At 40.3% G+C, this 72,089-nt stretch overlaps 1 long non-coding RNA gene across 14 annotated transcripts; it reads right to left on the minus strand.

Annotated features, from left to right (window-relative positions):
* Nucleotides 1-13,782: 13,782 nt before the first annotated feature.
* LOC149145918 (uncharacterized) lies at nucleotides 13,783-49,446 on the minus strand. Of its 14 annotated transcripts, none has more exons than XR_016264441.1 (4): nucleotides 49,088-49,446; nucleotides 16,244-16,339; nucleotides 14,804-14,959; nucleotides 13,783-14,308 (listed from the first exon to the last, which is right to left on the minus strand). It is a non-coding gene; the product is annotated as an uncharacterized LOC149145918 (long non-coding RNA). The 14 variants fall into 14 exon arrangements; XR_016264440.1 differs by having other exon boundaries at nucleotides 14,804-14,962; XR_016264444.1 differs by lacking the exon at nucleotides 49,088-49,446 and adding an exon at nucleotides 48,258-48,309.
* Between the last annotated feature and the right edge of the window lie 22,643 nt (nucleotides 49,447-72,089).

Below are 72,089 nucleotides of genomic sequence, written 5' to 3' on the forward strand. Positions count from 1 at the left end.
AAGGTTGAGAAGGAGGAGGAGAATGTATCCCTTGCCAGTAAAAGAAAGGTGAAGAAGGCTCCCAGTAGGGACAAAGCTCAAAGGGAGGAGAGAAAAAGAAGAAGGATTTGTCAAAGATCAAATGCTTCAGGTGTGGTGAGTTTGGTCACTACAACACCCAATGTACCAAGAAAAAGAAGGACAAGGGGGAACAACAAACAATAGATTTGGTAGACATAGTTGAGTTAACCTCCAGGTTGGAGGAGTTTGCATTAATAGCCACTATACCTCCAGATGGAGGAGCATGATGCTTCAAAGTTACAGGATCAGGAGAGGTCCATGGAAGAGTAGCAACAATTGCAAGATACTCTTCATATGGGTCATTACCCTTGCTACAGGGGCCCACAGTTTTTAGTAGCGGAAGGATCAGTGTTAGTAGGCGCAGTCATACCTTGAGATATAATTGCAAATACTAGTTGCAAACAATTACTAGAGGGGCGCAGAGATAGTTGGGCACAGACAATTACTCAGTAGACAGTGAAAATACTAGTTGTAGTTGTAGTCAAATACTCAGGAGAGTTGCATAACCAGTAAAGGGATGCAGTGATGTATAGATCAGTTCTTAGTTGCAGTAGTTGTAGCAATAGCAGCAACATGAGACATGTGCAATTCAGGCAGTGTCGGCAGTGGTGCAAGGAGGCATAGTGCGGTGTCAACAGTAGTGCAAATGCAGGGTCATTCAGCTTCAAGGATAATGGATGAATTAGAGTATGTGCAGTGGCTTGATGGGCAGTGTCAGGATGTTACAGATGTTATACATTAGCAGTGTGAGGGAAGATGCTATAGTAGAGAACACCTTCCTTGCTAAGAGGGAGTGTTAGTTTTGTAGCATAAGAGAGGTTTTCTAGTCTCGATTTGTGTCAAAGAGGCTACGGAACACAAGATCTCCAAAACCTAAAAAATGTTTTGGGAGAAAACACCTAGAGACCACTCAATTAAGTTAATTAATTAATAATTAAAATGCCTACGTCCAACTTAGGAAAATTGATTAATTAACAACAATTAATTGAGAGAGATTGAGAAAGCTCTAGAGACTCACATGATCGATTCTAAGATGATATTAGTCATTGATAATGATTTAATCATGGTTGTTGGTGCACCAACGAGAGATTATAAGGGAAAATCAAAAGGATGGAGATAGACACACAGTTGTGAGACACGGGGAGAGTGATTTCCTTGGCAGATCAAGTTATCCAGTTGTAGAGTTCGAGCCAGAAGGAAGCAAAAGCAGTAATTTCTGGTGGAGTTCAAATCTTGGAGATTCAACAGCAATATGGCGGCATTATTTCCTCAATGAGGTTATGTAGAAGCAGTGCAAGAGCTTCAAAGGGCAGATCAATTCAGGTGTTAGTGGCCAAGAAAAATTCCAAGAGGCCAAGCGAGTCATATCCAAAAGCAGAGAGAGGAAAAATGACAGATTCTGGGCAACTCCTCAGGGATTGTGAGTAGGGCCTGCGCTAGGCTTGCATACAAGTTGACGCAAGGGATTTCGAGTGGCCCAGACAGAGCCAGTTGTTGGAGTGGGATCAATTTTCAGGTGAGACAAATTGTCTCACAAATATTTTGGCTAGATTATTCTATTGAAGGATTGCCAATTTGGGCATCCAGACATTGTACTCAGATTTTGTTGTTCCATAATGAAAATAAACCCTCATCTGCCACACCAATTTTCCCTTCAAGGTTTTTCCGGGGACTATTGTCCAAAAATAATCATTTTTATTGTGTGTGTGAGTGCATCTATTTCTTAGTTTCCAATTTATTTTCCGTAGCGTAATTTTATTGTGAAAATTTGCAATATGATTTATTCATTATTTGTCATAATAAATAAACTGCATAATTAATCAGTTAGAAGAATACATTTCCAGTTGTTGCAATTTCAAGGAACTTTCACAATTTGATCCAAATCGATGACGTTAATTTGATTCCAACTCTCCTCTATCTATAGATTCCTTCATGGGCTCCCGAATGTGAGGGTTGTGAATGCAACCCCCAATTTTGGGGTTTTTTTTGCTCCAACTGACCCAACATTTACACAATGTTGCTCCAACATTGGAAAATTTGGGTTTTACCCCTTTATCAAGGCTATAGCCTACGAGGTTGGATAGGATATTTTGTTCTCCCTAGGGAAATTAATTAGGAGTGAACATTATATTATGGGACATTGTATAAAGGATTTGTGAATAACTAGCTGATGGATGAGATGATTGCAAATTGGCACACTTGCAAATGGAGGTTTGATCAAACCGACACAATGCATACGCTATCTCATATGCACGATCCTTTGTCTTTTGCGGCAAACACATACCCAAGGGCAGGTAGATGTTTTTGAAAGCAAGTCATATACTCAAAACGATTGTTTTAAAAAATAAATCATATACTCTGCCAATGGTTTTTGTGTAGGAATTTACAGGGTAAGTTCCTCGGATAGAACACCAAAGGACACCGCTCACAAACAAATCAGGAATCAATACACCAGTATTCTTGACGTGGTTAAAACCTTCAAAGAGGGAAACAGTCCACGACCTGCCAACGCGGCCACTTCAGACAATTTATTAATAAAAGCAATAAAATTTACATAAGTTTCTCTCATGAACGATCACCTTACAAATGACCCTCCATGCTCTTTAAATTGAGATCATGGACCAATCGAGTGTTAAGCCACGGATAAAGTGCCAGTAATACCAAGGAGAGAATGAATCGTCAGATCACTTCATGTCTAGAACATATCGTGACCATCGAATTGTAAGTTACAAAAGTACATAGTAAAGAAACACACTTTACCTTACTCTACACTAAACCAAGTTATACTTAACTATTTCCTATGTGTCAGAATATCCTAACATCCCCCCTTAAGAACAACTTGGTATAGGCTTGAAGGATGTACAAATATCGCACAATAGGAGAAGGAAGGAGGTATTAGTGCCTATCTCCCCTTAGTGACAACTTCCTGAACTCCAACCATAAATCGAAGTTTAGTAAACTTCGCCTATGTGAGAGCCTTTGTAAAGATGTCTGCAACTTGATCATCGGTTGAACAATATTTCACTTCAAGAACATGGTCATAAATGAGCTTTCTGATGAAGTGCATGTGTAGTTCAATGTGTTTGTTGCACTGATGTTGGATTGGATCTTTGCATAGTTGAATGGCACTTTGATTATCACACCAAAGTGTAATCGGATGTTGTTGCTGAAAGACAAACTCTAATAGGATCTAAAGAAGCCACAGGGCTTCCTTACTAGCTTCTACGACGCCACGATACTCTGCTTCTCCTAAAGAAAGAGAAATGGCACTTTGTTTCTTGCAAGCCCATGTAATAGGTCCAGAACCAAGAGTGAAAACATAACCTGCAGTAGACTTCTGATCATCAGGTCACCAGCCCAATCGAAATCAATGAAACCAACCAATAGAGGAGATGCTTCTGCACTGTAATGAATCCCAAACTGAACTGTACCTTGAACATAACGAAGTATTCGTTTAGCTGCTTTCCAATGACTTTTATGTGGGTTTTGCATCAACCGAGCAATAAGGCCAACAACAAAGCAAAGGTTAGGACGGATATGGGTTAGATACAAAATTTTCCTACAAGCTGATGGTATAAGGTAGCATCAACTTCAGGGGAAGTACAAGTGACTGAAAGTTTGGCTCCACACTGAAAGGGAGAAGGGGCTGGTTTACAGTATTCCATATGAAAGTGGCGTAGAAGATCACAGGCATACTTGGACTGGGAAAGGGAAATACCTTCTTTGGATTGCAAGACTTGAAGACCAAGAAAATAATGCAAGTGTCATAAGTCTGTCATTTCAAACTGTTTTCCAAGGCTGGACTTCACATGGTTTATAAGATTGCGATCACTACTAGTAAGGATAAGATCATCAACATAAAGAACAAGAACGATAAGAGACTTACCCACTTTCTTGGTGTAGACAGTATTGTCAGAATGACACCTAAAAAACCTAGTATCTAAAATAAAGTTATCCATTTTGGCATACCAAGTCCGAGGGGCTTGCTTGAGACCATAAAAGGATTTCTTAAGCCGACATATAAGGCTGGAGTCTATTTGTATAAAGTCAAGAGGTTGTTCCATATATATTTACTCATGCAAGTCCCCATGCAAGAAAGCATATTTAACATCCATCTGATGGACTTCCCATTTGAAAGAGACAGTAAGGGAAATAACAAGGCGGGTAGAGTTCATTTTCGCATCAAGGGAGAAGGTTTTAGTATAATCAATGCCTTCAACTTGCAAAAATCCCTTAGCAACAAGACGAGCTTTATGTTTATCAACTTTTCCACCTGGTCCAAACTTGGTTCTGTAAACCCATTTACATCTAATAAGTTTTCTTCCATTTGGAAGAGGAACAAGATCCCATGTATCATTTGTCAATAATGAACGATATGCTTCATTCATAGTTGCGTCCCAATCTGGATGGCCTAAAGCTTCTGCAAAGGTATCAGGGTCATAATTCGTTGAAGCTTGAGCCAGTAAAGAAGAGGCTCTATCGAACTGAGAACGTGTACGTCGATGATCTGTAGGATTACCTACAAGAAAACCTGTTGCATCCTGAGTAGTACAGACCCATTTTGGAAGTTGAGGCGCTGAAGGAGGACCCTGAGAAGGTGGGAAAGGGTTGTCATCCTCACTGTCATCATCTAAAGAAGAAATATTTTTAGAATTAGAAGGAATAGAGAGAGGTGGCACATCCGCCAAACTAGGCTCGTAGGCCGATATATTTTCAGCAAACTTTACATCTCTTCTAATGATAACATTTTTGGATTTAAGTGAAAGAAGTCTATATCCTTTGACATCTTCAAAATATCCAACAAAAATACATTTTTCACTCTTAGGTTCTAAGGCTTTATGTTTCTCATTAGGAATATGGGCCCATCCTTCACTTCCAAACACACGAAAGTGACTTACATCTGGTTTAATTGAGCTCCATGCTTCTTCTCGAGTGGTATTCTTTAAAACCTTAGTAGGAGTGTGATTTACTATGTAATTTGCACAGTCAATTTCTTTTGCCCAAAAATTAAGACTGGGTCCTTTAGATTGAAGCATGCAATTAGTGATTTCCTTTAAGATGCGATTCTTCCTTTCAGCTATACCATTTTGTTGTGGAGTATATGGAACAGTATGTTGCATTTGAATTCCATGCTCAATGCAAAAGTTGATGAATTTGTTGTTAACATATTCTCTGTCATTGTCAGATCTTAGCTTAAGAATTTGATGTCCAGATTGTTTCTCAACAAAGGCTTTAAAGGCTAAGAACATGTTAAATACTTCATTTTTGAGTTTTAAGAAGTATACCCAAGTGCGTCTGGAGAAATCATCAATGAAAGTTAAGAAATACTTGTAGCCAGAGAATGAAACAATTGGAAGTGGACCACATAAATCACTATGCACAAGCTGTAAAGGGGCTGAGGCGTGCCAAGAGGCACGTTTTTCAAAACTATCCCAATGATGTTTTCTGAGTACACATCTGGAACAAACACCATCTCTGCAAGATACCATAGGAAGACCTGTCACCATATTTTCTTTACATAGATTTTGAAGGGAGCGATAGTTTAAGTGACCAAATCGCTCATGCCAAAGTTTGCTCACTTCATCATTATGAGCAACAAATACCGAGGGAAGAGTTGATGACCCAAAGTTGTTAAACTTATACAACCTTGTAGAATCATCAGCAATGCCAGTAGCTAAAATCTGTCTAAAATATCTTAGGTCCTTAATTAAAACATCATGAGGTGAAAATTCAATGATTTTACCTTCACTTGAATGAGTTATCTGATATACAAATAGAAGGTTGCAGGATAAAGTTGGAACACATAATACATCATTAAATTGACCTTTGTCTAAATGAATAGTTCCAATCCCTACAACACTAAGAGATCTATCATCACCAACATATATATTTTTGGTGTTACAATCATTTAAAGAAGAAAACATGGCTTTGTTTTTGGCCATGTGATAAGAAGCTCCAGAATCAATGAGCCACTCATGAGAATGAGAAGAAGAAGATACATTTAGTGCATAACCAGACCGAGTTGTTTGACAACCACATATAGAAAGTGTTATTCCTGAAGATGAAGTTGAAGTTGAAGAGTGCTCCAAATGGATGTTATGATTCTTCATTGTTGCTTCCAAGGCTTCCATCTTCTTAAAGCATTTGGATTTTAAGTGGTCATCTCAATTACAAGAGTTGCAATGTCTATCAGTCTTCTTCCCTTTATTTTTATTTTCCTTATCATTTTGTTGAATTTATTTTTTCATTTTGAGACTGAAAGTGCTTAAGACCCTTGGTTGGTTTAGGACCATTCCTTTTAGGATGTTGCTTCTTAGGATTATTTGAACTTGGTTGTTGCTATGTGGCTAAAGCTTTCTTAAAAAAGTTTCCAAGATTAACAAGACCAAGTGTATGAGTTTTTCTTGTTCTCTTATTAAAGAATCACAAAAGACATCAAAATAGGGGGACTTGTAGACTTGTCTTTGAGAAATAAAGGCTTCTCTAGTAGAGTGGAAGGTGAAAACAAACACAGAGTAGGTTGGTCATAACTTAATAAGAATGGAATAGATAAGGCTACCATCTTCTTTCTTAACCTTAACACCTTCCAAAAGAAGTCTAAGGGTCTTGAAATTGGACAAAAAATCTTCAATGGAAGAAAAATTATTGGGGTCCAACGTAAGCAACTCATTTTTGAGTTGATAGCCTCTAATTTCATTTTTAATTCCAAAAACTTTATTAAGTTGTTTCATTGTTTCATCAAGGTTATCAAGTTCTGCAATATGGAATCTAAGGTCTGGAGAAATAGACATCCCTATCAACCCACGTGTTTGATCTTGCTTATTTTCCCATTTGACTGTCTTATCTTCATCTTTAAGTTTAGACTCTTGGCATGAAACTATTTTATAAAGACCTTTACCTCTAAGTAAATCCTCCATATAGGACACCCATTGGATGTAGTTAGTGCTGTCAAGAATAATTTGGCATGGAATTTCTATTTTAGCATAAAGTGAAGTTGTAGATGTAAATGTTAAAACTAAGTGTCCCTATGGAAAGATCTCGAAAAATTAGGTCGATTAAAAAAAACGGCGTCCGGATGAAGAAGTTATGGCTTTTTGAAGAAACATTGTTGAAGACGCTGACGAAGTAAGTGAATGTGCAGAAGTGAATGATAATGTTATATTTAAAATAAAAATCCCCCCTCTTTACAAACTTAATCTAATTAGTTCACTTTAAAATATATATATGTGACCCACTTTTATAAATAAGTAAAAATCACTTTTACAATGGTACCTTATGAGCTGCTCATTAAATTGTAACTTAAATAAAAGATAAAGAGACTTTAGAATTATAAGTGACTCACTTTTTATAATGGATGAGAATACTTTTACATAAAGTAAGTTTAAAACATAAGATACATGTGTTTTTTGAAAAAGTAACTCAACAAAAAGAAAAACTTGAACCCAAGACCTCTATTTTCATAAAGTAACTTTGGACCAAGTGAGCTAAATGAAAAGGTTAGTAATTTTTGGAAAAGAGAAAGAAGGTTTTTTTTTTTTAGTCACGAAAGCTTTGGCATGCATGTTTACTTGAAAAAACCATTTTTTGCCTACAAAAGAAAAAAACACACAATCCAACAAGGACATGCGAAAAAAACCAAACCTTATGGCTTCAAGTTAACTTTCGCCAAAAACTAAATATTTTACTCAATGTTTCTGATTTTCCGAGATCACACTAAAAGGTGCAGTGGAAAAGAGCATACGCATGAGAAAAATCCTTCCTTTTTATTTTTTATTTGCCCAGATTGCACAAAGTCGCAAGGCAACGAGCATACATAGAAATGAAAAGTATAGATCCGGTAATAAAAAACAGAGAGCGAAATAAATGAAATAAACAAAGAGATAAATAACTAAAACTACAAATAAACATTGTATACCTCCAGATCTTAAAAATGACGTAGCTAGGGCTATCGAAAACATTTTTGTGTAGAACAAAAGGGGTTCCCCACTGAAACAGATGCTCCTAACACAATAAAGAAGTGTTCTCAGCCCGAAAGTATTCAGAAACAGTAGATCTAGGAAATGACAGTCGGATGCAGTTGTACCAGCTTCGAATTTGGATCACCAATGGATGCAGCACTCAAATAACTCTGGTACCATGTAGGAATTTACAGGGTAAGTTCTTCAGATAGAACACCAAAGGACACCGCTCACAAATAGATCACAGATCAATACACCAGTGTTCTTGACGTGGTTAAAACTCTCAAAGAGGGAAACAGTCCATGGCCTGAGCCAACGCAGCCACTTCAAGTAATTTATTAATAAAAGAAAGAAAAAATACATAAGCTTCTCTTATGAACAGTCACCTTACAAATGACCCTCCATGCTCTTTAAATAGAGATCATGGACCAATTGGGTGTTAAGCCATGGATCAAATGTCGGTAATACCGAGGAGAAAATGAACCGTCAGATCACTTCATGTCTAGAACATATCATGACCGTCGGATTGTAAGTTAAAAAAGTACATAGTAAAGAAACACACTTTACCTAACTCTACACTAAACCAAGTTATACTTAACTATTTCCTATGCGTCGAAATATCCTAACATTTTGAAAAAGGTTGTTTAGCAAATTAAGTCATATATACTCTTACCACCATTTTCGACGACCAAGTATTGAGAAATAGTTTTTCCTTATTACATACCTTCAACATAATTAGTTTTAAAGAAGAAAATTAGTTTGTTTATTATAACTAATTTTGGTCTAAGAATTTTAGAAAACATTATGCTATATAGAGTGGGGTTTTGAGACTAAATTGAATACAAAAATGACCAAATTATCTAAAGTTCAGCTCAAAAAACTTGTGTATTGTGACAAATATTGTTTTGACTATTGTTTCACATGGACATCTCTCTAAAATCAATAAAAATGTCTATTTAAAAGCAATTAATAATCCAAATTTGTTTCTTTCTCTAAAGAGAGTGTATAAAACAATATATAAAAAATTGTTGTCATTAAATGAAATCAACGTAAAGATTATTTTCATGAGACAAAACTACAATATCATCTGCTAGTTTAAGCTAGTGTGGAATCAAATCACCAACCTCCTACTAAAAACACATATGTTCTTCCATTGAATTAGCACCCTTCAAAAAATTGAGGTGGGGGAGAAACATGTAGTTGAGCAGCCCCAATAATCCCTGGTAATATAATATAATATAATAATTTTAGTCTCTAGACGTTGATTTTATTCCTTAGATCCATGTGCTAACGCAATAAAAACTAGAAGTGTATAAACCATTCACAATACGGTGTTAAGTAATGAGTGAAGTAAAACACTGTATAAACCATATGCAAATCGTGGACTAGGTTTGGGTACCCAGCCCCAATAATTCCTGGTAATATAATATAATAATTTTAGTCTCTAGATGTTGATTTTATTCCTTAGATCCATGTGCTAACGCAATAAAAACTAGAAGTGTATAAACCATTCACAATACGGTGTTAAGTAATGAGTGAAGTAAAAAACTGTATAAACCATATACAAATCGTGGACTAGGTTTGGGTACCCTCGATGGCTCTTGATGGATAAAAAGTGTATAAACCATTCACAATACGGTGTTAAGTTATGAGTGAAATAAAAACTGTATAAACCATTTGCAAATCGTGGACTAGGTTTGGGTACACCCTAGATGGCTCTTGAACTTCTCAATAGGAATAAATACTAGAGTTTGGGGTATCAGACTGTCAAATGCTCAATTACGCTCAAAGGAGAAAAAGTCCACTCTTGTCCACTATAATAGAATGCCCACAATTATCCAAGTCCCTGATTTTTACCATTCTCCAGCTACGTCAAGACTGTCTAACTGATGAGACTTAGAAGCCAATGCTAATGCTTTATAGAAACTCACATGAAGAGAAACTTGTTGATATGGAAGCCTCCTTTTTTCCTCTCCCAAATGGATGCAATCATCAAAATCCTCTCACCTATTTCCATCTGCGCAAAAGGTGTTTGTCGCCTTCTTGAAAGATTGCACACTCCCTCGCTGTTTAAGATGCAACTCTCTGTTGTTATAAACAAATCCATGAATAGGAACAGCGCTGGAACATCTCCAAATGATCTGCCTCCTTGGTTTGCCTTTATGCATTCTCCTATGAGCTTGCTGCTAATCCTCCTTCGCATATATGAAATGAAATGATATTTTAAGGTCCACGAGACTAAAAATAGTCTATGAGACCATTAGTTCCCTGTTTTTCGCTCTTTGCAATTCAATCCTTTTCCGATTCAAATTGATGATGAGCTGACCCAACCTTCCAACAATCTCCTCGCTAAAAAGACAATGCCAAGAAACTAATGCTAACATGTTCTCATAACTTTCTCTGATGTCTTTGAATGCATCACATTCCAAAATGAAATGTTTTTCTGATTCCACAGCCCCAAACGTGCAAAATGTGCACACCCTTTCTTCCCAAGCTTCTTTAGGCCTTTTCCACCATCTTGTTTCACACCGAAGTTGATGTGAGTTGGTCCTTAATTGAGCAATAAGAACCTTTGCCCTCCATGAAATGCTAGCTCCAATGAACTCTTTTTGTTGTAAATCACACGTAGGGTTGAATTCCTCGATGTAATATTTTTTCTTTCTACCCAACTCTTTTCCCCATACCTTTTTACAAAACTTCTCCATAACAAAATCCTTTAGCTCCTTGCTATTTGTGGAATAGGCATTGAAGTAGATATCCCATTTTTGCATCCATGTGTAGTTTTGTTTCATCCATGTTTTCTTTCTTTCTCTAATGCCTTCATTGAAGATAACATTATGCCATCTACCCACTCTCATTTGTTCAATTCTTTTTAGGTATCTTATGAGCCGCACCATAGCAATTGCTTCAATGTAAGTTGCTCCTATTTCACTCAGCATTATCTCATAAGATACCGAACTTTTTATTTTGAACTTGCTCATGATCAAGTGTTTTTGGATTTTCTCAATTTGTTTCCATTTTGAGACTGGAGTGCTGCTAGCCCACAATTCACACCCATATAGCATCACTGGACAAACTAGGAGTCCAAAAAGCACTTTAATCGTTTTCCAATCCCATAACTCTGTGTCTCTACATCTGTTTTGAAGAACATATAATGCTTTCCACCCTCCTAAAATTCTCTTCTTTCTGCACTCCTCCCAATTGAGTTTGTTGTTGAAATCAATCCCAAGGTACTTATACTCCTTTACTTCTTCAAAAATGTTGTATTCAAAGAAGAAAGTATGCTGGCTATGTTTTCTTTTATTATAAAAAATCATTATTTTGGTCTTGCGACTATTGACTTGCATCCCACTACTCTACAAAAATGCTCAAAGGCATATAAGTGCATTTGCAATCCATGGGCCAATTTAGAAATCAATACAATATCATCAGCATATAAAAGAAGCTTTATCACAAACTCCCCCAACCAAACACCATCTCCACCTTGCAAATTTAGCCACTCTTCCAATTTATCAATATATAGACCAAAAAAAGTGGAGGATAGAGGGCAACCTTGCTCGACTCCAATGTCACTTCTAAAGCTTTTTGAAATACCTGCCGAGGTTCTAGTTTTGACTTTCACTTCTTCATAAAGTCTATGGATAGTGGCTCTATAATGCACAGGCATTTCAAGTTCTTCCATTCTACGCCACAACTTATCCCTAGGGACTGTGTCAAATGCTTTTTTGAAGTCAACAAAGCAGCAAAATACTTCTTTGTCCTCCCAAACCTTTTCAACAATGTGTCTCAACCTGATGCCATGATCCACGGTAGAATGTTTCGACCTAAAACCCACTTGTCCTCTTGCCCTATTTTCTTTTACTTCTGCCCACTTGCTAATTCTATCTTCTACCATGCTGCCGAAAAGCTTTGCAAACAAAGGATTGATCATAATTGTTCTATAGTTGGATGGATTATTAATTTCTCCACTTTTAAAAAGGGGTATTGCTAGGCTAGTTGTCCAGTTTCTTGGAAATCCTTATTGAATAATATTGAATATTCCATGATGTGCGGTGCAAGAGCGTTCATTCCCCATTTTAGATACTCTGCTTGAAGTTCAACCAAGTCCTTTGCCTTTCTAGTTTTCAGCTTCTTAAGTCCATTCTCTACCTCCTGAAATGTGAAGAGCTTTGAATTTGTGTTGATCCTGGGGGGGACTCCGCCTCAGATTATTTCTCATAGAGTTGCCTTGCATAATCAAACCATTGATTGGCTATAATATTATTTTCAATTTGCTTCTTCTTTGGTTGCAGTTCCTGCCAAAAAAACTTTGGATTATTCTTGCTTAAATATATTAACTCTTCTCTCCTTGTTTGCATGAACTCATCTTTTTTCTTTTTTAGTATCTATTTATATAACATTACATTCCTCTTCTCTTTTCCTAACTTTTTCAAGGTTCTCCTTGCCATTTTGCATTCCTCATCAAACCAAGCATTTACAGAAAAACTATTTGATTGCTCTTTTGCACTTCTCAAGTGCACTTTGGATTATATTTGTTAACTCATGGCTGCTGAAGCATTTGAAACCAGTTTTCTTTTTCTGAATTAATCTCTCTAACATTGTCTTGAAGATAGTACCATTTTCTTGTGTTAAAAGAATTTTGCCCCTTGATAGTGATTGTCGAGAGCATTGGGTTTTCCTCTTATGTTGTCTTTCTTCTAACCATGATAACCTTATAAAAATTGGGATATGGGCTGATTTTAAGTCCCAAATATACTCTCCAATGCTAACTTCATCTATCTTTTCTATTAAGCTTTGTGAACACATCACATAGTCAACGACACTTGCCCCATTGTATGTGTTGCAAGTGAAGTTCCCAGACCTTTTCCATCTATAAGATAGCTCATAAAAAGCACCGACCTGCATATTATAGTCCGATGAAATCAACATCCACATCTGTCAAATGAATGTGAAGATCAATGCCTTTCTCATGCTGAGTTAGTCTCTGAAGAGGGCACTTTCCTCACTGGTATAAATCAGACCCTGGCGGAACCAGGGTTAAGAAAACTCCAAAATCATGACTCAATTCAAAAACAAACTTCATAGATCGCTTCAAGGAAAAAGCCAACAGCAAAATACTAGTTTTTATCCTTGAAGACGAGGACCCACATACAGTGAAGGAGACGACTCCCACTCCAAATCCTGTCAATAACGTTCCCAAGGCACCCCAAAATAATATAGAACCAAAAAGTCGTGAATGCATTAACATATGAGCAATTTTCTCCTCTCACTTCACTATGTAACTAAAATACAGTTCTCGTCTATGTATCTACAAGCTAATAAAAAGGTGAACGGTAATCCGTTATCTTCATCACATCCACTGGGATAATTCGATCAAAGGCAAGGTCCGCTAACAAATGTCGATTACAACCCAACCAATAATTGTAACAAATGTCGATTTAAAAGTAATTTTATTTCAACCTACTAAAACAAAATATAAGCAGTGACAATGTAATGACCACGCAGATCCTCATCCATTAAAAAAAATCATGATTCTATCCGACCTCATTAAAACATTCAGATAAAAAGGACAAAATAAAGATATTCAACAACAGTTTAGCAACCAAAAAGACCAACCATAGCAATCATATTTTTAACTTTTATCCATGAAACTTGGACAAAGGAAAATCAAACAGTTCAATATTAACAAAGCAAATAGTAGTAGGAGAAGAGCAGGAAAAAACAAGAAGCTAGGATCAGCATGTAGCCCACAATGCTCGGAAAATGCAGTGTCAGATATTTATATTGATAGCAGTACCCATGCAGTAATGTGACCAAATTGATATTGGTAAAGCCTATTTAAGGTGACCATACTCATAGTAAATGCTCATTGCTGTCATTTTAAAGTCATATTTCCATAGTTGAGCGAGTATTTCATTCATACTCTTCAAATTCTAGAATCATTGGTCGTAGCAATGCTTTTGTAAGATCCAAATAAACAGAGAACCTTCATGTATTCCCCTAGTCTCTTATGATTTCCAGTCAACAGCTATTAGTTAATTGTAAACAATATTATAGTCGAACTTATGGAGGATTATCACACATATTCCTCCAATATTACACAACCCTTTGCTGAAATGACAGCAACAACATACCAAAACTGCTGAAAAATGGCATTGTGTTTATACATGTAAGGTATTGGTGCTGTCTAACTTCATTCATTCCTTTCTAGATGCTCAGTGGCTTTTTTGTAAATATAACTGCAGATTTCATATTCTTTTTTGTCCTCGATCTTCGAAAACCATGCTCATCTGCAGAAACAGAGTGCCAACATGATCAAAGCAATTTCAACTTCAAGGCCATAAATAATATTCTTACACAAAGTATATAGCTAGAGAAGGGAAAGACATTATTATTTCCTTGTCACTTATTTTTTTTATCAATTGTTTTGACACAGGCGATATCCAAAGAATTTGTCTGATGGTACATACTACATAAACAACTTTTTGAAAGCAAGTCATGCTCAAATTCAATGAAGCATCTACATTTTCAAGGAAATTTCAGAAATACGGAATAAGATACAGAAAAAGTAGAGCGATAGAGCGAAAAATTAAATACAGATGTTATCATTCAGAGACTTAACAGAGGACAAAACAAGTGTTGTCATACCAGGAGTAAACCAGAGGCACAAGTAGCGAAGAGAACAACATAACAGCAGTGAAGACATCAAATATATCAAAACTCAAAACATGCTTGGGAAATTTAAAATATTAATTTATTACATATGGTTGACAGAAACAACATACCAAAACTGCTGAAAAATGGCATTGTGTTTATACATGTAAGGTATTGGTGCTGTTTAACTTCATTCATTCCTTCCTAGATGCTGAGTGGCTTTTTTGTAAATATAACTGCAGATTTCATATTCCTTTTTGTCCTCGATCTTCGAAAACCATGCTCATCTGCTGAAACAGAGAACCAACATGATCAAAGCAATTTCAACTTCAAGGCCATAAATAATATTCTTACACGAAGTATATAGCTAGAGAAGGGAAAGACATTATTATTTCCTTATCACTTAATTTTTTTATCAATTGTTTTGACACAGGCCATATCCAAAGAATTTCAGTATGATGGTACATACTACATAAACAACTTTTTGAAAGCAAGTCATTCTCAAATTCAATAAAGCATCTACATTTTCAAGGGAATTTCAGAAATACGGAATAAGATACAGAAAAAGTAGAGCGATAGAGCGAAAAATTAAATACAGATGTTATCATTCAGAGACTTAACAGAGGACAAAACAAATGTTGTCATACCAGGAGTAAACCAGAGGCACAAGTAGCAAAGAGAACATAACAGCAGTGAAGACATCAAATTTATCAAAACTTAAAACATGCTTGGGAAATTTAAAATATTAATTTATTACATATGGTTAAAAGCTTGAAAAATGCAATTTATGACATGAAAGGGTGCCTGCCAAGAGCCTAGAATCCTACAGAAAACCTAAAGCAGAACTGAGGTTTAAGAATCAAATATCCTTATTTAACGCAAGGCCATAAATGTAAAAAAGAGATTGTTCAAAAAGTTCACAAACCAGTTTCCTGTGAAATACCCAGAAACGTTCTGTGTTGAAAAAGAGTGTTGACATCCTGTTTTAATGCTCAAGCAAGTTTTTGATCACATTATTGCATGTCATATTTACAGAGAGAGAAATGCAGATGCGGACTCCTTATAAATCAGGGAGCACTTCTGGACATGGGCACTTGGCAAGCTATTGAAAAGATAGGTTCCGTGACAACAGTACATCGTCTCAGGCCTTTCATGGAATGCTGCCCTCCAGATACACAGCAGTTTTGATCAGCATGGTTTCTGTTTTTCTGTTTAGCTTATCACAATCACTGGCACTCTCTGTTCACAGATTTTGAGATCAGAGCTCATTTTTGTTTGGGAGCTCTTTTTTTTTTCAGCTCATATGGACAGTATTTATGTCATTGCACCGTCATCTTATGGTTTAATATGTGATATATCCTGAAACACCAGGATTCTTTTGCTACTCGGGGCAGAAACTACTAGTTTCTCCTCAAAGTTTTTTTTAATGCACAATTTGCATCTGCAGAATGTAATTTTCTTCTTATTTAATGAAAATTACGATTGTTTCCTTTGGAAAAAAAACGCAAGGCCATAATTGTTAACAATGAGATTGTTCAAAAAGTTCACAACACCAGTTTCTTGTGAAATACCTAAAAACATTCTGTGTTGACACAGTAAGGGCAGATAATTTTGTTGAAGCCCAAATGAGCTCTTGTGCAGCAACGTTCAATAGCAGAGGGGTGAACCTGGACAAACACAACAAATCAATAAAAAGTTGTATTCTTCTTGTGGATGATGTTAAAATTGAGTCAACACATTCTCATTACTCACTATGCAACAAAGAGAGGAATCTTTCTCAAATAAAATCCAATGCAAGTGAGTGCTTGTTATTTAACATCCAAACAATTATAAAACTCAACAACAAGAAGTCAACAGAATAAGCACTGTAATGAGTGACCATAGCCCTAGTTTGTACAAATATTTGCTTTGGCATTATAGCTTTCAAGTGCCCCGAATTAATAGTCCAAATCAATATATGCAAACGTAGGGCCTGTAAGCATAGGGTGTAATATATTTACTAAATATGATTAGAAATGTCAATGAGTAATGGGCTATACACATTCAAGAACATATCAATATAACTGAGACAACGCACCAGATCCTTCCCCTGATGAAATACTTAATATGCAGTGTGAATTGAAATAGAAGAATGGATAGCTGAATTTCAAATAACTTTCTTGGAATGTTGCCCCCTCTAAAAATGAAAAAATTCTTTGGGTTGTGGTCTAGTGGTAAGTGGGAATCCAAATTCGGTTGGGCATGTCTGGCCCAATAACGGACTGGGTTAAAGTGGATAAAGGTATATGTTTAAGCAGTAGTACCTGGCTGGTTTTCAAATTAATTGGTGAATGGAATTCAATATGGATTTTATGAGAAGTCAAACATCAGCAATGTACCAAGTCACATTCCAAATCACTCATATAACAGCCCACAATGGATAGCAAAAATTAAACATGGATTTTATGAGAAGTCAAACATCAGCAATGTACCAAGTCACATTCCAAATCACTCATATAACAGCCCACGTTGGATAGCATTTTGCATGAAGCATCAACAAAGTACTCACAGCGTCATGTATATAAAATGAGGTTTGCATCATCTCATACTTCATGTGAATTATGTGGGATTATTCACAAGTGGAAAAACAAAAAAAACAACAGTTCAGTGCCCATGGCTCTTATCTTCATGATAAAGTTTCCAAAGGTTTTCACTGGAAAATTGGAAAATACAGAAGTATCTATTAAGAGGAGCCAAAATGAGCGAGTTGTGCACTGGTCGCCATCTATTAGATCCGAATTCCACGGCGTTGACTGGTTGATCTCTTTACAATATTAAAAGTAAGCAAGGGTTTATTTATATTATGTTGCCTAGGCAAGACAAACTCAATTTTTCTCCCAGTTGTGCAAGCAACTTATGGGCATTCTTCCAAAGTTATAGAACTGTATGGTGAAAACAAAGACAAATCAATATGATTAAAATTTGGAAAGGAGACTGAAACACACAGCTGAAGGATTTTCCCACTAAAAATTTGTGGCACTTTCAAGTTTCAACTTTCAACCATAGGATGAGAACCTGTTGCTAGCAGCAATGCCAATTATATGTGTGTGTGTGTGTGTTCTGCAAATAAACAAGTGTTCTATGAAGAAAAGTGGCTCATGAGAATGACGGCATCATGAAAGAATAGGAGAATTGATGCAGAAATCATATTTCTATTTTCAGAGTGATACTACACAACTCATAATCATAGATATTGATTATATCTTCAATTTTATTTTCAGCAAACAAATAGTTAATGGTTTAGGGATTTGCGCATCAGCTTAGCATTTGAAGGCATATAGGCATCAGTTGAAGACTTCATAAAGAGAGGGGAGTTGGATTTTAGAGAGGCAGAATTGTATTATTATTTTTTCTTGTGGGCAATATTTTAGGACCAGTCATAATAGATTGTATTTCCAGCCATTTGCACTATGTACTTTGTTATGTTAATCTATTTCCTATAATTCATAGTCTTTGCATCTCTATGATAGCTCGAGGTTATATGGATTACTCTTTGAGAGGCTAAAGTTGAGTATCAATTTTCCCTTAGGTCTATTGCAGCATCTCAATAACTAAAGAGACTTATGCTAGATTCAATCTATTTCTGTTGTACCTCTTCTTGATCGGATTGCTTGGTAAGTATTTCAAATAATTTCTGTCTATTGAAGTGTATGATTACTGGAATATTTTTCAAGTACGTTTTCCTCATTTAGAGATTTTAGCATTAGTTTAATGTTTAGATCTTTGAGTTTATATTTCTCATTCTGCAACTTATCCCTTTAAATATACATAAATGTCTATTTTGGTTGGAAAGTAGCCTGTTGACTGGTCTATCAAAACCCATTGTCCCACAGTTCACAGAGTAAAATACAATCTCCATTGTCTGGTGCCTTGGTATGATTCTAACTCCATTGCCCAATGGATAGGCTTCTGATCTAGGAGATTCACATACCTTAATCCCCAATCTACTACCAACCCTCCTCAAACGCCTTCATCCTGTTTTTCGCAGATCTGGCCTTTGTGCTCAATAAGTTGCTGTTTAGTGACAGTGAACAGCAAGCTTCATTTAAATTGAGGGAACCCCCTCAGACCCAAGGGCCAGCTTGAGGTCAAAAGTCAGTTTCCAGATGCCCTGGCATAGTTCCTAGACAGTTGGGAACAATCTCAAGGAACAACACAACGCATGAAAGAAATTAGAGAGAAAGAAGACATATACCCAAGCAACAAGATTGTGCTCCCCTGCTGACCTGGAATTGTCAATGGCTTTCTTATCTGTGATTAATTCTAACAAAACAATGCCAAAACTATACACATAAGATTTTATAGCTGACCAGTCATAGCATACTCTGATGCAAAATATCCATAGGTTCCCAGCACATGAATGGAAACATGAATCTTATCTCCAACTGGCCCAAGTTTAGCTAATCCAAAATCAGATAACTTAGAATGATACTCTTGATCTAGTAAGATATTGGGGCAATTCAAATCTCGATATATCAGTAATAGCCCCGGTCACCTTTCATCTTTAAAAATGTTGTAACATTTTGAAAGATAAAATAGAGCACATGGGCTGAGGTAAAAGGGACACTGATTCCAGGGCTAAGGAGGGTTTTGCTTGGAGGATATTTTGGGCTTTTACTACAGCTATGAAGACTGACATAAGGCAAGCAAAGGGGCAGGTGGCATTATCGTGGTTGGCTGGGCAGGCAGACACAAAAATCAATTAGTGATGAAAAAGTCAGCTAAAACAAAAAAAATCTGGAACAGGATGGACAGATGGGCTACATTTGATTAGCCAACAAATTTTGGGCCAGATTGGCAAAAGGTTAAAACAACAGAAAAGGGGCAGAAAGTCGGCCAACTAGAAGACAGGCAGGAAGAAGAGGATTTAACGAGGAGACAGGAGAGCACGGGGAAACCCAACAAAATATAGAGCTGACACTGCTGGTGTTTGTTGGACTGGAGGATTTATACCTGTACCCATCTTGAGTCAGTGCTGGGGAAAGCAGAGTCGAGGTGAAGAAGCTTACTCAGCCAGGAGGGAGATTTCGGTCACTAGAATTCCTGGATCAATTGGCAGCTTGGGCTTTGTCCTTGGAGCAGTCCCCTTATGCCCTGGAATCTGGCTCAGGGTAGATAGCTGCATAAGAGGTTTCATTGTAGTTAGTCTATGGTTGGGAGGTGACCTGTCCCTGACCCAGTGCCTAACCTCTTTGAAATATATGACTCCCTTATGTTAATTGTAAAGCAAATTACTGCCACTGCTAGTAAGACTGGATACATAGCTTGTGTAAGTTTGAAAGGCGGTCTTGATTGATGTTGCATGTCCTTGGAGCACTTGGAGGGTTTATGAAATGCTGTGTATGGTCTATACAACGAAGTATGTGTAACTAGAATCCCTGAACAAACTGTTCATAAGGCACTGTGTTATTCTATGTGCCGAAAAGTGCGTGTATTACCCCCTTATACACTAAGTTGGAATATGACCTGTATTATAAGTTATAACACAGAGCATATGCAGAATATCAAAAGCTTGACACCACCCTATACTGTCTTTTGGCTTATTCTGAAGGGCAAATATCATCAACGCCTCTTTGATGAGATTCAACAGGATGGCGACTGAAGTTGGTCCTGTTTCGGGAAGGCTTGTTTTACTCTGTGAGCAGGCTGTCGCTCCTGGAATCCTGATCAGATCTGTATGAAATGGGTGTTGACCGACCTAAAACATGAATAGTAAGTTCTATGTACTAAAAGTTTGATATTGTGGATTTATACCACCAAGCCCTGTACAGGGGCTTTTTGAAGGAAAGTTCGACTGATATGATGAAGTGTAAAATACTACAGTTAAAACAGTTTAGTAAAATTTAAACAGATATCTATAGTCTTCTTCAATAAATGGAACACTAGGGGCTACTCCAAAGTTTTTTCTTGTCAAAATTATATAGATATAATTGAAGAGACACCTTTTCCTCTCTTTCACGCAGTAGACCTCCATTTAGAACTTACAGTTCCAATGTGAAACGCAATGAGTTATTCTAAACTGTTTGTTCTATTCTCTCCATAACTTGCCACTGTCAATGTTGTGTCATGCTTTTTATTCTAAATTGCTTGTTTTACTCTCTCCATAACTGTGATGTTCTACCCTCTCCTCAAGGAGCCACCTGTAATATTGTTAACATGTTTTTACCTACGAACTTGTATGACGGTTAAACTTGCCTTTCATAGCATGAACAATGTATATTGAAGCAGCATTTACGTGAGCAGATCATAAGATTTTGATCATCATTTCTGAATCCCCTTCTAGAACAAAATGCTCAAACCCAATTGTAAATAATTCTTGTCCCACCAATAAGGCTTGTCATCTTTGTTTGCTGTTTACGGTGGTGCCTATGCTTTACATGATCCTCGTTGTTTTATACTATTCTTTACCTTTCTCCTTACCTGCTTAACCTATGTTTTACAAGATCCTCCATTTTTCACACTATACCTTACCCTTTTCCACACGTGACCAATAAGAAGAGTCCAAAAAGTTCAATGGCAGGTGTTCTGGAATTCCTATTATGGCATAAAATATCCTCATCTAAAAAAAGATCTTACGTCACATTTGTTGTTAGGAATGGTCTGGGCATAAACTGAATCCAGCCTGAAGGTGAACCCCACAATTAACTTGCTGATTGCTATTTTGGAAAACTAGCTGGGCAGAGCTCAGAATAAATTAACTGTTATAACCCTGAATAAGAAAGAAAGAACACAGTTCTGATTTCTGAATGTACATAAGCATGGGCATGTAATATGCAGTGGATAAACAAAATACACTTCCTTCAATTGGCTTGGAGTATTCTTTTGTCTTCGTGACCAAGCTATCTTGACTCTCCAACAACTTGGCTCTCAAGCCCCATTTCCTCCCTTAGCTTTAGCTCTTGAGGCTTTTGATTTCAATGAGGCTCTGTTGCTCTGGTTCTTGGCTTGTTTTATGGTACATGACCTAGTGAGGCCTGGAGTTTTCTCATGTTATGATTAATTGAACTTCACTCTCTCAAAATGATGAACAAGAGCAAGTTGGAAGGCTTTTTTTTAGCGGGTCTCTTGACTCTAATCTGTCTGACACATTCCTTTTTTGTTGTTACTCAATACTTAGTGACTTTGATGGTTTCATTGCCTCCTCTATGGCAGTCAACGATCCAGATTTATGAAGGAACAAAATGAAATACATATTCAAACCAAAACACATAGATACAGCGAAACAAAACTTCAATTAATAAATAGCAACTGTTGAAAATTGTTTACATACATCAGAGAAACAAACTAGCTCGGGCAATGGTAGCTTATCTCCGAGAAGAGATGTGATGATTATATGTCTTTTGAACTTTGCTGCAATGAGGCTCGCGGGCATTTTTATCATCAAGAAAAAATGGAAAACCCTAAACATCCAAAAACCTAACCCTAGAAGATGAAGCGCCAAAAGTTTGTGGGCTCCGTTAGGGTTAGTTGGTAACTTGGTACATCAACTTCCCGAGGTCATAACTTTGGCATATGATCTTCGTTTGGCATGTACAATACCTCGTTAGAAATATCTATCCGAGGACAACAACTTTTGATTGCAAACCCTTACCATAGGCTACAGGTTTGTCTGTTTTCCAAAATAATGTCGTTTAAGGCCTCAAAACGGCTCCAGAAGTTCAGGACCCAAAAAACTACCAAAAATAGTAACTGTGCTAGAAATTAGGAAACTTAAAGGAAATAGTGTTGAGGATTCAAGTGGAATAAGCACGTGGCCACCAATATCCACCTAGATTAGTCCTCCCCCCGTGGGAAGCAATGGTCACCATTATGTTGAGTGCCTCCATGAGATGGAGAAACATTTGCTGAACTTGGTCCCTAGTGAGCCACTTGCCTTGGTGCAGGAGTTGGCCACTTTGACAACCCAATATAGTTGGATCCTTTGTTGGCGAGTGTTCTTAATTTGTGTGTCCATGATCCGATCAGTCATGCATGTTCAATGCAATCTGAGTTGAGCTCTATTGGTGTTTGTTGCTCAACAATGTCTGATGTGTCTAGCAATGGTGGAAAGTATGGCAAAAGGCGGTCCACATTGAACACTGGGTGCAGGCCAAAGAATGGGGGAATGTTGAGCTTGAAACCATTGTCACCCACAGCCTTGGTGATGGTGTAAGGCCCATATCGGAATGGTCGAAGCTTCCAATGGGTTCCAGAAAGGCATTCCTTCTGCAAAAGCAACCGAACTTTGTTGCCCACTTGAAACTTTTGTGACACTAAGATGTTGATTATGACATTGTTTGTACTTGCCATTGGCTTTATCCATGATAACATGAACCTGTTGGCAGATGCGCTGGATGTGTTCAATAAACCTGATGGCTTTATCAGCTTCGGAATGAACATGTGTAAATTATGTCTATCTAGTCACAAGAGACATTGCAACATCAATGGGACACAATGGTTGAAATACCATGCCCATTTGAAAGGGGTTGTGATCAGTAGAGCTATGGAGAGCTTTGTTATAGTTGTGTTGCACATAGGGAAGAGTCTCATCCCATGTTCATGGATGTTTGAAGTTGTACATACGTAGTGTGTAAACTATCATCCTATTCACAGCCTCTGTCTAGCCATCAGTTTGAGGATGGAATGCAGTCGACTAGGTGAGCTTAGTATCCAACAACAACCAGAGGCTCTACCAGAATGCGCTCAAGAACCTATTATCCCAGTTTGATATAATGGTTTGTGGAATCCCAAAATGTACCCATACTCGTTCAAAAAAGATTTTGGTAGTGTCTTTTGTTGTGGTGCTCTTCTTGCAAGCCGGCAATATAGCCATCTTAGAAAATCTATCAACGACCACAAATACAGAGTCATTACTATTACCGCTCAAACTAGTAGGGGTCCTATAAGGGGATCCTTGAAGGGATACTACTAGGCTAAGGGAAACAAATGGAGCAATAGCCCACTATCACCTCGGCTAAGGCTCCCTTCTCTTTATAGACTTTCACCGATGGGAGGAGACCCGTTATGATGAGGATCACTAAATGGATAGACTAGTGATAGGGTGAGGGGTGATCCTAGAAGCCTGTTCACAAGAGAGGCTCAAATATGTGGCTTACTTGCTTTGGAGGCAAGGTTTAAAACTCTCAAGGGCTTAAGGGGAATTTCAAGGTTTAGGTTTAGGGTATGTATCTTATAATGGAGGTTCCTAGGCCTTGAAATTCTTATGAAAGCTTGGATTCTCAGTGATGCTTAAGGAATTAACCTTGATAGTGCATGGGACCACACGAGACCACGTGGACCTGAGGTTAGGTCAAGGGGATAGGATTTAGCTACCAATGATATACTTGACCCAATCATGGAGGGGAAAGGGGTCAAGGAATGAATTTTCAATGAAAGGCAATGCAAAGATCCCAGTGAGGTTTCTAGCCTAAGGGAAACCAAGGGCAAGAATTGGTCTTCGAGCTAGGGTTTCTGATATCTCAATATCCCACTCTCGAAATCTCATGAAATTTGGAGGGCTTCTTGAGGAAACACCAGCACAGTTGTGGACCAAAAATCGAAGTATTTGGATGGCTAGATTGTGATATATTTGATGCCCTAGGTGACCTATGGGGCTAGACCTAGAAAGAAGAGGAGAAGGTGAAGAAAAATAGGTTTTAGGGTGATCACCTATGGTAGACCAATGCCTAATCCTTTGGGGAGATTGGAGTCAAGAATGATTATGAATTCGGATTGAATTTTCTTAGTCAAGGAGGCCTTAAAGGCAACTTCACTTAGCACTAGGGCAAAGGAGAGCAGCTTCAAAGACTTTATACTTTGTTTTGCAAAATAGATGGCTTATCAAGATCAATTTCAACAATGAAACATCCCTAGGAAGATTCACTCATCATACATGGCCCATACACGAGGCATCACTATGTAGAAACAAAATTCCCACAACTTTGCAATAATGGATGCAGCAAATTAGCCCTAGTATAGCAAAATCCTAGCAACAATGTATGTGACAAAAATAGAAAAAGAATAGCATTAAAATTGCACTTACATGTATTAGAGTATATCCAACCATCAAAATTTTGCCAATCAAGAAGCTCCAAGACAAGAGAAAATGATCCAAACATCAAAATTCATTCCATGCTCCAAAATTTCATCCTCCAAGAAGGATAGCGAAGTTCTCACAAGAGATACAAGTCCAACCAAGTGATGATGCTAAAATGAATTCACATCACTTGTATTTATACACTTCTAATGAGTTTGATTTAACTAATTAGGCCTACATTAGCCCCTACAATAAAATAATGTGCAAAATAACTAACTTTTGGTGGCAAGCCCACCAAACTAGTTCATAAACAAAAGAATAAGCCTCTCAAGAGGTCGAATAATGAATAGTGCATGTTGTTGGACCTTGGAGGAGGCCTAATGGAGTCCATATGTGCCATAATGTGTAGTTGAACTCCCAAAAGCAGTGGACAAGGGGTTGGCCCCTTGTAATAACCTGTGGTGCTCCAAATGACATGTGGGGGCACACAAGTGTCCTCATGGGTCTCCAAACAAATCGAAAATGCTTGTAGGTCACCTGAACGGGCTAGGATGATGGTGTAGGTGATGCCACATCATCGTGCAAGTCCTGGATCATCTGCCAAGTGTATGGTGCAACTCTGGGGCCCATCGGGCATGATGGATCAGGTGCATCTTCCTCGTCCAATAAGTGAACCACGAGCAATCTCTGAATCGTTGTAGAGATCCATGGAGTGTTGTCCGTTGTTGTGGAGGCCCATGGCTCTCTACACACACCCTAAATGTGCCAATGTAACCCTCTGGGGTCAAGACCCCGTATAGGGAGACCAAACCCAAATGGAAACCACTTGCAATTCTGCATAAAATCCAATGCGTCCCCATGTCTTCTAGCACACCAAGTCATTAAAGAAATCAAGTAAAAGAGTTTATTAACCATGGATAACAAGTGAGCACTTCATGATATCGATCTAATCATTTATTGCTTCCTTGGCAATTCGAACAAGTCGGAGGGAGACGAGAGATGGATGCGATTTACGGCATTAGGGTTTCAACAGACAGTGCCGCCGCAGCTCCTGAAGGTCTGCCCTGCTCCCGAACGGCCAGAGGCCTGCATGCGGGTCACGCCATGATTGAATCTTCCCTCTCGCTTTGGGTCGGATTCGCTGAGGGGACGGACAAAAATGATTCAGCATACAGCAAGATTTCGCCGTGCTACCCGTTCTTCTGGGCGCAGAACGAATACCGCACGGCAGCACCAGCCTTTCATCCAGGGGATCGCTTTCTAAAACAACCGATCATCACCCAGACTTGTTCTGATGCGCTCCCCTCTGCAAACGCATTGCACAGGCCTGGCAGATCCGTCTGCATCTATGGAGAACAGAGGTGCTTGGTGTCCACGCCCCATCCTAGCAAGAAAAGGATCCGATCACGCGAGCAAGGATTGATTTCAAATGACAGGGTCGAAGATCAGGTTTGGGGAGGGAACATGGACCTGGATCCACGATTTTCAAGGATTCCTCAGCCCTCGGCGGTGCAGATCTGGTCCTCATTCACCCTGACGCAGCGTTTGTACAGAGAATCCACAGATCCCTTTACAACAGATCCGCGTTGGGGCAAAAAATATCTCAGGCAGAAGATTTCTTCTCACCTGCGGACTCCCCTGCGTCAAGAGGCGGAAGGCTCAAAAAATTCTGGCCCCAAGCTGCTCCTGAAATCTTCTGAAGACTCCTCTGCCCCCTTTCAGATTCAAATAGCTCAGATCTCTGGCAAAACCGTCATGCAATGGGCAAATCCTACAGATCTGGTACAAAATCTCAAAGCAAATCTGGAGCACAGGCTTGGGATCCCCTCAGCCCTTCAGAGACTTATCTTCCAAGGTAAACAGCTCGAAGATTCTCTTCCTCTCTCTTATTACAGCATAAAGAGCAATAGCTCTCTAGTTTTTTCCTTTCGTTTGAGAGGAGGAGCTGCAGGGCAATCCTCTTCTGCTCCACCAAACTCCTACAAAGCTGCAGTTCGCCCTGAGACGCCCGCAACCCCGGAACCTCCCAAGCCCAAGCCTTTTTTGGTTGACAAATTGGAGGAAGTTCCCTCTGTTGAGATCTCCTACCCTGATCTTGCAGACGACACCGAAAAATTTGCTGAAAGGGCCATCATCTGCAGATTCAATGGGCTCTGGCCGCGCTCACAGGATCTTTATGACTGGATCAAGGAAAACTGGACTGACCGATGCAAGATCTATTTCTGTGCAAAGGGGTATTTCATAGTGCTGTTCGAGGACCTTGAGCACTGCTACAACGCCCTAGACGAAGGCCCTTGGTTCATGGGTTCAGCTGGCCTCTTCCTAACTCCATGGTTTCCAGACTTTGACCCAGCTTCAGCAGTCATCACTAAAGCTCCTGTTTGGATCAGACTCCCAAACCTCCCAGTTCACCTGTGGCGCACAGAAGTATATAGGCAAATAGGCAATGCCTTGGGTAGCTTTCTAACGAGAGATTACAAGAGAGAGCGGCAAGGACTCTATACTTATGCTAGAGTTTGTGTGGAGCTTGATCTAAGCAAGGGATTGCCAGAGTTCATCAATCTCAAGATCAAGGACCTTGTCTGGACCCAGTTTATAGAGTACGAAAATACAGCCTTCCGATGCCGCCATTGTCACCTAACAGGGCACCTGCATAACTCCTGCCCATCGCTGACAGCAAAAACGAAAAAGGGCCTCTTCGCACATTCCAAGCCCAAGCGTTGGGCTCCCTGTCCACCGCCGCCAGCTAGAAGCTCCAGCTCACCAAGTATGGAAAAGGAGGGAAGTAAGACAGAACCAGATCAGGCGCCTCAGCCGATGGAATCGCCCACGGACAATATGGGACACACCCATGTCACAGCTAGCTCCCAGAAACGTCCCCATGAGACTTCATCCTCTGATTCAGAGAAGGAGTCCCCGAAGATAGAGAACTCCAGTCTTCAAGTTGTTCTAGCCCATTCTCCCCATGATGGCTGGACGAAAGTTAACAAAAAGAAAGGGAAAAAACATTGTGGTGTAGTTACTGACCCAATGGGGTAATTGCCGGTTAGTTAATCTAGGCTCTCGAATCTTCTGTTGTAGCTCTGAGATTGTATCTTTTCTCCCAGACCGAGGTTGATGATTCCATCATTTCCGGTCTGTCGGTCTTTTGCTTTTCATATAGCTCTGTGATCGTTTCTTTCCTCCGGGACCGAGGTTGGTGATTCCATCATTTCCGGTCTGCCGGTCTTTTGTTTCTCCTGTCTGTACTATATTTTACTCAATAGATTTAGTCTTTACCGATAAAAAAAAACAAGTGAGCACTTCATAATGATATGCACTTCCATAGTGGGTTTTGGCATGTGCTAATGTCTCCCAACTCCAAATAGGGTTATCCAGGCCTCCTATTAGGTGGTTTCTACCTCTAAAGGGGGTGGTATGTCCGTGGTACAGCCTTCAAATGGTGGTGGCATGTGGCATAGTGATGGGATGGAGTAGGGAATGAAAGGGGTCAACCTAGATCGCATGCCATGTTACAAGGGTAGCTAATAAAAGGGAAGCCCACTTGGGTAAATAATGTGTAGGAGGGAGCAATCGTGGTGCATGAGTTACCCCGGCCTTGATTTTTCCACCCTTCTTCATATGTCTTTTGCCTTTTTATGATTTTCTTTGGTTAACTGCTCGGGGCTCTAGGTAATGAGAGCATGATGCGTAAAGTATAGCAATGGATACCCCCTTATAAGGTGGGGCAGTTCATCACCCACTGGGGGTTGGGACAATCATGGGTTCCTGAATGATAAAGGAGGCTCATCAAGGGCCATGTAGGAACCAAGGTGATGGCCATGGAATGGGGTAGAGCTCATGTCATGGCTTTTGCCCACGTGCTAAATGCTTTTGTCCTGACCATCTTTTGCATTTTGTGGTACAATTTCCTGTTGAATGTGGCCAATTATGCTTTTTCTTTTTCTTTTAGTTGCATCAACCTCTGGGCATCATTCCAGGCCTGACCCAAGATGTGGGGCAAGGGGAGGGGGTGGCTAACCCTATGTGGACCTAGTGGAGGAATGTGGACCCAAGTGGGAGGAGAGATGATTGGGGGTGTAATGAGCGGAAGGGGAGTAATATATGTGAATCAAGGAGCGGGACCACACAACCAAAATTAGGGTTTCCCATATAGTACCATCCCTAAAACCAATAGGTCAGTAAAAGAGATCCCACGGGACTAGGGTGCAAGGTTAACATCCCAAAAGAGATCTAGGGGACAAGAGCACAGACCTAGGCCACCCTTTCTGCCGAATCCCCCCATTAATCCATGCCTAAAGTTTCCATGATAAATAAACTAGAATACTCAATTACCAAATAACGAGGCATACCTTTAGGTTTGGGAGGCCCACCTTCAAACATATGATCATGACAAATGGGTGAGGGACTGCATGGTTGGCTCAGGTGGAAGAGAAATGGCACATCGAACTAGTTGGTCGCTGTGAGGGGTTGTTGGTTGCTTGTTGAGGACCATCATGGAGAAAAAATTTCTCCCAAGGATATCACGCACAAAATGGTGGGTAACAGGCCAAACATATAATCCATGGAGATGGATTTCCAAGGTTGGCTAGGAGTAGGCAGAGGAGTGTACAGACCTTACTTCTCAATGGTTGGCTTGGCAATAGCACAGGCAGCGCAGGATCTGATATATTTTCCAACATCTTGTCGGAGTTTTGGCCAATTAAAATACTTTCGCAGTATTGCCAAGGTTTTCTCCAAACCAAAGTGTCATGTGACCTGACTGTAGTGCACCTCCCAAATCATCTTGGCACGCTCGCTTGAAGGAACACAAAGGTGCCCCAGGTAGCATAGGAATGCATTCTGGAGGTGGGATTCTGGTACTTGCTTGCCATTCATCAGCATCTGGTAGATGGTGGAAAATTCTGGATCATTTTTGTAAAATTGCAACCATCCAGAAGTTTCATGCCCACAAGAGTTGAGAACAGTGGTCAGTGCCATAACTGGGCGCTGATTGAGGCAATCTGCAATGTGATTGGTGTTGCCCTTCTTGTATTCAATGCTCAAATGGAATTGTTGCAGGTATGTGAACCATTTGAGCATGTATATTTCCACAGTTTATAAAATGTTGTTGACCATTTCTGATGGCGATCGTTCTGCAACTTCTTTTGTGTCTGTATAAACTGCAGAGGTTGGGGATCTGCTTGGATGATCATCTCCTTCCCCATAATGTAATGTTTCCACTATCGACAAGCCTGTACGATGGAGTACATGCTCCTTATCGTAGGTGGGGTATTTCCGAATAGTATCAGAGAGTGTCTCACTATGATAGGCCACCGAATGCCCCTGTTGTGTGAGAACTACACCAATAGCATAGTCGGAGGCATCTGTCTCAATTTTAAATGGTTGTTGCAAGTCTGGCAATGTGAGCATTGGCGCAGAGCAAAGGCGATGTTTCAAATCAACAAATGCCTTATGTTGTGCCTCGGACCAAAAAAACCTTTGCTTTCGCTTCGCCCTTGGTAATTTGACTCAAAGGCCAAGTGATATGAGAAAATCCCAACACGAACCTTCGATAGAAATTGGCCTCTTCGAAGCTCTCTGAGAGTTGTCGAGGCTAGCTAATCCCGAATGACTTGGATCTTAGCTAGTCCACATGCACGCCTTGCTCATCAATTATGTAGCCCAGGCCCCAGATATTAGACTTGGTTCATGCCAAAGGAGCATTTCTCCAAATTGGCACATAGTTTGTGCTGCTGCAGGGTCTAAAAGACCTGTTGACTATGTTGTAATTGCTCTGCCCAACTCTTGCTGAAGATGAGGTTGTCGTCCAGATATACAACCACAAACGAGTTGATGAAAAGCCACAATATGTCATCCATCAACCTCATTAAAGTTGCAGGGGCATTTATCAACCCGAAGGACACACCAACCACTCAAAGAGGCCCTCCTTGGATTTGAAGGAGATCCTTAAAAAATGTTTTAAAAAAAATATCTCACATAATTCGACGGTCTAGGGAGAGTGCTAGAACGCGTTAGTGTTTTTCTTCAACCTACGAATCTGAATATGTCGTCGTTGACGAGCTTATGTTCGCTTCAGATGCCCTCGGCATACAATGTCTTGAAGGTTGTTGGCCACTTTGCGGGATAGTGCAAGGTTACGACTATTTAGAGAAAATCGGGATGGGCATCTGACCGGATCAATATCTTTGATTAAGTTTACCATTGGGTTTCAGACATTGTTTTTATCTTCATCGTCAAAAATCTCTACTTTGCACACACTAATCTACCACCTGTACTTTATCCTTGCCCAAGACCTATCACAAATCGTTTTGAGGAATTAGCAAGCGTGGGGAAATTGTGGAAGTTTAAGCCGCATTCTCTTTCATTTTTTTTCTTGGACCAAGATGCAAGGGTTGTGTGGTATACGCAAATATGGTACCACTTTCCTCACAGTCTAGTAGATCTAGGACATAATTGTAACAGATTGCAATTGCATTATGGGCATGAACAAAGGATTTGGTCCCAAATCTAGCCACTTTTCTTTATGCTTAGAGGTTTTTTGTAAGAAATAAAAATTTGGATCTGGAGGATTCTTTTCAAATCTTCATAAAAACCCTAAGTGGGAAATCATTTCTCATAAGGGTTAGAGCCTTAGATGTAGTGAAAGATCTAAAAAAGAATGTCTAATATTACTTGGGTATACCGCTAAAGCTACAAAATTTGATTTATGGAGGCAAATCGTTACAAGATATCAATCAGTTGAAATATTATGACATTGAATGTAATTCCACTATTATCATCAATCTGAGGCTACAGGGAAGAAATCCAGGAATGAATAATCCAAATGGACCAGCTTCGTCTGCTAGATCCCCAAATGGGCTAGCTTCGTTCAAGGATGCCGTGAAAGGGAAAGTTTCCATACCAGATGGATAGACCCCAAATCTATCGACCCCAAGCCCTTACATTATTGAACAGATGGAAAAAGTACCAGAAATGACCCTAAATATGCCAAAGGTAAGCGGTCTTTTCACAACCCTCTAAGCTAGAGCCCTTTTATATAGATTTAATGGTTTATGGCATAAGTCAAAAGACTTACATCAGTGGGTCTTCACCAACTGAACCAATAGCTGTGATATCTCACTATGCTCCAAGGGGTTTTTTGTTGTACAATTCGACGCTCAGAAAGATCTTGATTTTGTTTTAAATGAAGAGCCATGGTTTTGGGGCAGAGTAGGCCTCTTCATAACTCCATGGTTTCTAGATTTTGATGCTACAACAATGGTGGTTACAAAGATGTCGGTATGGGTGAGACTACAAAATTTCCCTCTCCCTTTCTGGCAATGAGACTACACAATCTCCCTCTCCCTTTCTGGCACCACCAAGTATTAAAAGGTATTGGAAACACATTGAGGAGGTTTCGAATAGAAAAAGGCTTTTTTACCTTTGCCAAGATGTGTCGAGATAGACCTTGGTAAAGGCCTACCAGATTGTATCCATCTGGCTCATAAAGATTTTAAGTGGACTCAAACAATAGATTTTGAAAACACAACATTTAGTTGTTGAATTTGTCTACAAACAAGGGATTTGCAGAATACATGCCCGCAAACAAAAAAAAATTATAAAAGGGCAAATAAAAGACACCAAAAATCAAAGGGATGGCAGGTACCAAATCAACATCTTTCATAAGACAAAGAAGAAGAAATTAGAATCATCAAAAAGTGGAGGAAAAGAATCAACAAGGGCCTCAAGCGGAGGAGGGAGAAAAGAAGCGGAAAGACGCCGCATATAACGCTGAGAAAGACATTGATCCAAGTACCAAAACAGCAGCATGAAGAAATATACAGCACTCAAGGAGCGGGTGGAACAAAGCTGACACATATATCTGAGAGTTCCAACTCAGACAAAGAAATGCCCATGAAGATGGAAGGAGAAGAAAAGGCAATAGTAGCCACTGCTCCCAATCAAGGAGTTTGGCGAAAGGTCGAGAAAAAGAAAGGAAAAAAGGTCAAGCTAAGTGATTTTTATCACACTTAGCCATGTCAAATTTATGTAATATTTGTAGCTTTTCTCTTTTTTTAGCATCAATTGAAAGGTTTCCTTGATCAAATGCTTTCGAGCATCTGAAAAATGTAATTTTGTTCCATGGTTTCTAAGTTGAATAAAACTATGATTTTTATAAATTTTTCTTTGGGAAAATTAAATAAATAAATATATATATATATATATATATATACTAAGAAACCGGATTCGTTGAAAACCCCCTGCATGTCTGAAATCCGACGAATCAGACACGATTCGGTGGGTCATGTGTCCTCTGAACATGTCCGAGCGTGTCCCACGCGTGTCCGATCATGTCAAGGTGTGTCCTCCAAACGTGCCCAACGTGTACCGATTTCGAGACACGTGTCCCCTTGAATTGCGTGTTGCGTAGCCAATAAAGGGCGGTTTTGGGTCATTTCTCCCTCACTATTCTTTGTCTCTCTTGCTGTGCGTGTGTGGGAGTGACTAGCAAAGGGTTTGGGAGCATTTTGGAGGCGATTCAAGCAACAGGGAAGTGCATTTTGCTTCTGCTTTTTTGCATTTTCATTACAGTAGTTTGCATGTGCATTTTTTTTACAAGTTCGTGCATTTTTTCTTTATTTTTTTACAACATTCATGGCTCAATCAAGGGCAGCAGGGAAGGGGCAAAGAAAGGGGAAGAATGTCCCCGTTAGAGATGCTCCTCCTGTTCCAATTTCATCAGGGCCTGCAAGTGTTCCCTCTATTGGAAGTGGGGCTGCAATAGCAGCTTCAAATGTTCAGGGACCAATTAATTTAGAAAGACAACAGGCTCAAAAAAACAAATATCCCTTGTGGAAGCATGTCACAAGAGAGCAAGAGTCAGGCAACAAGTTGAAGCGAGGAGACAACGTTGCTTGAAAATGCAACTATTGCAACAATCATTTCATGAGGACTTATTACCATGTGAAAGCTCATTGGTTGGCTTTACCAAGTTGTGGAATTGGAGCATGTACACAAGTGTCTTTAGCTAAGTAGAAATAATGGAAAAAGAGGTCAATGTTGGTGTGGCAAAGGTGGCTGCATCATCTGAAAAAAACAAGAATGATGATCCCCTTCCATTCTTGAGGAAAAGCAGCAACAAATTTCCATTTGAAAGTTTTGGTGGGGGACAAGCAGCAAAAAGAAAGGTAGTGGCACTTGGTCCAATGGGCAAGATTTTTCAGAAAGACAAACGGGAAGAGCTTGATCTCACCATTGCATTCTTTTTCTATCAGAACTTAATATCCTTTAATGTTGCACGCCCACCTTTAGTTATTGAGATGTGCCAAGCTCTAACTAAAGGGGCTCCATCAGGGTATGTGCCTCCCGGGTCAGAGAAGCTTAGAACCACATTGTTGACTAAGGCAAAGAATAATCCGGATTTAAACAGGAACACAACAAATTACAGATATAACCATAAATACAAAAATGCAGTAGAAATAACATTTCATTTCATTAATATCAAATACTGAAATATGCTTACAAACAGAATGGAAATAAGACTAGCTCGGGCGATGGTAGCTTATCTCTGAGAAGAGATGTGGCAGCTATATGCCTCTGAATTGTGTTACAATGAGGCTCCAAGGCCTATTTATTATAGAGAAACAATGGAAACCCCTAAACATCCAGAAACCTAACCCTAGGAGATGAAGCGCCAAACTATGGGACTAGTTTGGGTAAATTGGTACATCAACTTCCCGAGTTCGTAAATTTGGCATACGATCTCCACTTGACACACATTGGCCTATGACCCATGTTGCTCTCAGTTTTCTCAAAAAACGTCGTTTAGGGCCTCAAAACGGCTCTGGAAGTTCACGCCTCGAAAAATTGCCAAAAATAGTAAATTGTGCTACAAATAAGGAAACTGAAAAACTAAAAGAAACAATGGTGGGAGTCCAAGTGGAATAGGCGGGTGGCCACCAATATCCACCTAGATCATTCCTCCCCCCTTAGGAAGCAATGGTCCCCATTGCGTTGAGTTCCTTCATGAGATGAGGAAACTTCTGTTGAACTTGGTCCCTGGTGAGCCACTTGCCTTGGTGAAGGAGTTGGCCTGCTTTGACAACTCGATATAGTTCGATCCTTTGTTGTCGGGTGTTCTTGATCTATGTGTCCATGATCCGATCAGTTGTGGCTTGTTCCATGCAATCTGGATTTAACTCTGTAGGTGTGAGTTGTTCTGCAATGTTTGATGTGTCTAGCAATGGTCGGAAGTATGGTCGAAGGCGGTCTACATTGAACACTAGGTGCAGGCCAAGGAATGGGGAAATGCTGAGCTCAGATGCATTGTCTCCCACAGCCTTGGTAATGGTGTAAGGACCATATCGAAGTGGTTTGAGTTTTCGATAGGCTCCAGTAAGGCGTTCATTTTGCAAATGCAACCAGACTTTGTCGCCCACCTGAAACTTGTGTGGCACCCGATGTTGATCATGTCGCTGCTTGTACTTGGCATTTGATTTATCCAAAATGTCGTGGACCTGCTGGCGGATATGTTGGATGTGCTCAATGAAGTTGTTTGCCTTATCGGTTTCGAATTGGACATGAGCCGAATCTTCCTAAGTAGTTGCAAATGGCATGACCACATCAATGGGACATAGTGGCTAGAAATCCAAAGCCCACTTGAAAAGGGTTGTGGTCAGTCGAGCTGTGGAGAGCCCGGTTATAGCTGTGTTGAACATAGGAGAGGCTCTCATCCCATGTGCATGGATGCTTTGAGTTGTACATGCGTAGAATGTGTATGATCATCTTGTTGATGACCTCTGTCTGGCCATCAGTTTGGGGATGGAAAGCTATGGACTTAGTGAGCTTGGTGTCCAACATCGATTAAAGACTGGACCAAAATGTACTAAGGAACATATGTCCCGATCTGAGATGATAGACTGTGGGATCCCAAAATGTACCCACACTCGTTCAAAGAAGGTTTTAGCAATGGCTTCTGCTGTGATATTCTTCTTGCAGGCCGCCATAATGGCCATCTTCGAGAATCTGTCGACGACCACAAAAACACAGTCATTTCCATGCTTAGTAGAAGGAAGGCCCGACATGTAATCCATGGAGATGGATTCCCAAGGTCAACTAGAGGTAGGCAACAGAGTATAGAGGCCTTGCTTCTTAATGGTCGGTTTGGCAATGGCGCAGGAAGTGCAGGATCTGATGTACTTCCTGACATCCCGTCGAAAATTCGGCCAATAGGAATACTTTTGCAGTACTGCCACCGTTTTCTCGACCCCGAAATGCCCAGCAGCCCGACTGTAGTGCGCTTCCCAAATCATCTTGGCACGCTTGCTTGAAGGAACACAAAGGTGTCCCAAGTGTCATAATAGGGCATCTTAGAGGTGAAAATCCGGAACTTGTTGACCCTCCAAAAGTGTCTGGTATGTGTGGCCGAATTCTGGGTTGCTTTTGTAGAGAAGTGGCCAATCAGAAGTCTCGTGCCCACAAGAGTTGAGCACGGTGGTTAACGCCATGATCGGTGGTCGGTTGAGGCAATCTAAAAATTATTGGTGCCGCCCTTCCTTATACTTGATATTCAAATGGAACTGTTGCAGGTATGTGGACCACTTTTGATAGCGATCATTCTGCAACTTCCCTTGCGTCTGTGTGAACTGCAGGAGCCGATGGTCTATGGATAACTGTTTCCTTCCCCAAAATGTAATGCTTCCATTGTCGGCAGACCTGCACAATGGAATACATCTCTTTGTCATAAGTAAGATACTTTCGGACTGTGTCTGAAAATGTCTCACTGTGATATGCCATTGGATGCCCCTGTTGAGTAAGGACTGCCCCAATAACATAGTCAGAGGCATCTGTCTCGATCTCAAATGGTTGTTGCAAGTCTAGTAATGTGAGCACTGGTGCAGAGCAGAGGCGATGTTTCAACTTTGTGAATGCCTTCTGTTGAGATTCAGACCAAAAGAATTTTTCTTTCGCTCCTCCCTTGGTGACTTGACTCAAGGGCTAAGTGATATGAGAGAATCCCAACACGAACCTGCAGTAGAAATTGGCAAGACCCAGAAAGCTGCGGAGCTCTGTCAGAGTGGTTGGAGCTGGCCAATCCTGAACGAATTGGATCTTGGCTGGATCCACATGCAGCCCCGGTTATAATGTATCCTAGATACTGAACCTGGGTCATGCCAAAAGTACATTTCTCCAAATTGGCACATAGCTTGTGTTGCCGCAGTGTTTGGAGAACCTGTCGGATGTGGTGGAGGTGCTCTTCCCAACTCTGGTTGAAGATCAGGATGTCATCCAAGTATACCACTACAAATGAGTTGGTGAATGGCCGCAAGATGTCATACATCAGCCTGATGAAGGTTGCAGGAGCATTCGTCAATTCGAAAGGCATAACCAACCATTCGAAAAGACCCTCCTTGGCTTTGAAGGCAGTCTTCCACACATCGGAGGGTTCGATTGGTACCTGGTGATATTCTGATTTCAAGTCGATCTTGCTGAAATATTTTGCCCCCCTTCAATTGGTCCAGAAGATCATCAATCCGTGGGATCGGGTACCTATTCTGAACATTGATCTTGTTCACCGCCCGATAGTCACAGAGTCTCCAAGTCCCATCCTTCTTCTGTACCAACACGATCGGGCTCCCACAGGGCGATGAACTCGGACGGATGTGACTTTTATGCAGCAGCTCCTAAATCTGCCTCTTGATTTCGTCGTTCTCCAAAACGGAGCGCAGATAGATTGGTCCATTGGGCAGTGGCGCGCCTAGGGTCAGATCGATAGTGCTTGACTTGACAGTGCAGAGGCACCCCTGCGAGGGAAGTGAAGATGTCCTCGTACTCCTCCACGACCTTGTCTATCTGTTGTTGTTATGCAGAGGGGCCCTGTCTGGAGGTCATGGCCAATGTCTTCTTTTTTTCCTGAGGGCGTATCATCGAGAAAACAAATTTCCCGGTTTTGGAAATGAGCTTACTGTATTGTCTTGCAGTAACCAAAGAGATGGCGGTAGGCAGTGCTACCTCCGGTATCCTGTACAACTTATTTCCCAAAGTAACAATAACAGCACAAGGCCTTGACTCATACACATGTCGCTTCCATAAGTATGGTTGGCCTAATAATACATCACAAAAATCAAGGGGAGCAACGTCACATAATACCTCATCCATGAAGGGCTTGATGTTGTATGGAACGTGGCACCGTTGGCTCACGCGAAAATCCCGTCCTTGGTGAAGGCACCTGATGGTGTACGGTTGTGGATATGCTGTGGTCGGTAAGCCTAGCCGCTTCACGACCTCTGCCGAGATGAGGTTCTTTTGGCTCCCATTGTCGAAAATGAACTGTAGCGGTGAACCCTTTACCCACATCTGGGAGTGGAAGAGGAGCCTCCTCCTCCTCTGGATCTTCGGGTTCCTCCTTCTGGATCTTCGTCGTGGCAATGGTGGCGTTGGGCTCCGCATTGATAATCTGCTTTCCTTTGTCATTCCCCTTGTCGGGTTCTGACCCAGAGTCGGAACATGCATCTAATTCCAAAGCCTTTAGCTCAGCCACTAGTAATTGCTTGGCCCGACACTCACTTGTGTTGTGAGTTGAGCTCTTATGGAACTCACACCAATTTCTCGTGTCCTTCTTCGACTTCGCGGCGTTGTTCTTTGCTTGCGGCTTTGGCAGGTTGTCCTGGGCCGCCTCGTCTTGGCTTTGTCCTTTGTTCTACAGTTTGGGGGCACTTTTCCCTTGCTTCGGATTCACAGATCCAAAGTCTCGCTTCTTCTGTTTAAACTTTTGCTCGATCTTGATGGCATATCGATATGCCGTGCTGAGCGAGATGTCCGGGAATTCCATCTTGGCCTAGATGCATCTGTGCAAGCAGCCGCGGTACTTGAGAACCAAATGCTTCTCAGAATCCTTGATACCCAACTTCGTGCGAAGGGTATGAAAAACATTGGTAAACTCCGACACATCTTGGTCCCTTCCCTGTCGCAGCATTGTCCACTTTATGTATTTATCCTCATAGCTCCTGACAGGGTAGTACTGCTCCTTGATGGCATCCCGGAACGAGTTCCAAGTGGGTGCAGCTGAAAACAGTGAGTTCGTACTTTCATCCTTCTACTCACAGTAGGTTTCCCACCAATCCTTGACGTGGGGGGTTGCTTTGAGAAGTGCAAAAGTGATCTTTTCCCGACTGGAAAAATCATGAACGGAAAAATATCCTTCTAGCAGATTTAACCATTTATCCAGTGTCTGCATCTATCTGACCCTCAAATATGGGATGTCAAAGTTAACTTGTACATTAAAGGGTGTGGCGCTTTCAGAGTCGCTGCCGGAAGTAGATGCGTCGCCCTTAGGTAGCCGCTGAAGGGTCTAGGCAAGGTTGTCCATCATCGCGTTCTTTTGTCGCTCGAGGGCTTCTTCGAGCAAGATTTTGATAAGATCTCCAGGGCCCTCGTCTTTCTTTTCATCTGCCATGGGAGGCCGTCAGGATTTGTGAGGCTGGTCTTGAAAAAGCTCGACCAATTCAAGCCCTAACTCCTTATATCCCGAACTTGTTGGGGACATGCAAATAAAAATAGAGAAAGCAGACCGCTCTGATACCACTGACCCAGATTTAAACAGGAACGCAACAAATTACAAATATAACCATAAATACAAAGATGCAGTAGAAATAACATTTCATTTCATTAATATCAAATACTGAAATATGCTTACAAACAGAATGGAAATAAGACTATCTCGGGCGATAGTAGCTTATCTCTGAGAAGAGATGTGGAGGTTACATGTCTCTGAACTGTGTTACAATGAGGCTCCAAGGCCTATTTATTATTGAGAAACAATGGAAAACCCTAAACATCCCAAAACCTAACCCTAGGAGATGAAGCGCCAAACTATCGGCCCCGTTTGGGTAAATTGGTACATCAATTTCCAGGGGTCGCAACTTTGGCATACGATCTTCGTTTGACGCGCACAATACCTCGTTAAAAAGATCTATCCGAGGACTACAACTTTTGACTGAGAAACATTGGTCTATGACCCATGTTGCTCTTGGTTTTCCCAAAAAATGTCGTTTAGGTCCTCAAAACAGCTCCAAAAGTTTAGGACCCAAAAAACTGCCAAAAATAGTAAATTGTGCTACAAATAAAGAAACTGAAAAACTGAAAGAAACAATGGTGGGGCTCCAAGTGGAACAAGCGGGTGACCACCAATATCCACCTGGATCATTCCTCCCACCTTAGGAAGCAATGGTCCCCATTGCGTTGATTTCCTCCATGAGATGAGGAAACTTCTGCTGAACTTGGTACCTGGTGAGCCACTTGCCCTGGTGAAGGAGTTGGCCTGCTTTGATAACTCAATATAGTTTGATCCTTTGTTGTCAGGTGTTCTTGATCTGTGTGTCCATGATCCGATCAGTGGTGGCTTGTTCCATGCAATTTGGATTTAACTCTGTAGGTGTGAGCTGTTCTACAATGTCTGATGTGTCTAGCAATGGTAGGAAGTATGGTCGAAGGTGGTCCACATTGAACACTGGGTGCAGGCCAAGGAATGGGGGAATGTTGAGCTCAAATGCATTGTCTCCCACAACCTTGGTAATGGTGTAAGGACCCTATCGGAGTGGTTTGAGTTTTTGATAAGATCCGGTAAGGCGTTCCTTTTGCAAATGCAGCCAGACTTTGTTACCCACCTGAAACTTGTGTGGCACCCGATGTTGATCATGTCGCTGCTTGTACTTGGCATTTGATTTCTCCAGAATGTCGTGGACCTGTTGGCGGATATGTTGGATGTGCTCAATGAAGTTGTTTGCCTTATCAGTTTCGGACTAGACATGAGCCGCATGTGTCGGAGTAGCTGCTAATGGCATGGCCACATCAATGGGACATAGTGACTGGAATCCCAAGCCCGCCTGAAAAGGATTGTGGCCAGTTGAGCTATGGAGAGCTTGGTTATAACTGTGTTGGACATAGGGGAGGCTCTCATCCCATGTGCGTGGATGCTTTGAGTTGTACATGCACAGAATGTGTACGATCATCCTGTTGACGACCTCTGTCTGGCCATCAGTTTGGGGATGGAAAGCTATGGACTTAGTGAGCTTGGTGTCCAGCATCGACCAGAGACTGGACCAAAATGTACTAAGGAACCTGTTGTCCCGATCTGAGATGATAGACTGTGGGATCCCAAAGTGTACCCACACTCGTTCAAAGAAGAGTTTAGCAGTGGCTTCTGCTGTGATATTCTTCTTACAGGCCGCCATAATGGCCATCTTCGAGAATCTGTTGACGACCACAAAAACACAGTCGTTGCCATGCTTAGTAGAAGGAAGGCCTGACATGTAATCCATGGAGATGGATTCCCAAGGTCAACTAGGGGTAGGCAGCGAAGTATAGAGGCTTTGCTTCTTGATGGTCGATTTGGCAATGGCACAGGCAGTGCAGGATCTAATGTACTTCCTGACATCCTGTCGAAGATTCGGCCAATAGAAATACTTTTGCAGTACTGCCACTGTTTTCTCGACCCCGAAATGCCCAGCGGCCCGACTGTAGTGTGCTTCCCAAATCATCTTGGCACGCTCGCTTGAAGAAACACAAAGGTGTCCCAGATGGCATGATAGGGCATCTTGGAGGTGAAAACTAGAACTTGCTGACCCTCCAAGAGCGTCTGGTATGTGTGGCCGAATTCTAGGTCACTTTTGTAGAGAAGTGGCCAATCAGAAGTCTCGTGCCCACAAGAGTTGAGCACGGTGGTTAACGCCATGATCGGTAGTCAGTTGAGGCAATCTGCAACATTATTGGTGTTGCCCTTCTTATACTTGATATTCACATGGCACTATTGCAGGTATGTGGACTTCTGATGGCGATCATTCTGCAACTTCCCTTGCATTTGTATGAACTACAGGGGCCGGTGGTCTGTGTGAATGACCGTTTCCTTTCCCAAAATGTAATACTTCCATTGTCGGCAGGCTTGCACAATGGAATACATCTCTTTGTCATAAGTGGGATACTTCCGGACTGTGTCTGAAAGTGTCTCACTGTGATATGCCACTGGATGCCCCTGTTGAGTAAGGACTGCCCCAATAGCATAGTCAGAGGCATCTGTCTCGATCTCAAATGGCTGTTGCAAGTCTAGCAATGTGAGCACTAGTGCAGAGCAAAGGTGATGTTTCGACTCTGTGAATGCCTTCTATTGAGATTCAGACCAAAAGAATTTTTCTTTTGCTCCTCTCTTAGTGACTTGACCCAAGGGCCAAGTGATACGAGAGAATCCCAACACGAACCTGTAGTAAAAATTGGCAAGACCCAGAAAGCTGGGGAGCTCTATCAGAGTGGTTGGAGCTGACCAATCTCAAATGACTTGGATCTTGGTTGGATCGACATGCACCCCCCGTTCATCAATAATGTGTCCCAGATACTAAACCTAGGTCATGCCAAAAGTGCATTTCTCCAAATTGGCACATAGCTTCTGTTGCCGCAGTGTTTGGAGAACCTATCGGATGTGGTGGAGGTGCTCTTCCGAACTGTCGTTGAAGATCAGGATGTCATCCAAATATACCACTACAAATGAGTTAGTGAATGGCCGCAAGATGTCATCCATCAGCCTCATGAAGGTTGCAGGAGCATTCGTCAACCCGAAAGGCATAACCAACCATTTGAAAAGGCCCTCCTTGGTTTTAAAGGCAGTCTTCCACACATCGGAGGGTTCGATTGGTACCTGGTGATATCCAAATTTCAAGTCGATCTTGCTGAAATATTTTGCCCCCTTCACTTGGTCCAGAAGGTCATCAATCCGTGGGATCGGGTACCTATTCCGGACAGTGATCTTGTTCAGCACCTGATAGTCAATACAGAGTCTCCAAGTCCCATCCTTCTTTTGTACCAACACAATCGGGCTCCCACAAGGTGATGAACTCGGCCGGATGTGACCTTTCTGCAGCAACTCCTAGATCTGCCACTTGATTTCATCGTTCTCCAGAACAGAGCGTCGATAGATTAGTCCATTGGGCAGCGGCGCACCTGAGGTCAGATCGATGGAGTGCTTGACCTGACAGTGCAGAGGCACCCTTGCGGGGGAGGTGAAGATGTCCTCGTACTCCTCCACGACCTTGTCCATCTCTTATTGTCGTGCGGAGGGGCCCTGTCTGGAGGTCGTGGCTATCATCTTCTTCTTTCCCTGATGACGTATCATCAGGAAAACAAATTTCCCGGTTTTGGAAATGAGCTTACTGCGTTGTTTTGCGGTAACCAAACAGATGGCGATAGGCTGTGCTACCTCCGGTATCCTGTACAACTTATTTCCCAAAGTAACAATAATAGTACAAGGCTTTGACTCATACACAGCATGTCGCTTCCATAAGTATGGTTGACCTAATAATTCATCACAAACATCAAGGGAGCAACGTCACATAATACCTCATCCGTGAAGGGCTTGATGCTGTATGGAAGGCAGCACTGCTGGCTCACGCGAAGATCTTGTTCTTAGTGAAGCCACCCGATGGTGTACGGCTGTAAATGCGCTGTGGTCGGTAAACCCAGCCGCTTCATGACCTCTGCTGAAGTGAGGAACTTTTGGCTCCCGCTGTCGACAATGAAATGTAGCGAGGAACTCTTTACCCACATCTGGGAGTGGAAGAGGCGCTCCTCCTCCTCTGGATCTTCGGGTTCCTCTTTTTGGATCTTCGTGGTGGCAACGGTAGCGTTGGGCTCCGCATCGATAATCTGCTTCCCTTTGTCATTCCCCTTGTCGGGTTCTGACTCAGAGTTGGAACATGCATCTGATTCCAAAGCCTTTAGCTCGGCCACCAGTTGTTACAGATCAATTTGGGAACATCAATACCATCATTCAGATCAGTGTTTTAGGGCTCATCAAACCCTAATTTCAGTTGCTACATGCCCTAAACAAGTCACCCCTTTGAATGCCTCCTTCCCAGACAGTTTCACGACTTGAAGACATCCAGAAATAGCCTCCAGAGGGACCAGCGCAGGTAAGCCCTTGTAAGGGTGCGCTGCAGAGCACTTAGGCTTCCTTTCACCTATGCTGGGTGAGATTGAGCGAAATTCACATAGGGTTTGGGGAATATTCTTATATTTTGGAGTCATCTAGAAGGTTCCCTCACTTATCAACTCCTATGAACTCGAAAATAGATGAAGAATGAGTTAAGATGCATCCTATCCTCTCATCCCTTCCTCCATGGAACTAATTTTAATTATGGAAGGCCATTCAATGCCACCATTTATGACAAAACCTCCTTCATCTTCCTATAAATTGACCACTCATCTAAGTGATCAGGGGTTGGATTATATTGAATTGTAAGGAGATAATGCTGCTATGAGATTTGGCTTTGAAGCAAGTATTGTAATGCTACAAGTTTGTCATGCTTTTGATGTGATGTGGATGGGATCCAAGCTGGAGGAATGGCTTTGAAGCAGACACCAATGCTTGTAATTCCTTCTTCTATCTAATAAAGTGTTTGAACCTTTTTCCCATATGTTTGTATTGTTTCATAATGCTTATATGTGTGAACTGTATTTAATTCCTTTCACTTATATTCAATAGATCGTATGCTTTGATCGGTTCTTTGTTTTTTGTTGTGTTTACAGGGTACTTTTCAAGCGGATTAAGTACGGGAAGGAGCAACAGGATCGATACAAGGGAGACGAGAAGAAAGCGAAACTACAAGTAGGTCTTCCATCTTCTCATCTTATCTATTGCTTATAGGAAAAGTCTAAAACACTTTAAACTGTAGTTCTAGATACAACTACTTATCTAGGGAATTAGTATTTATCCTTAGATACCAAATTCTCCAAAACACCAGTGACTACTTGGCCCAACACTCACTTGTGTTGTGAGTGAAGCTCTTATTGAACTCACACCACTTTCCCGTGTCCTTCTTCAGCTTCGCGTTGTTGTTCTTTGCTTGCGGCTTTGGCGAGTTGTACTGGGTCGCCCCGCCTTGGCTTTGTCCTTTGTTCTACGATTTGGGGGCACCTTTCCCTTACTTCGGATTCGCAGATCCAAAGTCTCACTTCTTCTGTTTAAACTTTTGCTCCATCTTGGCGACATATCGATATGCCGTGCTGAGCGAGGAGATGTCCAAGAACTCCATCTCATCTTAGATGTACCTGTGTAGGTAGCCGCGGTACTTGAGAACCAAATGCTTCTCAGAATCCTTGATACCCAACTTTGTGCGAAGGGTATGAAAAACATTTGCAAACTCTGGTACATTTTGGTCCCTTCCCTGTCGCAGCGTTGTCCACTTTATGTATTTATCCTCATAGCTCCCGACATGGTAGTATTGCTCCTTCATGGCATTCCGGAATGAGTTCCAAGTGGGTGCGGCTGAAAACAGTGAATTCGTACTTTCATCCTTCTGCTCACAGTAGGTTTCCCACCAGTCCTTGACGTGGGGGGCTGCTTTGAGAAGTGCAAAAGTGATCTTTTCCCGGCTGAAAAAATAACGGACAGAAAAATATCCTTCTAGCAGATTTAACCATTTATCTACAGCGTCTGCATTTATCTGACCCTCAAATATGGGAATGTCAAAGTTAACTTGTACCTTAAAGGGTGTGACGCTTCCAGAGTTGCTGCCAGAAGTAGATGCGTCGCCCTTGGGTAGCCGCTGAAGGATCTGAGCAAAGTTGTCCATCATCACATTCCTTCGTCGCTTGAGAGCTTATTCAAGCAAGATTTTAATAGGATCTCCTGCCCCCTCATCTTTCTTTTCATCCGCCATGGGAGGCCGTCGAGATTTGTGAGGCTTGTCTTGCAAAGGTTTTAGCAGTTCAAGGCCTAACTCCTTGTATCCCGACCTCGTTAGGGACATGCAAAGAAAAACAGAGAAAGAGCAGATCGCTCTGATACCATTGACCCAGATTTAAACAGAAACGCAACAAATTACAAATATAACCATAAATACAAATATGCAATAGAAATAACACTTCATTTCATTAATATCAAATACTGAAATATGCTTACAAACAAAATGGAAATAAAACTAGCTCGGGCGATGGTAGCTTATCTCTGAGAAGAGATGTGGCAACTACATGCCTCTGAACTGTGTTACAATGAGGCTCCAAGGCCTATTTATTATTGAGAAACAATGGAAAACCCTAAACATCCAAAAACCTAACCGTACGAGATGAAGCGCCAAACTATGGGCCCCGTTTGGGTAAATTGGTACATCTTCTCGAGGTCGTAACTTTGGCATACGATCACCGTTTGATGCTCACAATAGCTCGTTAGAAAGATCTATCCGAGGACTACAACTTTTGAGTGAGAAACATTGGTCAATGACCCATATTGCTCTTGGTTTTCCCAAAAAACATTGTTTAGGTCCTCAAAATGGCTTCAGAAGTTTAGGACCCGAAAAACTACCAAAAATAGTAAATTGTGCTACAAATAAGGAAACTAAAAAACTGAAAGAAACAATGGTGGGGGTCCAAGTGGAATAGGCGGGTGGCCACCAATATCCACCTGGATCAGGGCCAGAGGAGCTAAGTTGCTCGATCGGCAAGATTTTCCAAAAATGGCTAAGTGTGGGATAAGTGATGAACTGTGATAAACCTTGACTGTGATCACACACTTAGCATACTTTGGTAACATGGCAACATAGATCATCCAAACCAGTGTTGCGAACATCTCGATAACATCCCAATTTTATCTCGAAATCACGATTTTTTGGCCAAGCCAATGTTTGCCGATTTTTACCGATATTTTCCCGCTTTTTACGATTTTTAAGTTTTCCAAACCCTTGCCAATTTTATCCCGATGTCGACGTTCGCAACATTGATCTAAACACATGAACAAAGAATTTCCCTCTATGTCACTGCCTTACGACAAGATACGACAAGTGTGACACTTAAAATAGACTTTAAGACGACCATAACGACACTTGTGCGACAGTGCTCAAGACTTTGTGTATGGATGCGACAAATATTTACATGGTTAAGACAACTCATATACACAAAGACCGACCTTCGAAACCATCAAAATAGGCTTGCAAACATGCCAAAAGATGACAGTTAACCCAACATGCGAAAGGGACCAAAGAACTACAAAAAAAACTCATGGAATGAGCTCTAGTGTTTGCAACAACAATGTAAAAAACCAAGTAAGGCTCCGAAATTTAGTGTAAGCCAAAATTTTGCAAGGTGTTGTAGCAACTACAGCGCTTGGCGACACACTAGTTGAACTCCAGTTTCTCTGTCTTGGTTAACTTCTTTTGTGCAGGGCCTTGGTTCTTTAGGGAGTATTGATTCATTGTGCAGATTACTTTGGCCTTCCCACTTACCCCACGAACACACATGGTCTCCTCTATACCTTCTCGGTTGAACACAACACAAGATTCAACATAATCACAATGTTTCGAGTTAGGAAGAGTCAAGCTTAGGATTTTCAAAGTATAATTTTTCATCTCTGGTGTTGCTCCGCTACCGCAAGTCTCGACAGTACTTTCAGGCCTCCACCATAATTCTGTTTTAATAGATAGCATTTTGTGGTTTCTAGAAAAAACAGATCAATCACCTTGTCAATACTTTCAAGCCTCCACCACAACAATCACCCCGCCTGCCAGTGCCAAATGATGCCAAATGAAGCCACCCTTCAGCGACCGCTTCAATGTGCATCTCTGCACTCTTTAGTGGTGATGCACGATTAAAATAACTTGATTATTTGTCACTCGGGAGTCCTCTTAATTCACATGGACTACTTGTCCCACGTCACCAACGGGTCGCAAGGGCAATACGGATAGAAAAATAGGCCAAAAGCAATCGCAAATTACCTCGAAAATACCCACTAGGACTAGGGTTAGAGTTTAGGCTATGGAAAAGCAAAATTCTTTTAGACCTTGGCTGTAAGTCCAAATCTACAGACCACCTTTGATCATATGCGAGTCGGACCCCAATTTTAGCACCTTTCACCAAAATTATGGCGATTGCACGGCTGCCCCGAAGCCTTCAACCCATCAGGTTGGCCTCCAAATATCAACACGAACATTCAAACCAGAAACAACAGCCACGGCCTTGCCTGGACATAAAACGAGACCATGGCCTTGTGGCCGCCAGACAAACCAAAAAGGCGGGTCCTCTCCAAACATCGAATATCCAAGAATTAAGAAAATGCACCTAAAATTGGGGTTTACTTTGAAATACCTAAACTCGTACGCGTATTCCGACACAAAACCCTGCCCACCAAAAATAACATCTTTTCTGGAAATTCTTATCCTCAGAATAGAGTAATTCCAGCTGAAAAAGGACCTATATTTCACATAATTTCGACTTGGAGACTTGCACAACACGAATCACGTACCAACCTGATCGATTGAGCTGTTGTTCGAATGGCGTGAGAAGGGCTTTATTCTCGTTATCATTGAGGGCCGATCAATGAGAAATGGAAATTTCCAACCAAAAAAAAAAAAACATACAAATACATGAGCAAGGGCAACATTCAATTCGTCACGCAGGTCGGGCCGATTCACCTCGAAGAACCCTCGCGAAAAAAATCTATGCTGTCTATTTTTCATTGGGATTATTTAATAAAAGGGGTTTTTAATGCGTAAGAATTTTGAAAAAGAGCCTACTTGATTGAAGCCCCAAGTTATTCGGAAGCGAGGGTTCAATTCTTCTTGGTGCATCAGAGTAAAGTTATTCGCGAGCGAGGGTTTTATTTTTATTTTAAATATAAAAATTTGTTTTCAAACAAATTTATTTTTTTTAAATGAAAAATAATTATTTTTTTATAAAAGTAATTTATAACAAAAAGAAGTTATTGGAGCTAGCATTTTGTGGAGGGTACAGATTTTTATTGCTCAATTAAAAATTAATTCGCATCAATTTTGGTGTGAAACAGTCTGGAAAAGGGTTAAAGAAACTTGGGAAGAACAAGGTGTACATTTTGCACATTTAAACAGTTGAATCGGAAAAATATTTTATTTTAGAATGTGATGCATTCAAAGCCATCAGCAAAAGCATCAGTGTCTACATTGTCTTTTCAGCAAAAAAATTATTGGAAAATTAAATCAGAACAACATCAATTTACCAACCAAAAATTCCATTAAATATTTATAATCTTAAACATTAAAATATGATATCATTTCATTTCACAACAAAAAATTCAATTCACATATTTTCACAATTATATTTTATAAATATTTTCAACAAAACAAAAATCCAATTCACATATATATGATCAAATTATTTTTCAGGGAAAAAAAGCATAACGGTATTATATAAGGAATATAACTATCAATATTACATCATATCTAAGAAATGATCGAGAACTCGATCATTCTGTGGATAGGCATCAGAAAGATCTGTACGAAATGATCCCAATGTGTCAAAATAAACCAGTAATAACAACAGAATTGTACACAACATGATCGAAATAATTATTACAAAAGTTGATCATTACCGTGAAGTCTCTACATCATAATCCACGCAATTATCAGGTAAATGGTCATTTTTATCATTATGGACCCCCAAATTGCCATTAAGTCGCTGAAGCGGCCTCCTCGTTTGCTTAGCAACACCAACAACAAACCCGCGCCACCACATGACAACCAGATGGCCGTAACGATCAGGGTCGACAATGTCTTGATGGGAAACGACTCCATTACCCTATTAACCAGGATTTTGGTCGCTCGTTTAGTCAACTCATCCAGCGCTTCCTCTATCAGACTGAAACTTGCCCCCATCTTGTTACAGCCTCTGCCTTTCCTGCTAATGGCAGCCTTTTTAAGTTTCTGACTCACCCGTATGAGCATTTACAGGAGTTATTACCGTCAATGCTACATTTCATTTTACGATACAGATGCTCTATTTATAGGAGTTATTACCGTCCGATGTGAAATGAGTACCGTCCGATGTGAAAAAATCCGATGTGAAAATGATTACCGTCCGATGTGAATGAGTATGTGAAAAAATCTGACGTGTACCGTCCGATGTGAAAAAATCTGACGTGTACCGTCCTATGTGAAAAAATCCGACGTATACCGTCCACCGTCCACCGTCCGATGTGAAAAAATCCGAGGTACTCACGTCGAATTTTTTCAGATCAGAGGTACTCACGTCGAATTTTGATGTGAAAAAATCCGAGGTACTCACGTCGAATTTTTTCAGATCCGAGGTACTCACGTCGAATTTTTTCAGATCGGACGGTGGACGGTGGACGGTATACGTCGGATTCATTCACATCGGACGGTACACGTCAGTTTTTTTCACATCGGACGGTGGACGGTATACGTCGGATTTTTTCACATCGGACGGTACACGTCAGATTTTTTCACATCGAACGGTACACGTCGGATTTTTTCACATCGGACGGTACAAATGAGTCCAATGCAATGCCTATCATGTAGAGTCATTTTTATCGTGAAATGAGTCTACATCATAAGCTATTTGATAAGCCTCTCAATACGGGTCAATAACCAAATTATAAAATTTATTTATTCCACACCAATATTTTTTATAAAGATTTAAATATATTCTAAACTCTAATTTTCCTTAATTGTAGTTCCAAAGTTTATTTTATTTTATCAAGTAAATAATTATAATAATATATAGATAACTTTCTATAAAAAGTTTTAGCTTTGCTTTCTCAATTTTGAAATTCTTTAAAAAGTAATATGTTTATTATTTTGATTCTAAATATAACATATTATCATTTTCTAATTTTTTTTTATGTATAAATTTACAATAAAAATAAGTCAAATTATAGTAAATAAATAAATAAAACAACAGACGAAACTAAACTAAAATTTATAATATTATTATTTTAAAAATAATTTTATGCACATTTAAATCTAGATTAATCAAATAATATTTTAAAATTTGTGATTTCCTTATATTTTATTATTTTAAAAATATATATTGCAAATCTAAGTGAGGAGTAAAAATTTCTATATATACTTCGCACTTGTGCACACTGAGGACATAATTAAGTGCAATCACATTTTACATGTTCAGAGATATTTATAACCGCAAATACCATTGCATCCATTACAACTATATTAATTATAACTTACAACTATTACAACTACGTTAATTATTACTGCACTCATTTCTTTTCCTGATTAAGTGGATATCACTGCATTACATATATGTGTGTGTGATTTTAATAGATATGATTATCACTGAGAGAATCATGTTTATTAACTCTTCAGTGAATTTTGTAAAATATACATTTCCAACAATGTCAAATTCACATTTTTTAGCTACATTTGTTCATATAAAATTTTATAATATTTATTAAATCAAATTGATAAATTTTCTTATGTGTAATCAATTTATTATTTAGATTATATTTATAATAAATTTATTAATTAAATTATAACATTGAAAATTTAAATCATATTAAAAACTAATTTTTTGTTACCAAATTATAAATATAAGAATATTACAGTTTCAATTGCAAGTGGGATAGAATCATTTTTCTAAGTAAGATTGTGTAATGTCTGTCGTCTTGATAAGAGGACAAAATAGCAGTTCCATCCAACTAAGCGATTAATGAAGCAAGTGGTGCAGGTATAGGTATTCTGGTGGGTAGGTTGTTTGTCAACACTAAAGGTAAGAGTAAGGTTGTTTCATTCATGCCGTCCCGACCTGAAGAAGTATCAGCAACCAACACACCCCTCTCTTTCATTTCATTCTCGATTCAAGCTTGACGGGAATAATACTCTACGACCAGCATACACCAAAACACTAGAAATGCAATGAGAAATTAATCCACACCATTGTTAATTACCTATTCAAATGTAATTAGTAATTAAATTTGTTTTTTTTAACTATCAAATACTTAAAATTTTAAAGTTTTATCATTATTGATATTTACATAAATTTTAAATTTTCTAGCTTTAAGGCTCGATGGATCTTTACGACTCGATCAACCCATATGATTGAGCTTTAAATCTCGATTAAGTTCATAACCCGGGGTTACACACGAGCTCTATGGAGATTTAGTTTTAATGCTCGATCGAGCTACTTTTTTAGCGCCCAAGGAGCTTGATCGAGCACTTAAATGGCTCAATTGAGCCATCATTTTTTCCACCCAAACGCGCCCTCTCTCACCAAAAGTATAACCCAACACCATGATTTCACCCAGGCAAGGCATATTATAATGGATGCCTTGAAGTAAGAATGAAATTAAATGAATGAAAATACTACAAAGGAATGTTTGTGATTCATGAAGTTGCAAACAAAAGGCTTGAGAAGCATTGAGGTTGTATTTGGTGCTGTTGAAGTGAAAAAACAAATATTTTGACAAGATGTATTTGGCAACATCTAAATGATCGAGGACCTCCAATATTTGTGTTTACTTGAATATGTATTTAAAGGTTTATTACTAATTGGGGTTGTGATTGTGCAGGATCTATCCATAAAAGAATTGGACATTTGAAGCCTGCTTAGATTAGTAGATATATATGATTTAGTTGATTAGGAGAGATGAGCATCTTATGGAAATATGCTTGGGAGGATATCTGGCCAGCCTATGTGTTGATTTCTAGATCTTGAAGTAGGGAGGGTGGCATTGGTCATGGAGCTCCGACCTTGGATACACGCCTAGATCCTTGGGTTGGTGGTAGAGCCTAAAAGATTGATGGTAACAAGATTGGCTAAAGCTTGAGTCCACCCTAGTCCCACCCGATTAGAGTCCCGTGGTCAAGTATATAATCTATAGCACTATGTGTGCTAGAACTCTTCATAGTTCATATCATTTTGAGATCTTCCATGTACCTTTATGTTTATGTAATGATGAATACCTCCCTAGTTAAGAGGGAGTGTTGAAGAATGTAACTAGTGTCGATCTTCATGTATTTATCAAAATAAAGAAAAATTATTTGTAAAAGGAATTTTTTATTGATTTTTTAATGCATGTGTTTCATGTTTGGGTCAATGGTTAATAGGTCAAATCACTCATTGAGTTCTCTAGGATATTTTTTGAAGTCAAAGCCAAATTTATTATGTAATAAACCCTTCTTGGGTTCAAGATGTCAAAGAAATATTTTTTTTTGTCGTGTCAGATCCTCAATCCATTATGTCGTACTCAAGCTTCACCTTCTACAAGTCAGCTTCTCCTATTATTCATTTCGACTCATTTACATGCATAAACAACTATATATACCCTAGTGAACTTGACCCAACCTGAAGTAGAAAAACTTAGATATTACAGAACAACGAAGTTAGAAAAAGGATAACAAAACCAAAGGACCGAGATATCATTACAAGGCCGAAGTATTGAGTATAGGAGCTAAACTATATCATAGGTTAAAATTATCTATAATTGCAGGATCCGAAGTCTCTATGGTTACAGGAAGCCAAAGTTTTTGGAATTACATGAGATGCCAAGAAGGATAAAAAACTTGAAGATCTATTTTTGGAAGAAGAATACTTCAAAGGATGACTTGATGGATGGAGATAGGTTTAAGTCAAGGGTCTAGGATGGTACCAATTTGATATTTATACTACTAAGGAAGAGTTTGACTGCGTTTTCCCCTCATTAAGGATTTTTCCCTGACTGAGTGCTTACATTTGGTGTTCATTATGTTTTTGGCATTTATTTGATGATAAGAAAACTAAAATAATCAACATAAAACAAATACAATATCACAAGTAAATGTCAAATCAAAGAAATCAAATATAAATGCTACCCTGATGAATTTCTCAACACAAAGGGAAATAGATATGAAAGATCCATCAATTTATGCACTTCATAATTTTTTAGAGAAAGGTAGTATCAAATTGATGACATGATTGATGCAATATTTGTAGCAAATAACCTCATAAAAAAGGTTGATGCAATTCCTAACAAAGGATTTAATACAAAATACCTATGTAACTTGTGATGTGAATGAACTCATCCAAAATTTTGATGCAATATGTGATACAAAGAAGCTTATCCAAAATATTGATGTAACATGTGGTACAATTGAGATGATCAAAAATGTTGATGCAACTTGTGGTAAGTCAACTATTATCTATTAATATTAAGATTTCAAATAGAGATAAGTGTATCAATTTACTATGTTCTCTAACAAACTCATGGGATAGTATGGTTATTACCATAGGTAGGAATGAAATGACTTTAAGTTTGTTGAAATATTCTCATCCTTATTATCATAAGATATGAGACGGAAAAACATGGAAAGTTAGAATGCAAATGTTTTTCTATAAGAGGGGGCTCCTAGGATATAAATAAAAATAAGTCTCCAACTCATCTTTTTATGCTACACAAGAAAATATTTTTATTCTAGTCTGTCAAAAAACTCATCTTTTTATGCTACATACAAAAATATTTTTACTCTAGATCCTCAAACAAGTCATCTTTTTATTTTCAAATTTTTATGAGATACATATCTTGGAGGTTAGGTTTTGTGACTAAACCTCAAATTAGTCTTAATCTAGTCTTCTTGGAATTTTTGCTATAACATTTCTTCAATGAAGTTTCAAATTGTGAAAATTTTTAGGAGCTTAAAAAATCATATCATGGTGCTTTAGGCGAAATTTTTTTACTCATAAGGGCTCAATGTCATGGATATGTCAAGACAAAGTTTATCCATCTAGAGAGTCTCCAAATAAAGGTGATAAAGATACGTAACTTACAATTGACATAATTTTTGGCTGGAGTATCCATTTTTGGATAACTGGAAATTGTGATAAAGAGGACTTCTATTATTATTATTTTTTCATTTGGCAACATGTTCTACAAGAAATAATACTCGTAAAAATTAAAACTTGACATTCAAATAAAGAGAAGACTTAGAGTATAGGTTCTCACAATTAAAAGACCAAGTTTATGAAATGGGTTATATTATGTTGAAACAAGTGGATTTACCCTTTTATCATGAAGTACTTAAAAATAAAATGGAAAATAAGAAGAATGAAATGGAAAATAAGATGAATGAGTGGGAAAATAAGATGGGTGAAGATAAGGAAGAAATAAAATTCATGAAGGAAGAATAAAAATCCATGAATTCAAAAGAAAAAAATTATCTCAAAGAGGCTTCGTAAAAGGAATATGGAAATCATACCACATGACATAGAATGGATGGTGATGGGGTGTACCATTAAGGCACTCCGTGATGTGAAAGTCATTGATTCAAATGTCCGTGGGAAAAAATCCAACCATGTTAAGAGTTGGTGTGGCCTAGGTCGTGTGTGATCCCAGGTGATTTTAATGGCGTGGATGCCCCTGAGTTGCAGTTTCTAAAGCCAAAGGTTAAGTATGTAGTCATCTCAGGACTCACACATGTTAGCAAACAAAAAAAACTAATATGTAAATCCAAGGAAATATTTTTTACATTTTGTTGGAAACACTAAGAGGGGGTGAATCAATATTTCCTTTTACAATTTTTATTTTACCAATTAAGATCTCTTAAAAATAGAACACAAATTGAACAATAAAAGAATAATTTTTTAACAATAATGACAAGGACTCCAATTCCCTTTTCAATGAATCAAGTAAAATTATAGTTCAATACTTCAACCTTGGATAAACAATCCAATCTTCAAATCAACCATGCCCTAACATGTATAGTTCCAAGCTCCAATTTGGTCTTCTGGAGGACTCTAACCCTCTCAATGATTCGGGCTCCAACCTGGTATTCCACAAGGATCCAACCATGTGGGAGGACTCCAATCCTCTAGGGCTCCAACCCTCTGATTCTATTATTCAAAGTGATATAATAATTCTTCAAGGCTTCCAATATCTTATGCAACAAGCCTTGAATGATCTTCTTTACTAAGGCTCCAAAGATGTCTTCAAAATATCTGCAAGATGTATTCAATGGACTTCAACAATGCTTCAAAGATAAAGGATAGATTCAACAACTTCAGTAGGAGTCTCCAACACTCTTCATCTCACATCAATATTCTACAACATAAATACTCCATTAGAGCTTCAACAATGCTTCTTTAAGGGAAGATGCTCCAAGCAATTCTTTAAAAGATTGCCTCTAGATTTCCTCTAAGACTGGTTCAGGGTTTGCTACACAATGGTCTTCAAGATTTTCTCCAACTCTCCCCTAAAGGGTCTAATTCAAGGATCTTCAAGTAAACTTAGATGTATCTACAAATTTTCTTTAAAATGACTTCTTTAAAGCTTCTTCAAGTATACTCTAAAGGTATCTTTAAGTCTGCATATAAACTCTTCTACGAGTTGTTCCAACAAAACTGTAATGATGTTTTGTAATAGCCCAACCCATGAATGGATTGAGTTGGCCATGTAATCTCATCAAGTAATTAAATTTTAAAAATTAAATGGGCCAAGTAAGGGATGCAAATTCCAAGAGGTTTGGGCAAGTCAAATTTATGGGGAAATTAAACTTACTTGCTGAAGGAAGGAAGCTAGATACAATGGAAAATCATTGAAGGCTAGTTGTTGAGATTTAAATGCAGTTGAACGGTGTGTTGAAGGTGACTGTTGTTGGGAATTTATGAACTACAAAAATAGGGACAAAATCCCATGCTGACTTGGGAACTGCACATACAACAAAGGACAAAAAAATTAGGAAATGCACAATAGGAAAAGAAAAAGAGAGGAAAGGTCGGGTCATCTTCTAGGAGGAGTCGACCTAAGTAGGCCTCACGTTTTCAGGAGAGGGGAACTTAGTTAGGAGAGGAGATAACAAGGAGAGAAAAGAGATGCATTTCCGAATTCACGTAATGATTAGAGAAGAAGGAGAATGGAGACTTGCATTTTTAGGGGAGGAGAGGCTCGACTTCAAGAGGAGCAAACCATAGAGAAAAAAAGGGGAGATCTCGAATTCTACAGAGGAGAGATGAATCCACTTGTGTATTGAGCAAAGAATCTCGGATTTGCAGATAATAGACTAATATACATAAAGGAAAAGAGAGTAACAACACAAAGGTTGATACACATAACATCAAGCCTCTGTTATCCTTGTGCATAACTTGGCTATTATTGGATAACTAGAGGGTGGAGGTAGTTAGCCTCTATAACTTCGAGTGCATTAGTGAACTATTGAGCAACTAGTGGGTGGAGGAAGAAGTACTTCTAGAGTCCCTGTTTTAGCTGGTAGATTGGTGTTTATTCCCTTGAGCAAGACCACCTCAGACCCTTGGAATCTGGCTCAAGGATGACAACTGCAAGTAGCCCGACTCTAACTTGTTTATGGTTGGGTGGAGATTTGAAGTCTCGAACTCAGTTTCATATCTTCATTGTAATCTAAGATAAGTTTCCTAGTACATAATCATGTGTAGATATAATGTCGCAATGTAAAGGAATGGTGTGCTATTGCTTGCATGACAGGTATGGTTTACTTGTGTTTATATGTTGAATGGCTGGTAATTATCCATGTAAGGATGTGTGAGTGAATAAAAATGTTTCATGTTCTCAACGACAATTGATGAGTGTTTACATTTCTAATGTGAGTTGATTCTATTCTTGTTTGAAGTTTGGGTTGAGTTTCATTACTTATCTAGGCTAGCTGACATGTTGCTTCGTATTGCTAAAGAGTTGTTGGAATTAAGAAATGAGGTTATGAATTGTGAGCTGACTCTGTTTTTAATGCTCAACCAAAGTCTGCTTGTAGATAATACATATATGTTGATCATCATTCAACAACTTGACTGGATTGGTTTATGCGTCTGGATCTAACCTAACATTGTATCTCTATTGTGTGCATGAAGAGCTCATATTTCTCATAGATAAATGTTGTCTTCCATGTGTTCTTCTGGATTCGAATGAAGTACTATGTGAAATGCTTTCTAGTGTCTTTCATAACATATAATATGCAACATAATGTGTAATGATCTACATGATGACAAGGATTATTCTATATCCCTGAACTATAATTCTGTTCTAAATGAAATGCTTAACTGTGTTGTTAACAACATATATGTAAATAACACAAAGACATTATGAAATACTACAAGTAGTGGAAGGATCCATAAGGATCTAGATTAAAACCTGGAAACATTGGACATAAAGATCCCTTCTATTAATATGAAGTGATTACATAAGAGATGGCATGCTTAGTAGGGTCTATATATATATATATATATATATATATTCACTTAGTTACAAGCCTATGAATCCACTCAAGTGGCGTTGTACAAATGATGAAAGAATTGTTTCCTTTTTAAGTGTAAGGGTAGCCAGAAATCCTTGCATGAAGGTTTATCCAACCTTGCATTTTCAATATCATGGAGGTCTTTGACGAGATTCCTAACATTGTTGGTTAGGCCTTGGAAGCCCCTGCATAGTGCCATGGAGCTGTTTACAGGCTTTGCTTGGGGCATGGAGCCCTTGGTGTGTGGAAAGAGAGGGTGGAGGCCCTTCAGAATTTCACTACAAACTCATGATAGAGAGCATCCAAAGACCCACCAGTGTGGACATGCTTGTAACTCCTTGTCCACAAACAAGGATTATTTGAAGGCCAAAAACTCATTGGAGTGGGTCTCACCCAAGCTCAAGAGGGGTAGTATCATAGGGTACTTTAGCAAGTCACAAATGTTAATACCGAATGTTGGCATTGATCTTGATGTCTACAGAACCTATGTGGTAGAGTCATGGTCAAAATGACTAGTGAGAAGTGATCAATGAAGAGTTGGAGCAAGCTCTCATGATGACCACTGAAATCCAAATTAGGCATTGAATAAGGCCTGGAAAGGTTCCCCTCGTCAGGCCATGGCATAGTTCGAGTGTAATAATTGATGCGACGCATGAGGGAAAAGACTTAAATTTATAACGCTGCAACTTTGCGAACCTCATCCTTCGTCATGACCAAAACCTAGTCCTGGATGCCTAGTGTTGGCACGCCTGATTTCCCTCAATGCTATTGGTTGAAGGTAAAATGACGTGGCCCAAAGGTAAATATTGGAAGCTTGAATGCATCACCAAAGGAATCATTTGAGATGATGTCAGCTGTGATATGTTTATAGACATGCCAGTCCAGCAGTTACGACATTGGCTGATAGGAGGCCCACTTAATAAGCCAACCCGAAGACCAAATCCTGGGCCATTCAAATGTGAGTGTGAGAAAAGAAGAAAGATGACGTGGGCATAGGCCATGGTGGTAGTGTATCAACATGGCGACCAATGGAGATGGGCAGAGTGATCCCACGATATATGTAAATGTCTCGAAGGTTAAAGGAAATTGGACAAGGCGCTTGAGCAGAAGCACCAAGAATACAAGTGCGAGATGACATAACCTGATGTTACCCCATAAGTCTCCTTGTGAAGGTATAAGAAAAGTGGGTGGGAGGAGTGGCTAAGGTAATTTTGCGGGAAATATGGCACGGGGTGATGTTTGCAAGCTGCATTGGTAGGGTTCGCACTGGTAGACTACCAACTTGTGGAAAGGCGGTCCCCACCTAGAGGTGCAAGGGGAGTGGCTAAGGAAAGCATCGAGAGGAGATGCACGAGGTGATCTAGGTATGATATCACGGGAAGGCATGTCATCCTAGTTGCTCTACCATTGGTCAAGGAGTAGCCCCACTATCCACGCAAGCCTGACGGAGGAGCCCTGATGAATAACAAAGGATAACACTAGGATAGGGGCGTAAGGATGTCGTAATTTGGTGGGACACACCTGGGATTAATTAAAAGAAGTGGAAAATAGAGTCATTGGGATAGGGCACCCGGGTGAGTTGGAATGGGACGATGAGGCATTATCCCTCATCAACTAATCAAAAGTGGGGTGGGTAGAGGTAAGACCCACTAGTCACATGGTTGTGACACGCTACCTTGGTGACGTCAACAAGGGAGGGGAAGGTGGTGTAGTGATCGTGAATAGTTGGATGGAAATGATTTATGTGGGACATCCGATATGGGGCCTAAAACCCAACGATAAAACCAAATTAGGTTGGGCAGACCTACCTATGGTTTTGTGCATGTTTTTCGCACATGGTTTTGGGTGCGATGGTTTTCGGTCCATGGTTTTGGACGCAATGGTTTTCGGTCCATGGTATTGGATGCTTCGGCATGTATAAATATGTATTGTAACATTGAAAGAAATATAATGAAAAATCAAGCTGGTAGTCCCGGTTTTGGGATCCAGGGGGAAATCCCTGTATATATGTGTTTTATGTGTTATGCTCTCGCATTGTTTATTTTCTGTGTTTTAGAATTCGTATGCAGGTAATTTCTGTACTGGGTTAAAACCTACATTTGGTATCAGAGTTGTTTTGCCTTCAAGGGGACGCCTTTGTTTCTAAGGGGTTTCGCTCGGGCCTATGGTAGACCCTGTTCAGTGAGATATTTGTGAGATCGATTCTGGTGGTGAAAGAAGATGGCGAGCAGTGGAAAGATAGAGATCGAGAAATTTAATGATCAGAGTTTTGAGATGTGGAAACTCAAGATGGAGGATTTGTTGGTGGATTAAGTGGATCGTGGTAGATCTAGGTACTAAACCAACAGGAGTGTCCGATGAAGAATGGAAGAAGTTAGATCGGAAGGCAAAGAGCACAATACGATTGTTTGTCTCAAATTCAGTATTACTGAATGTATCAAGGGAAGTTACGGCGAAGGCTTTGTGGGACAAGTTAGGGACTTTGTACCAATCTAAGTCTCTAGTGAATAAACTGTTCCTACGGAAAAAGCTGTATACCCTGAGGATGAAAGATGGAGACTCGATGACAGAGCATCTGAATGCCTTTAATACTGTGGTAAGTTAGTTATCGTCTGTTGATACCAAAATTTCAGATGAAGATAAGTGCATTAGTTTGTTGTGTTCTCTACTAGATTCGTGGGATAGTCTGGCTATTGCAATAGGTATCAATGCAACTGCCTTGCAGTTTGATGAAATAGTCTCATCCTTACAGAGGAGATGAGACGGAAAAATATGGAGAGCCAGAATGGTGATGCCTTCTCTGTACGAGGATAGTCCCAGAACAGAAACAAAAATAAGTCATCAAGTAGGAGATCTAAATCTAGAGGGAGAACTAAATGTCCAAGAAAACATGTAAAGGTGGTGTGCTGGAAATGTGGAAAGGAAGGGCACTACAAAAGGGACTGTAAATCTAAAGCACTTGACAAAGGAAAGGGATCTGATGATGCTCCTTCTGCAGAGGCGAAAACCACCTCAGATGAAGGTGGGGATATGTACTTGGCTTCTTCAAGTACACATGTAGATCATGAGGCATGGTTGATTGACTCAGGTGCATCCTTTCACTTCACTCCCCATAGAGAGTGCTTGTGCGGGTATGAGAAATACGATGGTGGTGATGTCTTCTTAGGGGATGATAGGAAAGCTAGAATCGTTGGTCACGGAAAAGTAAAGTTGAAGTTACAAGGTGGAAGGGTTAAAACACTTTCGGGTGTCCTACATATTCCTGCATTGGCTAGAAATCTGATTTCTGTAAGCAAGCTAGATGATGTAGGTGTAAAAACAGTGTTCGAGAAGGATACCGCAAGATGGTTCGGGGAGCACTGGTATTGATGTGGGGAGTTTGGATTGGAACTTTATACAAGCTGCAAGGTAGCACTGTTGTTGATGAGTGCAACAGTTCTGTGGTTCCTGAAAGTGGAGCAGAAAATCTAGTGGTCTCTGGAGAGAAGACCATGCTGTGGCATCAAAGGCTTGGACATATTGGAGAGAAGGGTCTTCAAATACTTCATGGTAAAGGTATGGTAGAAGGTATGAGTAATAGCTCTCTGGATTTTGATTTTTGTGAAAATTGTGTATATGGGAAGTAGAATCAAGTGAGTTTCCCCTCTGGTGGTAAGAGGGCGAAACAGATATTAGAGCTTGTGCACAATGATGTGTTTGGACCTATGAAGGTTCCATCATTGGGTAAGTTTGTATACTATGTATCATTTATAGATGACTTCTCAAGGAATACATGGATATATTTCCTTAAGAAGAAATCTGAAGTCTTTGACAGGTTTAAAGAATTTAAGGCTCTAGTGGAAAACCAGATAGAGAAGAAGATAAAGGTGCTGAGAATAGATAACGATGGAGAGTTTTTCAGTAAGGAATTTGAAGAATTCTGTAAGAAGTGTGGTATAGCACGGCAGAAGACTACTCCATATACAACTGAGCAAAATGGAGTTGCAGAAATAATGAACAAGACGTTGATGGAAAGGGCAAGAAGCATGCTCAGTGGTGCCGGGTTAGGACAAGAATTATGGGCAGAGGCGGTGGAGACAGCATGTTACCTGGTCAAAAGATCACCTTCATCAACATTGGAGGATAAGACTCCACAAGAGGTATGGACTTGTAAGAAACCATCTCTTTCACATCTGAGGGTATTTGGATGTGATGCATATGTACATGTTCCAAAGAAGAAATGAACCAAGTTGGATAGTAAATCTGAAAAGTGCATCTTTATTTGGTATAAGGATGGTTTAAAGGGTTATAAGCTTTGGAACCCAGTAACAAGGAAGGAAGTGTACAACCAAGATGTGGCGTTTAGAGAGGTGAAATATGTTATCAAACATGAAGTCCAACCAAAGGAACCTGAGAAGATAGAGTTTGATCTAAAGGAGGAAGAATCAGAGTCTACAGCAGAGGAGGAATCAGAAGATGAAGAGCCACAAACTCCGGGTGTGAGAATATCAGTTCGAGAAAGAAGGCGGCCAGAAAGGAAAGGTATAGTCCATCTGCTTTCTGTTCAAATTTGTCTTTATCTATTGTAACTGATGAAGATCCCAGAACTGTGAAGGAAGCAGTAGATTCAGAGGATGATAAACTCTGGAAAGAGGCCATGGTTGATGAAATGGCATCTTTGAACAAAAATGAGGCTTGGGATCTGGTGGAGTTTTCGGCTGGAAGGAAACCCATTGGCAACGAATGGGTGTTCAAGAAGAAGAAAAATGCAGAAGGAAAGGTGGAGAAATACAAAGCTTGGTTGGTAGAAAAAGGTTATTTTCAGGTGCCAGGAATTGATTTTGGTGATATTTTTTCTCCTGTTGCCAAGGTAAATTCTATTTTTTTACTTTTATCTGTTGCTACTGCTTTTGATTTTGAGGTAGAACAGATGGATGTGAAGACAAAATTTCTTCATGGGGATTCAGAAGAGGAGATCTACATGAAGCAACCTGAAGGCTTTGCGTTGAAGGGTAAGAAAGAACTGGTATGCAAGTTAAAAAAGTCTATGTATGGGTTAAAACAGTCACCAAGGATGTGGTATCAGAAATTTGATACATTTATACGGGGACTTGGCTTTACCAGAAGCAAAGAAGATCACTGTGTGTATTTTAAATTAATTGGTGACTGTGTTATTTATTTTCTCTTGTATGTGGATGATATGTTTCTGGTTGGAAATGACAAAGAAATTATCCAAGATTTGAGGACCCAATTTTCCTCCAAATTCGACATGAAATATCTTGGTGCTGCAAACTATATTTTGGGAATAGAAATTAAAAGAGATCGGGCAAAGAGGAAGCTCTGGTTAAACCAGAGGAAGTATGTCGAGACAATATTGCAGAGGTTTAATATGCAGGATAGTAAACTGGTGAAGGTTCCTATTCTTGTAGGTGTAAAGTTATCTGTTGAACAATGTCCCAAGACACAAGAAGAGGAAGAGGATATGTCCCATGTTCCATATGCAAGTGCAGTCAGTAGCCTGGTGTATGCGATGGTTTGTACTAGCCTAGACATTGCACATGCAGTGGGACTATTGAGCAGGTTTATGTCCAAACCAGGGAAGGAGCATTAGATAGCATTGAAGCGGGTTTTCAGGTATTTGCGTGGCACTAGTGATTATGGTTTGTGCTACCAAGGAAGACCAGGATTGGACATATTTTTGGATATTCGTGGCTTTGTTGATGCAGACTGGGCTAAAGATTTGGATCAGAGAAGATATACAAGTGGGTATGTGCTTAACCTATTTGGAGGTGTAGTTAGTTGGATGAGTAAGAAACAATTTGTAGTGGCACTATCAACTACAGAGGCAGAATACATGGCAGCCCCTCATGCAAGCAAGGAAGCAGTTTAGTTACAGAGATTGTGTTCAAGTATGGGGTTAGTACAGGGAGATATAAGGATAGACTGTGAAAGCCAAAGTGCAATTTTCTTGGCAAAGAACCATACTTACCATTCAAAGACAAAGCACATTGATGTTCAGTATCACTTTGTGAGGGATATGATAGAAGACAAAAAGGTGTTGCTGGTAAAGGTGGACACTTTGAAGAATACTGCAGATGCATTGACAAAATCTTTGAGCTCTGAGAAGTTCTCTTGGTGTAGAGAAACAATGGGCATTGCAGGGCTGGATAAATGACTAAGCTCTGTTGTGGCCCCCTATGGAAAGAAAACAACAAGTGGGATAATGTTGGGTTGTGTTATATTCTTTCCACAACTAGCCCACGTAGTTAATCGGGGGATTAGAAGTGGGGCCGAGCCCCCCCTTCGTTGCGTCGATTGTGTAGCGGGGGGAGTCACCGGGGGTTTGAGGGGTGCGGGTAACCCCACTCTATGGCGTCCTGGGCAGTGCCCTAGAAAATTTTGGTTTTGGACCCTATAATAGGTTGGGCAGACCTACCTATGGTTTTCTGCATGTTTTTTCGCACATGGTTTTGGACGCGATGGTTTTCGGTCCATGGTTTTGGACGCGATGGTTTTCGGTCCATGGTTTTGGACGCGATGGTATTTGGTCCATGGTATTGGATACTTCAGCATGTATAAATATGTATTGTAACATTGAAAGGAATATATTGAAAAATCAAGCTGGTAGTCCCGGTTTTGGAATCCAAGGGAAATATCTGTGTATATGTGTTTTATGTGTTATGCTCTCGCATTGTTTATTTTCTGTGTTTTAGAATTCTTATGCAGGTAATTTCTGTACGGGGTTAAAACCTACATTCTGTGTTCTTCATTTTCCCCAAAATCGGAAAATTGTCACAGTTGATCAGTTGGCCTTCTTTTCCGCTGACTCTTCAACAGGTAATGCACCTTATGTTGGGAAAACCAACATTCCTTACAAAAATGTCAGAGCAAGTCTTTTCAAAGGCTTTACCTTAATGGGAACTGTTTCCCTTCCTCCTCCCTCCAATGTTAACTCAATTAACATGATTTTGTCTAATAATGATCCATGGATCATCCCTCGTCCTAACCAGATCGATAATTTTGACAAAACCATCTCACTTAGCCTAGTTGAGTAAGCTTATCAAACTATCCTTTTGGCTTCTGCAGCTGCATCTAAAACTCATGGTCGATTGAGATTTGTTCTAGACTCGTATCTACAAACTCCTTGGCTTGGTTCTTTTGATTTCGAAGATCCGTTGAATGAGACGTTCCTTACTGACTAAAGCATTGTTGAAGTCATGTCTCTTAAAGAAACCCCTTGGAATGATATTCATCATCATTTCTCTTTATCCTTGGATCAATTCCTACTTGTCTAGGCACCTTACTTTCCCTTGAAATGACTACTCCATTTCAGACACCCATCTTGGTTCATGAGGTGTTGTCTGAAGGTAATTTAGCGAACATTTTGGTAACCATGACCATCGACACCTCGGTCAAACCTAGGATTGTCGAAAACATTAACATAGGGGCTTCTTGTTCTGCTGATGAGATTAAGATCTATACAACCCTGTTCAAATAATGTCGTGATGTCTTCACCTAGACTTACAAAGAGATGTCTGGCATCAATCCAAGTATTGTGGTCCATGAGATCCCTACCTATTGGGATGCGAAACCTGTATGATAATATATTCATCTGATGCACCCAAGGAAGGCAGTTGAAATTAAGGATGAAGTTGAAAAACTTCTCAAAGATGGATTTATTTGCCCTATATGACTAATAGATTGGGTTTCCAACATCATTCTAGTAACTAAAAAATAGGAAAACATACGAGTTTGTGTTGACCTTATAGATATTAATCGAGCTTGTCCTAAGGATAATTACCCTACTCCCTTTATCGACTAGATTATTGACGAATGTGTGGGGAGTGAATTTTTCTCCTTTATAGATGGATTCTCTATATATAATCAGATTAATATCCTTCCTACTGATCAACACAAGAGTGCCTTTATCTGTCCTTGGGGGACTTTCACCTACAAAAAGCTTCGTTTTGGCCCGAAAAATGTTGGTGCAACCTTCCAACGGGCCATGTCTTATGATTTCCACAATATTAAAAATATTGTTCATCCATATCTTGATGATTTACCTGCACACTCGCTTAAATGTCAAGACCATCCAACTCACCTTTAGTATATTTTTCTTCACTTTTGACACTACAATATCTCGTTGAATCCTCATAAGTGTGTATTTTGTGTTCAATCTAGTCATATCCTATGCTTCATAGTCTCCAAAGAATGAATCCACATTGATCCTCTCAAAGTGCATGCCATTGTCAATTTTCCACCTCCATCTTCCTTACATCAACTTGAGAGTTTCTAGGGAAAGGAAAAATTTCTTCGTCGCTTTGTCCCAAATTATGCCAAGCTTGCCAAGGGTTTTACTCACCTTCTGAATAAAGGAGTCCCATTCATTTGGGATGACATTTCTCATAAGTCGTTTTATGATTTAAAGGTCGCCCTCATTAACACACCTTTGTTGCATCCTCTAAATTACCATTGTGATTATCTCCTCTACTTGGTTGCCTCTGAAAATACCATTGGTATGGTGTTGGTTCAGGATGATAGTGACAGAAATGAGCATGTTATATACTACTTTAGTCGTAACCTCTTTGATGTTGAAACTTGGTATTCTCATGTAGATAAGTTGGCATTGGAAGTAGTTCATGTTATCCAACGTTTTCGTCACTATATTCTTTTATGAAAAATTGTAGTGATATCCGATTGAAACCCCATGACTTATATTCTGTCTCGTCAATTTCTTGGGGGAAAATAATCCAAATGGATTGTCATCCTACATGAGTTTGACTTAGAGTTCACTAAAGCTAAGTCAAAGAAACCACTTTTTTTTACTGTATTAATTTGTGACCTTCCCTCTACAAACATGACTCCTATATTTGATGAGTTGATTCCTGATGAATCTCTCTTCCTTATTAGCACCCACGATCCATGGTATGTAGATATCATCATATATCTCCAAACACATACCTTTATATCACTATCTCACTCTGAGCAACAACGAATTTGGTACCAGTTGGTGGGCTCCAGTATTGCAGCAAAAATGCTGCAACTCCTGGGACTCCCGTCTTTACTTTTATCAACCCGGTAGTTCGTAACAAACTTGGAAGTGACGGTGTTGTATGCACAAGTACTAGCTCTTGCCGCAGCTGGCACAAGTCCGCTAGGGGCTTAAGCCAACTTCTATGAGCTCTTAGAAGAAGCTTTTTAACTGATGGATGAAAGCTAACTCAAAGGAAGTGAATCTATTTGTGGAAAGAAACTGAAAGCCAAAAAGAAATGCAAACCCTAGCAAACCCTAATTCTACCAGCTAGTCCTACTGACACAAAGGAGAGCATGCAGACTACTGAAAGAGATGCCATTACTTCTATGAAGGTACAATACATGTGTCTAGACTACCTCTATCTGAAGAAAACATCTTTTTGTATTTTTGTTCAAGATGTTGGAATTATCATGCATGTGCTTCTAACTGGCTGTTTACTGTGCAGGGGTAGATCAAGGGGAGAAATGCTTGGGAAAGGTTGGGAAGGTTCATAGAGGGTCTAAGGGGTCCCTAACACCCTTCCATAGAGTTTCACAAAGGTTGGCTGCCAAGAAACTGCGTTTATGAGCTTCTACAGGAACTCTGCAGGGTTTCTACAGGATGTTTCAGGAATTTCTACAGGATGTTCAGACATTTCTACAGGATGTTTAAGAATTGGATTTTTGAGGATGGGTGATTGCTGGAAGATGCATGGATGGTTATGGAGGTAGGATGGGGGTCTGAAGTGACCCAGGGACTGATGGATGGAGTGGTGAGATGATGTGGAAGGCTGACTTGGCTTCAAGGCAGCTGAGACAACGATGGAGAAGAAGGTAGGGTTACGTGGGCAAAAGGACGGGTGTGAAGCGAGGAACCTAGATAAGAGATGGATCAGATGGCTCTGATGAAGCTTGGGCATGTGAGTGAGTGGTAGAGATGCCCTGCACAATGTACATTCAACCGAATCAACGAATTCTTGCAAACAATCCAAGTCCTAGCTAACTTAATCTAACTGTCAATGAAATGAATGAACAACAGCTTTATTTGTAAAGAGAACCATGTACATTAATCATGCAAAGAAACATCACAGAGATCTAAACCCATAACTAGCTCTTGCAAATGCAAACAGTACACTAAGGATTTACAGTAAAGCAAACTAGTATTTTTGTTGGGGCAGCACTGTTTCTTCAATTTCAGCCCCTGATCCAAAAAGGACGAGGTGAAACTGAGAATGTTGTTGACCCTTTTCTTGGAGCTCCTTCCTATTATGATCCTACCAATCTATTTCAAACATATGAAGCAATTCTATTCATAACCAGTGCCCTGTTTAACTAATCACAACTAAATCTGCCCAATCAGAAATACGTTTCAAATGCATAAGAGGAAAACAGCGATGCATAAAGGAAAGGTAACAGTACAAAGAAGGAGGCCCTAGGCTCTCAGGTTGGGCCCAACCCCGAGAGCTATGGCTCCTATAGAAAACTCAGAGCTGATATCAAATCGGACTGCTTCTCATTATCAAAAAATAATCATAAGTCAAGGGTTATGCCAAAAATGGCTACAAGAGAACAAAATGAAGCTAGCAGCACTGTAGTGCAGAATATGCCAGAGTTTCAAAAGTCCCTTACGAAGGCTGAGGCCTTCACATTTATCCACCACGAGACCCCAGCTGGCCTCCTAAATCTATGGGACTTGGCTGCCCAAACTGTGAGTGAACAGCTCCTTCCAAAATCTGCTTGGCTGCCTTCTAGATCCGGTTTTGGTGGCCTTTGGAGCTCGGAGTTGGGGGTGAAGATCCCGAGGAAGGCTATTTAATGCCATAGACAATCCCCCTACAAATCCTCAACCCAAGCTTGGCTGTCTTCTAGCCCATGTCTGCACGGTTTTGCTCCAACATATGTCAAAAAAACCTGAAATGAGCATGTGTTAGCCACCAAGGAAGAGTGACTACCCTTATTCGTACAAATGACATAAACATACTGAAAAATAATGCATAAGTTATGAAAAATGAAGGATTGAACAAGGATAATTAGGCCAAATGAACCCAAAATGTTATCAAATTTGGGGCTCATCATCACCCCCTGCTAAAATGATTTCTCATCCCTGAGCAACTAATCTAGCTCTTCGTCTTTCATTGCTTTAATTGCCACCCTCACATCCCAGGCTTCTGAAGTAGTCTCCTCCTCACTGTCATGGAATCCGGCCTTCCTTTCCACCTCTTCCCACTGCTGATGCTCTTCTTTTTCTGTGCTTCCTTCTAATAATCCCAAAAGCAGAGGTGGACTTAGCTTGAGGCCAATCCAGCTGGCCTGGAGGGTCTGCATAGATTTCTTGTAGAGAGGCACCCGTGCCAAGGCCTCCCTCATTCTAGTTGGAGTGTGATATTCCCTGATTTTGAGGCTGTGGGACAGTGTGTTCCACCTACGGGTGCAAGCATGAACACAATTGTCCCCTAACAACCGCTCCATATCCTCGAAGTGTGCTATGGCTTGAGCCTGCCGATCCATGTATTCCAATAAAGCCTGAGAGTTGGTTGTTAGGTGCTGGTGGGCTGATATCAATGCTGTGGGGTCCCCTGGCTCTGGTCTAATCAGCAGTGGTTCATGGAGTTCTCGGTTCATGACATTTTTGACCTCTGCCGCTCTCTTTTCTTCGTGGTTTAACCATGAGGTCATTGCCATCAGCTGCATATCCCCTACTGCTATGTTGGGGTCCCATGAGGTTACATTTGGAAGGGCCAAATTATGAAGGTAGAACTCTGATAGCTTGGCCTTGTCCTCTACTGAACTGTTGTTACATAAATCCGTGAACTGCTGGGGGTTTTGGATTTGGGAGATACCCCTCTGTGCCAATGTATTAATTTGGAATTGCAGCCACTGTTCCCTGAGGTATAGGCCATAGGATTTGGCCGGCTGCCTACATTGCAGAGCGTCCATTGCCCAACTGGCCATGCAGGCCAGTTGTGCCTCCTTTTCTTGCACCTGCTGTTTTAGAGCTTGTATCTCTATGCCTGCCTGCAATTCTCTCTCCTGTAGTTGCTGGTTTAGCTCCTCAAGATCAGCTTGCATTCCTTCTTTTTCTTGAGGTTTTGTTGTGGTGTCCTCTTCTTGCCTTTGTCCTTGTAGCTGTTGTTTGAGCTTCTCATTTTCTTCCTGTAGAAATACTCGCTGGCAGTTTCCCACATGTTTTGCCATAGCCAATTCTCTTCTTGCCTCCTTGAGTTGATCCTCCAAGGGGCCTATATCTGCTACTCCTTTAGACTTGGCTATTCTCATCCATGTGTGGGTCCTCAGCCTTTCTTCCTCTAATGCAAAGAAGAGCGACATTGTGAATTTCTGTGGAATTATTTTTTCGGCCTCCAAGAAGTTATAATAAGAGTCCAAGCTGGGCTGGGGGCTAGGTTCCATGATGTGCTCTACCTCTTTTTCTTTTTGTGGTGATTTGGCTGCCTCCCCTTCCATTCTTTCGGTCTCCTTGAGTCTGGCTAATGTTTCCTGTAGAACGGCTTCAGCATCCTGTAGAGAGGCTTGTGAACCCGATCTTTCCATTCTCTCCCTCCAGGTAGAGGTCTTCGGGCTCCCCCGCTCATAAGTGACTGATACTTTGGAGGGGGACTTCTCCTTTGGCGAGGTAGGGGTGTCTTCAATGGTAATTGGGTCTTTGGATGGAGGTTGGGGTCTGCCGGTTTTAATTCTTACACTTCTTCTTGCTTTGAAATACAGAGGAGTCTCCCTCTTTCGTTTTTCCTTTGGCTTGGGAGAGGTACCTAGGGTGGCCAGCACAGCTGCTGCCTCCCTAGCTAGGATTTCGGCCGATTTCTCCTTCTGCTTCCCTTTTTCAGGACTTCCTGTAGAAAGTCCTGTAGCTGATTTCTGGCTTCCTGTAGAAGCCATTTTTATACTTCCTGTAGGAACAGACAGCACCGTTGTAGCCTGCTTGGCTGCGGGTGCTTTTCCTTTTAGCTTGGCTGTGGCTGCCTTAGAGGTGTCCTCACTGCCTTGGACTTTTTCAGTCCTTTCTATCCTGCTCTGTAGTCTTTTCTCTCGGGGTGTTGGTGTAGTTTTATCACCCCCTGTTTTGGCAGCTTGGCTTTTTCCTTGTGTGCCCTTCAGTTCTGTCTTTGATGTTTTGCCCGGGGTTTCTTGTCCTTCACCTTTCTTCTTTGCTTGAGTGTGCTCCTTCTCCTCGCTGCTGGAGGAAGTGAGCTCCTCGGCCAAACTTCGGATGTCATCATCTTTAGACATATTCCGAAAAGTCTCCCAGGAGAGAGGGACGGTGAAAGTGTGGAGTGCATCTTCCACGAGGAGCTTGATAAGCCCATGATGGGCTAGCTGGTCTGGCGTTCCCTCTCTTAGTTTGGTGGCACACTCAATCATGGACTGCAGGAGGAAGTAAGGAATGCTCAACTTTTGCTCTGAGGGTAAGTCCATTTGGTGCCTGAGTTCTGTGAGCAACCGGAAATGATAGCCATACACAACGCTAAATCGCCCCTCACACGTAATATACTTCATAATCTGGAGGCTAACTTCACTCCAGAGCGGCTGCAGGCTAGTCCTTCGAACTCCATTCTTGTCTTCTGAAAATTGTTCCTCTGGCAAGAAGAACTCTTTTTTAGCTTTCTGACCCAATTTTCTCTCCTCCTTATCCCAGGGCACCCCCATCGGTAGATCAGTTACTCTGCTGATGAGCTGTGGGGTGAGTCTGATGGTTAACCCTCTGAAGTGGACAACGGCCAATGTCTATGACTTCGGCTTTAAAGACCTCAAGAATTCTTCTGTGATTTCGTCATCGTGACCTTGCAGCTTGTCACAGAATGACATCCAATGTGCACGGGAAAACAAGTCCACCACCTCAGGGGTTTCCCGTAATTTCTTGGAGTTTGAAGGCTCTTTTCTAATGAACCCTCCTGTCATGGTAAAAACGGTTTTTGGTTGTTCTGAGCTTGCCTGCTCGTGTACAGAGGGAGAACTTCAGGGTTTTTCTACACAGAGCGTAGAGCTATGTCTCTGTTATGTACACGGTCATATAGAATTCACAATTTTTTTACCAGTGACCCCTGACAGTGGCTCAATTTTAATTCAACCTCGGAGAAAATCCCGCATACACACTACGACGACAATTCTCATGCAGCGATAAGAAAACGGCTTGTAATTTCATGAACAGACTTTTATTCACACTTTCAACACGTCGACTCCACCACCTTTTGAATCAATTGCATGGGAGAATTATGTTCAGGCCTACCTCATGAAGAATCTCCACCCCCGACGTGAACAGTTCAAGCTTCTCCGTAATGCCGGGCTCCTTGTAGCACAGCTTCCTGTAGAACTCGTGCACGGCTTCTGGAGAATGTTACAGTGGTTCTGGACTTTCTGGGCAGCAACAGGACGTTTGA

This window comes from Pinus tabuliformis, chromosome X (assembly GCF_031772625.1).
Source record: "Pinus tabuliformis cultivar Carrire ecotype Pingquan chromosome X, CPIR1, whole genome shotgun sequence".
Lineage (NCBI taxonomy): Eukaryota > Viridiplantae > Streptophyta > Pinopsida > Pinales > Pinaceae > Pinus > Pinus tabuliformis.